Source organism: Erythranthe guttata, chromosome 5 (genome assembly GCF_056151865.1).
Source record: "Erythranthe guttata isolate IM_541 chromosome 5, IM_541, whole genome shotgun sequence".
Taxonomy (NCBI): Eukaryota; Viridiplantae; Streptophyta; class Magnoliopsida; order Lamiales; family Phrymaceae; genus Erythranthe; species Erythranthe guttata.
In genome coordinates, this window is record NC_142537.1 from 11,719,098 (window position 1) to 11,791,186 (window position 72,089).

Here is a 72,089-nt window from a genome sequence, read left to right on the forward strand (position 1 = left end):
CATAATGTTATATAGAGCAAAACCTGTGACAAAAAAATACAAGTTAAAGAAAACGAAGAATAAAATGAAACAAGCGAATTACATTACATGAAAAAATACAAAAAACAATAAACAATGAAAGACATTTTTTGATAAATTACTTTGGTGAACTATAGTCACAAGTAGTTATGTGCATTATTGTTACTGCATATGACTAGATATGACTATATGTAGTCAACTATAGTCATATGTAGTTATGTTCATTCTTGTTACTACATATAACTATATATAACTACATGTATACAATCACATGTGACTATATATGTATATGAATAAAATTCATCTACACCATTAAAAAAAGTTCACAGCAGTTTAAGATAATGAATTATGCAATCTCTGCCAGATGTTGCTGCAACATTCATTATACTTTATTAAAAAAAAATCAAACATACTTATTGGGCTTTGTGCAGTTTCCAATATACCACCTTGGTACTAATACAACCCATAGAAACTTGGTGAATTAAATCACGTAATGAACAAAACCTCCCTACAGTAGCATTACGCTGTGACGATTAATAAAATTTTTGCCAGCTACTATGAAGTCATGTCATAACATAGAAGACAATATTCAGATCCCAAATCCGCAGGGGAAATTTAAAACGAATCTAAAACGAAGACGGGAAAAATGGAGCACGGGAAATATATAACGAATCTGAAACGAAGACGGGAAAACGGAGCAGGGGAAATATATAACGAATCTAAAATGAAGACGGGGAAAACGGAGCAGGGGAAATATAAAACAAATCTAAAACGAACACGGGGAAACCGGATCGGAGCAGGGGAAAAATAAAACGAAACAGCAGAAAACGGAGCACCTTGAAGATGTAGATCTCGTACTTCTCCACGCTCTTCTTCGTCCCCTTCTTCTCTCCACCGAATGTCGCCTTGCCGGCGTCGTTGGAGAGCGTCTTGCCGGCCTTCGGCTTCTTCTCCGCCGCCAAAGACTTTTTTGTGCAGTTGTTTTTTTTTTGGTGAGAGAGAGTTAGAGAAAGGGAGAGATGAACATAGATAGAGTGAGTGAGATACGTAACGACAGTTTGTGTGTGTGGGTGTGGGTGAAGAGAGAGAAAGGGTTAGGGCATGTATTGAATTGAAACTACAAGGGCAAAATAGGTACTTTCAGTTGTTTATGGGGTCTCACTAATTAAGATAAGAATTTGGGTTTTTGACTAGGATAGAAAAATTTATTGGACCTCCTCATATATATCTTCAAAACTAGGGGGTTATCACTCAACCCTTTTCTAAAACACATCTCATGATATAATTTAAATCATTTCCATCCATTAAACTCTAATTCATACACTAATGACTACACTAACCACTATCTTCACAACTTTTTGCTTTTTTTTTTTGAAAATAATTTTTTTTGTTCTGAATTTATTTTTTCTGACAGTTTTCTGGTGTTGACTTTTTCATTTATTTTCCTAAAAAGAAAATTTCTGAACTTTTTCCATGCGGGCCACTGGCATTTACCGCCAGTCTCTAGTGGTAATTTTTTTCAAAATAAATTCCCCTAAATTACTTACTATCTGTGACAGTAAAATTGAAGGTCGGACGGTAACATTTACTAATATAACTGTCGCAAACAGTAATGTCGTGGACAGTAACATTGCACGCCAAGACGATAAAATTAATTAATACATTAATATTAATGTGTTAACAACAATATTACTCTTTGAGACATTAATATTGCAGTTTTGACAGCAATATATTAACACAGTAATATTATTGTCTTTGATACCAATATCGCAGGCCAAGATAGTGATATTTATGATAATAGTTTTTCGAGGAAAAAAAAAAGTCATTGCCAGAGATCGGTGGCTAACCTGCCGGAAAAAAAAAAAAAACTTCAGAAAAAAAAAGTTTTCAAAATAGAAAGGCATAGACAAGGGTCAACGCGGCGGATCATTGGGCCTACAATATCTTTACCTACTAGGCCACGAGCCCAATTTAGAAGACCACCACTACAAAGGCCCAATCACATTCAAATAAGGTTTGGGCCCGACAAATTAACTTCAGCCTAGTTAATCAGGCATCCATAAAGATTTATTTCATTTGTTAATGTACGTTCTATTATCCAAGCAATTCAACTGCTCATATTCTCTCAACTATTTCTACAGTCCGCACGTCTAACTTGAGCGTCGGAGGGGTTTCCACCGGATAAACCACGACTTAGTTTACGTGTACTCTGTTCGCAGGAGTCTCAAGACCATCTAGCTCGTGAGCCATTGAGCTACATTTCTCTTCGAGGTCATCCTACTAAAACTACTACAGGCAATCTGATTTTAGCATCATTATAATGGTGACGTCTGTGGGAAGGTATACTAGATCACGTAGCGCGCAAGATACCCTTGAGACATCTGGTCGGATTGAGCATGACACTGCTAATAACCTCCTGCCTCACCGAGGCTCTGGCTTACCGCTTCTCGCTCCCCGTATTTGGGATCCAACACAAGTCCCTCCTCGCGAGTCCCCCACCTAGGACTCATCAGGGTCAACTTCAACCTACTTCTCAAATGGTTCAAATAACCGAAGACGCCCTTCAACACATGATCGCAGAAACCTCTGCCCGTATTTCCACTGAAGCAGTGGCATGATACATCGCCACAACGAGAGCCAACGCTCATCTTGAGGCTCCACCCGTGGTACAACCACCTCCACCGTCGCAGGATAACGAGTGCCAAACAATATGTCGTCGGCATCCACCTCGGACCCTAGGTCTCGGATGCAACAATCATCATCGAGAGGCAGGAACTTGGTAACAACACCCACGTTCACCTCCAAGAGGCAACGCCTCTCGCCAGCGAGCTCCTCCACTCAATGGTAAAGCATATGAAATCAATAGTCGGGTATCTCGCTGGAATCACCTTCCCCACTTAGGCAATCTATAGGTGGAAGGGCAATAGCTCCAATAAGGCGTAATCCCTTCACTGTTGCCATACTCAATAAGATACTACCCCAAGGGATCTCGGGTCTGCTGCAGTTCGATGTAACTAGTGACCTACAGGAGCACCTTGAAAAGTTCTACGCCATGGTGGAACTATATGGCCCTATTGATGATGCTTTGTGCAAAATGTTCCACTCAACGCTCTCCAAACGAGTCATGAGTTGGTTCAACTCCTTGCCCACTAGGTCAATTGAATCTCTCTCCCAACTGTCAGATCGCTTCACTAACCAGTTCGCTATCAAAAAATTACGCTAAGACTCTCGCGTACCTCTTCACTATCGCCCTGAGAGAGGGCGAAACCTTCTACAACTATGTTAAGTCTATATTTTTACACTTAATTATATCTTTTAATTGGAGCTTTTGGTGAATTTTATTGATGATTGGTGCTTAATGTTTTGATTTATTGTGTTTCACGTACAAATTGAAGAATTGAATAATTTGAGAATCAAAACTGCAATTTAGAAGAAAAGACAGACAAAAATTGGAGAAGTCAACACCACTAGACATGTCAAGATCTCAGACGGCCGTCCGAGAAATACACTAGGAATCCAGACGGCCGTCCGAAGCAAGAAAGAGAAAAATAAACCACGCTATTTCAGAAGTCCGTCCGAAATGGAGAACAAATCTCCAGACGGTCGTCCTAGTAGGCGGAGCTGCGCAGTAGGGAATTTTCAATTGTACAAGAAAACTGCCTTTTACCAATTTTTCTCACCTTATAAAAGGCCATCTCAAGCACAAAGCTAGGAGTCCTCTCTTTTTACGCAATTTCGAGAGCAAAGGAGCAATAACGAAGACGAATAATTTGAAGACTTCAAGCATAGTTTTTATCTTTCATAAACTCTTTTTATTTAGATTTTAATTTAATCATGAGTAGCTAAGCTCTTTATTTCTAGGATTTAATTTTGAACCCTATGTGGGATTTATGAACCCTTCTATGATTTTATGCAAGTTTTAATTCCAAATTATTTCTTTTACTTGCTTTATTAAGTGCATGAAACTTACCACTTTATCTGATTTTCTGTTATTGTAGAACATGGGTAGAAGAGCCTTTGTTGTATTAACATAGGAATATTGTTAATCTCTTAGGTAGTCATTGTAACGCCCCGCATTTCCATAAGCATATTATATGAAATTATATTGAGTAAATCGATTATCTCCATTTCATGAATTAACAAGTGAATGTTTATTGCATCCTAACTGTTTATGTGATTTATAATATTTGATTAAATGTGCGGTCGACTCGATTTGATTAAGTGATTAAGTAATTTTATTTATGTGATTAAATGAATTATGTGCTTTAAATGAATAATTATCTACGCTAATAATGATATTGAATTTTGATTATATTGATTTGTCTCTCGTGTACATGCTTAATTATAATTTAAATGATCTCATGAGAATCATGCTATGATAATTAATCTATCTAATATTTGTTTTACGATTTATGGTTTAGTGAATGTAGATGCATATATGAATGTTGTGTGTATATATATATGCTACGTGAGTTATGATGTGGTAATTAATCTATGCAATTTATCTCTAATTGTTTTATGATTTAATGAGTATAGATATATCTATGAGAGTTGTATATATATGTATCATGTGTGTGCCTTATGTGTGTGGTGTATGCATGTGCCGTGTATTATTGAGGGATTAATGAAATCCTTGACTTGCAAATATTTGATTAATTGCGATTTGGACCCCCATGGTTTTAGATATTTCATTAGAGCCCTATGAAATTTCCTCTCCTTTTCTCCATCATTTCCGGCAAATTCCATCCCTTGAGTAAAATATCCTCCTACTTTCCAAGCATAAGTCATGTAATGTAATTAATAATTCCTCCCCTTTTCTTCCTACCTTCCTACGGCAATTGATACAACCCCAATTTCTTCCCAAAAGTCTTCTCCTTGGGGAAGAAGAAATCAGCAGCTCTCTCTCTCTCTCTCTCTCTCCCATCTATTTATATCTTCAAACACGGCTAAAAACGGGGGGATCGATTCTCTTCTCCAGTACAAATACACAACTACAAATAAATCAATGATTTCTCAACTAAGAACTTCAGAGAAGCAGGGGATAGCCTCCAAGTTCAGCCCCAAAAGTCTTCAAGCCAATAATCCTTCGGTTTGCTCTTTCCCTTTGTCTTCGATTTTATTCAAAGGGGTAAGGACTTTGGTCTTTACTGCATTGATGATAAATAATAAGGTATGTTTATGTGTTTAATTGATTCATATGTTTAGGAATCGGATTTAGGGATTTAGGTCAAGAAATATAGATTTCAATGAACCCTAGTTCGATTTCCAGATTCGTAGCCTCAGATTCCAGTGCATGTTTCATCGATGATTTATTTTCTGAAAATTATGAAATTAATTGTGCGTATAGATATTTCTGTTAGCTTCGTTTTGATACATGGTATGTGTAATTTGGAATTATATTGATCAAGTTATGAATCGTTTTCTGAAACTGCACGATTACTGAGTCATCTATGATTTATGTGTTAAATTATATTTTATCTTATTCCGATTCATGCGATTCTAACTGGATATGATTATAGACTTATAAATCTGATTCTCAGAGAAGTTTCATGGCGTTTCGTTGAAAGAATGATTTAATTGGTATTTTTAAAGTTGAATGCTCTGTTCTGAAATTCTGCTGGTGTTACTGTACTAAATGAATTATTTCTCTCCCATGGATAAGTATTTTACTGAACCGTTTTAACTTGGTATAAATCACATATATTTGAAGGTTTTGTGGAAATTTCATAATGCTTGTATGTACGGTTTAAGAGATATGAAATTTCAAAGTTGAAGTACCGAAGCTGCCAGATTTCCTTGTAGTTTTTTGGAATAGAGTATGTGGATTTGAATTTCATATATTATGTGCGTATGTGCTATTATGATTATCGTGTGCTTATATGTTAATATAAATGTATAACCTAGAAAACGCATGAATGATGCATTTAGGATAATCACGTTGGTATGTTATAATTATGAAAGTGGTTATATGAAATAATATGATAATCCCCTTCTCTTGTATGTGATACCTCTTGTATGTGGTACGTGTACGTTGCATAATATATGTGAATTACAAGAATGTTTATTTATGTGTTTTGAATTAATTATGTGAGTCATTTGAATAAGAAGTTCTAAGGAAGAAAATGGTTTGAATATGTTTGTTAGCTATGTGGTTAGGTGTTTATGTGTTTATTATGCTAAGCGCAAGTTCGATCTAACATGGTTATATTATTGGAGTTGAATAATTTGTCATTTATGGTATTGCATGGTCAAGTATAGGGACGTCAGAATCTTAATATGGTGATCGGTCGAGTAGACACGGGAATACGAGGGGCCAGTATTCCAACTACGGCACTATAGACTAGAGTGGGTAGCTCCCCTCAAAACAGGCTCAGAATATCGACGTCCACTACCGATAACCATGTTATGAATCTGATAGGGATACCGTCACATTATAGTATTTGTGTTGACATAAAGTACGAGAATGTTTATTAATGTGTTCTGAATTGTTTATATGATTTGTCATTTATGATAATTGCATGGTCAGTATAGGAAGTCAGAATCTTAAATGGCTATCGGTCGAGTAGACACGGAAATACGGAGGGGCCGGTATTCCAACTACGGTACTATAGATTATAGAGTGGATAGCTTCCATTAATAAACTGGCTCAGAATATCGACGTCTATTACCGATAACCATGTTATGAATCTGATAGGTATCCCGTCATATTGCATCTATGTGTATATTTGTTAATATAGACTATAGGGACTGGATGTCTATATGTACTACAGCTAATTGGTCGTTGCATCTCCACGTTAATACAACATTTTGTTTACGTGAATACACCTTGTGAGTATACGTTAAGCAGGGGAAACTCGTCGCCCATGTCAAGGTTGAGGTTCTCGAAGCGGTTATGGAAACTGGTGGAGCGGAGTTCGAGGAATCACGAGCTTTTATATCGACCAACTAGTTCCAAAGATTATATTAGTCACTTTCTCTTTAAGTGTTTTAACTTTAGAAGTTTATAGTTGTATTTATAATGTACTTTATTTAGGAATCTAGTCTATTAAACCGGGGTGTATGTAAAATAAAGTTATTTTGTGTTCCGCTGTATTACAAGTATTGCTTTAAAACCCCGTCTATGTTGAAGTAGCACTCTTTATGAAAATTATATCTTTCAAGTGTGGGTTATGTTTTGAAGAAAGAAAATGCTTTGACGATTTCCAAACTTATTTTCTAAAGGATCAAATAAGATCCGAAGGTTTTAATAAAGTTCATTTTTCTAAAAACTGTTCTTAATTATATAAACGACATGGAGGGTGTTACAGTCATTATTGAGATTGTGCTTCATGTTGTGTTCTAGATTTAATTGCGTAGGAATACATTAATTCAATCTAGAATATTAGAATCGTAATACACGCGGCAGCGGGCTATGATTAATTTAGCATCTCTGGTTAGTAATCCGATTTAATAACTTGCATAATTGTTGGAATTGGGGAATTAATAATCACAATAGGGAAGAATAAAATTATAGGCTTGTTTACTCTGATAACTCTTCATGTTTAATTGTTTTTTTGCTCTTGCCTGTTGAATTTAGCTTAATTTAGTTTAATCAATCTTCTCTCGACTGTGTAGGATGGCTTGATCACAATTGATAGAATTTAGTGATTAGAATTAGATAATTTAATATTCTTTGTTGGATTGATATTCGTCTTAATTGTCCACTATATTACTTGTTCGGTACGTGCATTTGCGTGTAGGTCAAATCACCAACACGCATTCAATGATTTGAGGCAGCTCATGAAGTTCCTAACATGGGAGGAGGCATGCACTCTGGAATCATTCAACAAAACTTGAAGCAAGGTAGATTCAAGAAATCTATCGCGGGAAGACCTCCCACCACTCTGTAAGAGTTATTAAGTCGCGCTGAGAAACACGTGCTCATCGAAGAGGCTTTAGCCCTCACTCCTTCCAAGAGGAAAAGTATTGATGATCACTTCGACACCCGACGACGAGATGACCGACGGCAATCGTTGACATCTCAGTGATAATCTCCTTCCACGTCCCTGGACTTCTAATGATGTCAATGACACGTGGAGTCTTTCGAGCCCATAATAACTCTGATCGCACCATCCTAAACTGGGGGGGCTATCCCTTCCCAAGGATGATGCATCCCCTCATCTCTCTGCAACAATTGGGTGACCAGCCTCCAGCCTCGTTGGCCCCTCATTGCGAGACAACTCCCACGAAGAGTCAACCTGCTCGGGGCTACAAGCGTGGGAACGACGTGAAAGAAGCACCTACAATTTATACTTAGTATAAATTTTGTTATTTCGAGCGATTCGCTCCCTACGTATTTATTTTCATTCGCCTTAAGCAGGCTTGTAACATTTAAACTTTCAATCAACGAATAAAACACGTTTTCCTTCTTACTCTCAACGTTGTTACTGTTTCACTACACAACTATCAGCTCAAGGTAACATTATTACAACCCTAGAAACACTTAGAGCCATTATGGTGATATATATACCCTGGCCAGCTTGATTACCAAAATCTCTCTACTTGTTTTTAACCGGTCCTTCATTTAAAAGGTGGCCACGGTACTACATACTTACGACCCGTGAGGTCTAACAAGGGGCATGATCCCCATCAAAGAATCTTGACTGATTGATGATCCCCTCATCAAGTACATCACGCGCGAGGCTAAATATAAACAAATACAAGCAACACGTCAAACGATTGACAATGTCAAACAATATAAACCTCAAACAAAATAGTAGTGGGAAAACCCATCTACTCCAAGTATGAAGATACATCAAGTACTCCGCCCACATATAGGGGAGCACATATCCTATCAAATACCTATACTACACTTGTTACTCCTGTTACGAGCCTAAGTCTCTCCCGCGGTATCGTCATCTGCCTCACCAACATTTGTTATCACGGTACCCGCATCGCACGCACCGCCTCACGGTCACGCCCCTCCGGCCCATGCGCCAACGCGCCTTCACGCCCTTCCGGCCCGCGCGTCAACGAGCCTTCGCGCCCTTCCGGCCCGCGCGTCAACGAGCCTTCGCGCGACTTGTGCTCACGCGCCTCCGCCGCCGCCGACCACCTCAAAGTGCGCGCCCTCACCTCGTGAGGCGCGCCGCGCATTCGAACGATATTCTCCAACCCCGAGGCATGTGGCCTCACCTCATGAGGTGCGTCACGCGTTCGCGCACCCGCCCCTGCTAGGCGTCCGCGCTGCGCACCCCGCCGTGCACCCGCCCTCGGTCGCACCCTAAGCTGCCGTTGCCCGACCTCTGTTGAGGAGGCGCGGCGCCGGAATGCCACAGTGCGCCTTTCCGCCGCCACGTGCGGTTCCCAACCCAACCTCCATGCCCAACGGTAACGCTCTAACGCGAGACTACAACAATTTTTACTCTCGACACAATCTGGAACCCGTTTTGACTTGGCTCCCACATCAACTCGAGAGTGGGGTACTTAATGATATGCCTAATTGGGCTAGCCCAATGGGCCTACAATTTCATTACCTATTGGGTCACGAACCCGATTTAGAAGCCCCAATCACCTTCAAATAAGGTTTGGGCCCGAAAAATTAACTTCAGCCCAATCAATGAGGTATACATAAGGATTTAAATCATTTGTTAAGGTACGTTCTATTATCCAAGCAATTCAACTGCTCATATTCTCTCAACTATTTCTACTATTCGCACGTGTGACTTGAGCGTCGAAGGAGTTTCTGTCGGATCAACCCCCTACTTAATTTACGTGTACTATGTTCACAGGAGTCTCAAGACCATGTAGCTTGTGAGCCAGTGACTACGTTGCTCTTCCAGCTCATCCTACTGCAACTGTAGCAACAAATTCTCATCGGCGATTTAAACAAACAAGAAATACTTGCACATAGATAATTTATTAAATGCAAAATAAATATTGCGGGTTACAAACTTTAATTTAATCCTCTGATTCTTCTCTCATGATTAATATATAGTTAGCTTTGAAAATTTGGAGTCGGGTCGTTGACTTGATCTTCTCCGGATTTGATTTTGAATTTGAATAACGTTTTGGGGAGGGTCTTGCGACTTGAGTCTCGGATCGAACGCTAAGCTTTGACGATCTTTGACTTAAAGATCTAGGAGTTCCTAATGGATTTGGCCCTTAAATTTTCCTTCGATCTTAATTTGATGTTAATAGTGTTAATTCGAGGGTTTAGCACCGCGCGTAATCTCGAATTAAACGCTTGAACGTGCCTCGAATTTGATGAAGAACGACTTGAATATTGTAGAGAGAATTTCTCCTACGGTTTTTCTTCTTCTTGAGTTGTGTTGTGTAGGGAGGGTCCCTATTTACAGCGGTAGAATAAGAATCCTATATAAACCTTCTTGATGATATGGCGCGATATGATTGGCCCTTTTTAATGTGATATTTATTGCTTAAAACTTGAAAAATAAGAAATAATCATACTGGCCAATAATTAATTCATATTTATATCCATGACTTGTCTTTGCAAGACAAGATATAATTTAATGGGCAAATGGCAAAAGTGGACATGACAAGGGACTTAAATGCACAATTGTCCACAAAAAAAAAAAAAAAAAAAAAAAAAAAAAAAAAAACAGTCTTTCAAATAAATCCATCCCCATGTCTTTAGTCTAAAATACCCTTCCATAATATAATTCGTATCAATTCCATCCATTATGCTCTAACTTCCATAATATTACTCATTGACTCCGTATTTAAACAAATATATCACATTAACCCACATTTTAATAATTTTTTGAAAAAATATTTTTTTTTCAGAAAATAATTTTTTTCTGAAATTTTTTTTCTGGCCAGATTTCGGCGTTGACTTGTTGTTTTTCCTTTTTTTTTTGAATTTTTTTTTCCGACCGGTCAACCGCCTTTGACCGTCGGTCTCCGGCGTTGACTTTTATTTTCGATTTTTTTTTTTGAATTTTTTTTTCTTAGAAAAACTATTTTAGTTAATATTACTGTCTTGGCTGCTAAATTATTGTCTCCGATAGTAATATTATTGTTAGGGACAGTAATATTATGAATATTATTTTTCCGAACAGTAATATGATTAATATTGCTGTCCCAGACAGTAATATTATTGCATGAGACAGTAATATTACTGTCGGGGACACTAATATTACAGTCGGGGACACTAATATTACAGTCGAAGACAGCAAAAATGCAAGTCAAGATGATAGAATTAATTAATACAATAATATTACTTTCTCAGACAGTTAAATTATTGTTGGAGACTGTAATTTAGCAGCCTAGACAGTAATATTAATTAAAATAACATTGTTTTTTAGAAAAAAACAAATTTTCAAAAAAAAAAAGAAAGTCAATTAACAGTTAAATTACTGTCTCCAACAGTAAAATAACTGCTGGAGACAGTAATTTAGCAACGAAGACGGTAATATTAATTTAAATTTTTTTTAAAAAAGTCAATTTACAGTTAAATTTTTGTCTCCGACAGTTAAATAACTGCTGGAAACAGTAATTTAGCAACCAAGACAGTAAAATTAATTAAAATATTTTTTTAACAAAAAGAAAAAATCAATTGACAGCTAAATTACTGTCTCCAACAGTTAAATAACTGCTGGAGACAGTAATTTAGCAGCCAAGACAGTAATATTAATTAAAATATTTTTTTAAGAAAACACAAAAAAAAAAAAAAAAAGGTTAACGTCGGATTTTGGGTCAGCTAGTTAATAAAAATTTAGACTTTTGTTGTATTAATTTGGATTTTGAGTGGGCTAATTAATAATTTATAAAAAGTGAGGCTTTTTTTGCATTAATTTTAATTTGTGTGGGCAAATTAATAAAAAATGAGTGGGTTAAATAGATATTGTAAATTGAGGGTGGGCTGAGACCAACTTTGTCTAAGGGTGGACTCACCCCTGACCAGTACCTACTAGCGGAATAACTTATCCAATGCAATTATTCATAGCATGTTAAAGTTTTTGTTTTATCATGATTCTATCTACCAATGTCTTCAACTAATTTCCTTTTAGATTTATGATGAGGTGAGTTGTTACGGAAAGAATTAGTCAAGAATGTGACCTGATTAGTAAAATTATTAGAAAAAGAAAATTTGGGAACAAAGCAATTTAATACTATGAATTAAGTCCTATCATCTGCTCTACCACAGTTTACTAGAAAAGATTGCTAGACTTGTTCAATAATTCTTTTGTTAATAGCAAATGCACAAGTCTTCATAATTCAGATGTCTCCCTTATTTTACTTTCTTTTGTTCTTACCACTTGTTGTACTAGTACTAGGAAACGAAGATGATTGTATGCCGATCAGATGCAGAAACGACGGCCCGATAATTCGGTTTCCTTTCAGACATACAAATCGGCAGCCTCAACATTGTGGCTATCCGGGCTTCGATTTATTCTGCGACCATAAAAACGATACCATGATCGTGCTCCCGTTCTCGGTTAATGTTATAGTAAACAAAATCAACTATGTATCTCAAAGAGTTTTTGTTTTTGACCAAGAAAATTGTTTTCCACTAAAGCTAACACATCTAAACTTATCTGCTTCCCCTTTCCGTTTCTTGATAAAGTTCTTCGATAACTATACCCTGTTCAATTGTTCTGATCCGCCAAGAAGAGACTTAGGTATCGTAATTCCTTTCCTTGGCGATTCCACGTACCAATTCTATGCCGTTGATTCGAAAGTTTCGATGGAATCACTTCCTTTGACTTCTTGTACCAAAACATATGAATTCAAATCTGTTCCGTGGAAAATATTTCAAGAAAATGACTTCTATTTGGAGTGGTCTGAACCAGCATGTTCCGTATGTGAAGATAAAGGCAAAAGATGCAGCTCGTATAATTCTACGACATCAGATCGTCGTATTCAGTGTCTTGACCAACTGCCAACTACAAATCATCATGGTACCTTTGTGTCTATTTGGATATTATATTTTCGTATTTTCCATGAAAAAAAAAGGTTAAGTAATTATTTTTCTTACAGGAACAAGAAGGAAGCAACTAATTGAAGGTGAATATTTTTGTCTGTTCCTTTTTTGATATTTTTGTAATGGATTGGTTTAAGAATCTGACTTATACGTTCTGTTTCAAAGGTTTGGTTCCATTCTTGTCGCGATAATACTAGCGGCTTTCGTCTATCTTTACATCAGAGTTAGAACATACCAAGAGAATCGAACGATGATTGGGAAGTTTTTGCGAGATTACAAAGCCCTTAAGCCGAGTAGATTTTCATATTCGGACATAAAAAGGATTACTCATCAATTTAACGATAAATTGGGTGAAGGGGGTTACGGAATTGTTTACAAAGGAAAGTTGAACAATGAAATAGTTGTTGCGGTAAAAGTACTCAACAACTCCAACGGAAACGGAGAGGAGTTTGTGAATGAAGTAAGTACGATTGGGAGAATACACCACGTCAACATTGTCCGTCTTCTAGGATTTTGTGCTGATGGATTTCGAAGAGCTCTTGTTTATGAATTCTTACCAAATGGTTCTTTAGAAAAGTCCATTTTCCAAGCGGGTTCGAATAGAATTACTCTTGATTGGGAGAAGCTAAAGGATATTGCACTAGGCATAGCCAAAGGCATAAAATATCTACACGAAGGATGTGATCAACAAATACTCCATTTCAACATAAAGCCGCAAAATGTATTGTTAGACCACAACTTCAACCCGAAGATATGTGATTTTGGTCTTGCAAAACTGTGCTCAAAGGAACAAAGTGCAGTGACAATGACTGCGGCTAGAGGAACAATGGGATATATTGCACCTGAAGTACTATCCAGGACTTTCGGGAGGGTTTCGTATAAGTCCGATGTTTATAGTTTCGGAATGTTGTTGCTTGAAATGGTGGGAGGGAGGAGAAACGCGGATCGTAATGTAAATAATACTAGTCAGGTATATTTTCCGCAGTGGATTTACAATCATATAAATGCACGGGATAATAATTTGTGGTCACAGATTGAAGAAGATGGAAATAATATAGCAAGGAAACTTAGTATAGTAGGGTTGTGGTGTATACAGTGGTGTCCGACAAATCGTCCGTCAATGAAAGATGTGGTTCAAATGTTGGAAGGAGAATTTAACGATCTCACAATGCCTCCAAATCCATTTCCAGCTACTACAAACTCCATGGATGGAAGACATTATCAAACTCAGATGTCGATCATATTAGAAGAGTAAATATATATATTATATTATATATATATATATATATATATATGTATATATATATATATATATATATATATATATATATATATATATATATATATATATCCGCAGTGGATTTACAATCATATAAATGCACGGGATAATAATTTGTGGTCACAGATTGAAGATTGAAGAAGATGGAAATAATATAGCAAGGAAACTTAGTATAGTAGGGTTGTGGTGTATACAGTGGTGTCCGGCAAATCGTCCGTCAATGAAAGATGTGGTTCAAATGTTGGAAGGAGAATTTAACGATCTCACAATGCCTCCAAATCCATTTCCAGCTACTACAAACTCCATGGATGGAAGACATTATCAAACTCAGATGTCGATCATATTAGAAGAGTAAATATATATATTATATTATATATATATATATATATATATATATATATATATATATATATACCCTACCTTAAATATACCCTACCTTAAAAGCACGAATGTTTTAAGTTTCTTAACATTTTTGTTATACCCGTTTCACCCTTTGTATTAGTAAGTTTCCCTATGTATTATTGTGGTTAATTTGGTAAAATTATTATGTATGTATAATTAATGCATCCAGTATATTATGTGCTCTCCCATGTATTCTTATTCCAATTGATCGGCCTCTCCTAGACAACATTAATTAGGTTGTAACGCATGGCCATTGATATTTCAATTAATGAATCCAAACAATAGACATGCTCCCTCATTTTCCTATTTCAGATTGGATTCTTTGTTTGTATAATGAGAAAGGTCATCCCCTATATTCAACCCTTGATCACTACGAAGGTAATTTTCACATAATTCCATCCAATTTCTTTTCTTTATAGTAGTGTGTGCTTTTCTTCATTATTTACGTCACTACATTTAGTTTCCCATCACAGAAGCTCTCAACTCCGAACCACATTTCATTCTTCTTAACATTGTTCTAATTTAAGTTTTTTTACCGACGAATCATTCCAAATTCAAAGGTTAATTTCCTGTTTTTTTTTTTTGGCCCTGAAAATAATTCATACGTAAATTTCCGAGTTACTGGTTTTTTTTTTAGTTTTTCTCTTCATTGCTCTTAATTCTCAACTTTGTTCAAAGATATCCTTTTTTTGTGTTGGAGTTGTAATACATTCCCAGTTCCCTCCACATTTCCAGCATCCAGTATACCATCACGGGCGCTCTCAAATTCTTGCGGCTAAAGGTAAAATATAAATTTTATGTTCTATTTGCTTTTTTAATTGATGGATGGTCTTCGCTTTGATGTCCCCTGATTTCTTTTAGGTAGTCATTTATCCCACCATGAAAGAATTTCTGAAAGCATTAGATTATATTCCTTTCCTTACATGAAGCTACAATGTATTATTTTTCATCTATCAATTCTAAAATTGGTTCGAAACGGAAGCGGATATCTACGAAAGTATTACACTCTGTGTTTCTATTTTTGTTTTAATAATTTTTTTATTTTATTATTATTACGATTTTTAAACCATATTCGAACACATCAAATTAAAATATGAAATAATTCGTTTTGGACAATCGAACATGGATATATATCGTTTACCTCATTGTAGGCCCTTAATAGTGAGCTTCAATACGTAGATGTTAACTTTTGATTATATAGAGTTTTTGTGCTAAATAGAGGTTCTTTTTAATAACATAAAATAAATATATATATAGGGGTGTTGAATGCAAATATTCCTTAGTCAAAGCTCCTAGATTACCATGAGTGGTTTGATGTGGTTCAAATATAAGTAGAAGAGGATGTATCCTCTGTGACCCAATTAAAAATCGAGGATCATATCATTCTTACATATTTTTTAATTTGTACGTCCTAATTATCTTATTATAATTCCGTTGTTTTATACATGTTGAATAAACCAATCTTCTATTTTTTTTCTTTATTATTTTGATTGTTCATTTTTTCCCTCGTTATTGTTGTTGTTTTCGTAGTTGTTTATGTTATATAGTTTTAAAATCATGAATGTTTAGGATATGGACTACAATTTAATAATATTCAAAAATTGTTATGATTATATTTCTTTTTAGCTTAATTGAATATGTAACTGAAGATATATGTAATAAATTTCCCCAGGCATACTTAGTGGTGGAAAGTGTCTTTGCAAATGGTAATGCATCAACAAGATACCCTTACAAATTCAAATGCTGCAGGTTGAGTTAATTATTATCCAATTTTTTTAGTTGTGTATTAAAAGTTACTTAGAATCATAAAATTTTTGAGATATTTTTGTATCATAACAGATGTATTACGTCAACGAAGGCGTGATCTTATGAAACGTAAATATGCCGGTCTAAGTAATACGGAGAAGCAAGAATATAAAGAAAAAGTAATGAAACGTAGAAAAGAAAAAAAAGTACTTAAACCACCTTTGAAGAGGAAGTATAATACGTAACAAAATTTGTCTCAAGAAGAAAAAAGAAATTACATTGAACATGTTACAGAATCAAGAAGGCAACGGCAACTTGGAAGGCCTCCCTCAGTTTCGAGCTCAAGCTCAATCGGAGTTATTCCTCCAAATTGTATTACGTCACTTACATGGCTTCTTAGAGCTCAAATGGTTCCATATGAATCAAAAGGTTAGTGTATCACCAACTATTTTGTGTGTGTTGTGTGTGTGTGTGTGTCTATATATATATATATATATATATATATATATATATATATATATATATATATATATATATATATATGTCAAGTTACATTTGAAATTTTATATTATGCCAAAACATTAAATATATACATTTTACCCCTATAGGTTCACTTTTGTATGATCCACAATGCTCAGATAAGCATGAATTGAAAAAAATGCCCGATTGTAGTCATTGTGGTGCTACAAGATTTGAATACGAGCCTCCAACATTTTGTTGCGGACATGGAAAAATTAAACTTGCACCTATTGAAGTTCCGGATGAATTGTATGATCTATTTACCTCGCAATCAGAAGAAGCAATTGAATTTCGAAATAATATCCGTGTCTTCAATTGTATATTCTCTTTTACTTCATTCGGCGTGAAATTAGATAAGGAGCTTGCATCAGCAAGACGTGGGGTATACACTTTTCGAGCACAAGGAATGGTTTATCACGACCTTCCAAGAATAAATCCAAATGAAAATGGCCCTAGCAACTTCCAGCTGTATTTTGTTGATACTGAAAACGAGGTTACTAATCGAATGAATGTACTTCAAACCTCAACTTTATCGGGTGGTACTGTGGAGAAACTTATCCATGTTCTGGAAATTAATCCTTACGCAAAAATCTTCAGAAGATTAAAAAACTATCCTGCAATGGATGAGGTGCAACTTCATATCTCATAAAAGATGTTAAATTAAACCAAAGAGTATATAACACTCCCACATCGGATCAAGTTGCAGCTATATGGGTTGAAGGAAACAATGAGAATATGTCGTGTGAACATAACATTGTAGTCCATGCTCATTTAGGTCATAGATACATAATCAAGCACTATTATGGATGTTATGACCCATTGCAGTATCCACTTCTTTTCCCAAAAGGTGAAACAGGATGGCATCAGAATATTTTTAAAATTAGTACGAACATATCAAGGTCCTCAGGGCGTGGCACTTGGCAGTGGAGGATTGTAGATATTGAGGACATTACACGACAACCACAAGGTACAATCAAATCTATACTAACATATATAATATATGTATATAGAGTATATTGCATTTACTACCCTTGTGAAATTCACAACTGCACAATTTCCCCATGTCATAAAAAGTTTAGCAAATACCCCCCTATGCTTACTTTTAGAATGCACATTCGACCCATTTACTTTATTTCCATTGACAAGCTGTGAAAAGACCAAAATACACTGAATAAGTTTGCTATATTATACGTTGGAAATTTTTTCATCATATTTAATAAAATCTTAATTTTTATTTCTATTTTAAACAAATAAAATACACAAAATATTATTAAATATAAATATATAAAAAGATAAAAAAAATCACCTTCCCTGAACAGTCGTCTTGCCCGCAGCACCCCCCCCCCCCACCAAAATCCACAGTCCTTTATCCACCATTTCTGCCCCTCACCCGCTCTTGCTCCGCCACTACTGCCCGCACTTCGTTCACCTTCGACGAAGCGGGATTTTTTCCTCACATCCGATACATGTCCTTCGACCCGACGCTTCCAACTCCGCAACACCACCTTCTGCAAATCCGCCGCCCACGATCACTCCTATTCAACCACCAATAAAAACAAACATTACTCAACCCCTCTCTCTACTCGACCTTCCTAAGTTAATCCCTGCAATTCTTCAGGTCCAGAAATTTTGGAGAGGGAGTAGAGAAGACGAGCAAAGAAATTAGGGGATAGGTTTAGGATTTTAATTAAGTTCTTGAAAATTGCAATTCAACCCCTGTATTTGTTTTAAAAATTCAATTTAGTTCATTACCTTTAAAAATTATATGTTTAAGGGCTGGATGTTTTATTGCAAATAACCATGGGGTAGTTTTTTCCTTTCATAAGCTAAAGGGAAGAAAAAATTGCAAATGCGGCGAGTGAGCCGCACGATCAGCTCCAAGGGGAGTTTTCGCATTTGACTAATAAGCATAGGGGGTATTTGCTATTTTTTTATGACAGGGGGGAATCGTGCAGTTTCGAATTTCACAGGGTAGTAAATGCACTTAACTCTATGTGTGTGTGTGTGTATATATATATATATATATATATATATATATATATATATATATATATATATATTACATTCGGTGCATGATTGTACTAATAAATATTAAATTTTTCTATCAGGAAATACCTCGATAAATTTAGGTGCTTCTATTGCAACCGACAAGCCTATGCTAACAAATATGTCATCTGAACCAAATCAAGGTATGTTCTCATGAAGCAACTCCATTACATATATTCTAATTGATACATAAGTGAAAGAGAGTCCGGGGCTTTCATATGTATTTACTACAATTTTCACCAGATTGGATGAAAATATATAATTAAAATTTCGAAGAGGTTTCTTAATATATATCACAATATGCTGCATATATTATACATTCCAACTAAATAATTTGATATTTGTATAATGGAAAAAAATGACAATATGTTTTTCATATTACTTATTTTTATATGTTAAATTGGAGAAAAGCCAAAGATACAAATTTCAGGATATTATTTTAGATATTAGGGAGTTTAATAAGTGCAATTGTTGGGATATGTTAGAATGAAAACTTTATTATTTAAATTAAATTTTCTACATCGTCCATTTTTCGTTACATTATAGACAAATTTCTTTCTACTACTTCTAAAAGTAATTTGTAGAAATATGTTATGGACCCAAATGAAATATTTTTAAATACTGGAGTACAGACATTCTATAGGAATTCCATTAGAAAATACATTTACACATGCATTTACTTTCAAAACTAAATTTTATGCAATTAGCATAAATAGTGTGTTCATTTCTAGAATATCTTTGTTAATGTATACATGACTATATAATATGTTTATTAAACTTTAGGGAGCAATAATCCTTCTACAACTGTGCAACAGAGATTCAATTCTGTTGAAGATGTTCTTTCACAAGAACAGGAAGGTGTGTACTTAATAAAAGATTAACTATCATCTATCTTCACAATAAACTCTAAAGTAATAAGATTATATTGGTATTGTATATAATGTGGAGGCATCAACGGTGAAAACAATCAAAAAGTTTCTTGTCGAGAATATAGTTGCTATCGACTTCAGATCAGAAATGCGAGGCAGTCTACCCTACTTTTGGCTGGAAGATTGTAGCAACAGTATGCAATTGATATGTATATAAAATTAGAGACAACACGGTTGGATTACTTTCGACGGAACCAAACTAATTTAAGAGCCGAGCTATACCAAGGACTCATTGATAGTGTATCAAGAGGAGAAAAAAGGGGAGGTGAAGTTGGAAAAAGAATTGTTCTTCCTGCATCTTTTATTGGGGGTCCAAGAGATATGCGGCGCAGATATCTAGACGCGTTGGCATTAGTTCAAAGATTCTGAAAACCGGATCTTTTTATTACAATGACTTGTAATCCAGAGTGGAAAGAGATACAAGAAAATTTATATGCTGGTCAACAGGCTCAAGATCGTCCAGATTTAACATCCCGGGTCTTTCGAGCAAAGCTCCAAGATTTGAAAGATCAACTATTCAAAAAAGAAATATTTGGAAAAGTCGCTGCCCATGTTCATGTAATTGAGTTCCAGAAAAGGGGATTGCCGCATGCTCATATGTTGATAATTTTAAAGTCAGAATACAAAATTACAACTCCAGAACAATTCGACAGATTTGTTTGTGCTGAGCTTCCGGATAAAGAAAAAATGCCGGACTCTATGACTTAGTGCTTAAACACATGATGCACGGGCCATGTGGAGAATTGAACTTCAAAAACTCGTGTATGATCGAGGGAAAATGTAAGTATCACTATCCACGATCATATTGTGAAAGCACTGTGCAAGGTAAATATGGATATCCAATCTATAAAAGAAAGAGAAATAGAGTGACAACTGAAGTTCGTAAGGCGAAGCTAGATAACCAATGGGTGGTTCCTTATAATCCATATCTCTTATCGAGATACGATTGCCATATAAATGTCGAGATTTGTTCTGGAGTTACAGCGGTGAAATATCTTTACAAGTACATTTATAAAGGACATGATAGGGTGGCATTTCAAATATCACAAAAGGATCAAGAGATGATCATTGATGAGATTAAACAGTTTCAAGATGCTCGGTGGGTTTCTGCTCAAGAAGCAATGTGGAGAATTTTCGAGTTCAATTTAAATGAGATGTACCCTTCAGTAATTAATTTGGCCCTTCATTTACCAAATCAACAATCTGTAACTTATTGGGGAAATCAAAATTTAGAGAATGTTCAGAGATGGGATCACACATCTAAGACAATGCTAACATAATATTTCTCTATGTACGCAAAAAGTGAAGATGCAAAAAAATATCTTTACCGAGAATTTCCATAGCACTATGTATGGGACAATAAATTCAAATGCTGGAATGAGAGAAAGAAAAGAAACGTGATAGGACGGGTAAATGGTGCAAATCCTATTGAAGGAGAAAGATTTTACCTGAGGTTACTCTTGAATCATGTTAGAGGGCCAACATCATTTGAAGACTTACTAACTGTGAATCATAAAAAATGCTCAAGCTTTAAAGAGGCTGCACAAAGAAGGGGCTTATTGGAGTCGGATCAAAGTCTAACTGAATGTTTAAACGAAGCCATCTTTTTTCAAATGCCACACGAGCTAAGAAGATTATTTGCTATCATCATGGTTTATTGTTCACCGACTGATGTGAAGAACCTATGGGATAGTTACTTTGATCCAATGTCAGAGGATTTTAAAAGAGAGCCAGGAACCACAGATATGCTTCAACTTGTCAAAACTTTGAAAAGTCTGAATTATTTCTTGGAGAGCATGGGGAAAACCATCAAATCATACGATCTTCCCAACATTCCAGTAGAGTTCAACAATATCCAAGATGATTTGCCGCGAGAGATCAAAGATGAAATTTCAATATCAATACCTGAAGAAGATTATGAGGCAGAAAATAAGTTGAATCCCGAGCAACATAAGGTTTTTTCAAGAATATTAGATTTTGTGAAAGAGGAAAAAGTGGCATTTTCTTTATTGATGGACCAGGTGGAACGGGGAAAACATTTCTATACCGTGCATTGTTAGCTCATATTAGATCCAAGAAATGTATAGCAATCGCAACTGCAACATCTGGAGTTGCTGCTGCAATAATGCCAGGCGGAAGAACAGCTCATTCACGTTTCAAAATACCATTAGATGCAAATGCCTCGAGTAGTTGCTTTATATCTAAACAAAGTGAGCTGCTGAGCTATTACGCAAAGCACAATTGATAATATGGGATGAAGCTCCAATGGCTAAAATAGGGCTATCGAGAATGTTGATAAATGCCTTCAAGATATAATGGGAAATGATAAATATTTTGGTGGAAAAGTTGTTGTATTTGGTGGAGATTTTCGACAAGTATTGTCGGTTGTTTCTAGAGGAACGGTCCACCAAACAATTTGTGCGAGCTTGGTTAAATCACCTCTATGGGGTGAAATGGAAAAAAATAGTTTGAAGACTAATATGAGAGCCAAAACCGATTCAAAATTTAGCGAGCTCTTACTTAGAATTGGAAATGGTGAAAAACCAACTGATACTGAAGGCAATGTCAAAATTCCAGAAGAGATGATTATTCATTATAATAATGATGAAGACTCGATAGACGGACTTATTACGGCTATTTTCCCATCTCTCGGCGAAAATTCTCATTCAGCTGGTTACATGACAGGCCGTGCTATACTTGCGACAACAAATAAACATGTAGACAGATTGAATGAGAAATTAATATCTATATTTCTGGGTGAATCGAGAGAGTATCATAGTTATGATGAAGCTATTGACAATACAAACAACTTCTACGATGAGGAATTTCTGAACTCTTTAACACCAAATGGTCTTCCTCCTCATAAGTTGTTGCTAAAAAAAAATTGTCGAATAATTCTTCTACGGAATCTAGACCCATCAAACGGCTTATGCAACGATACAAGGATGGTTTGCAAGAATTTTAAGGATAACGTCATCGATGCTGAGATAGTCTTTGGGCAACATAGCGGAAAACATGTTTTTATACCTAGAATACCACTTTCGCCGGCTGAAAATGAAGGTTATCCATTTAAGTTCAAGAGAAAACAGTTCCCAATTAGACTTTGCTTTGCCATGACAATCAATAAAGCACAAGGACAAACAATTCCAAATGTAGGAGTATATTTGCCACAATCAGTTTTCTCACATGGCCAACTCTATGTTGCGTTATCAAGAGGAACTTCAATGTCTACCACAAAAGTGTTGATAAAACCAAGCACTTCAGGAATGCAAGAAGAAACGGCAACCAAAAATGTCATTTACAAACAAGTTTTGGCAGCAGGTATGGACGATAGTGGGTCGTTTAAATAAGACCTCTATTTGGAACCAAAAAATAAAAGTAATGTCACTTGTGTTTATTTAACAACTAACATTATTAATATTCAATTCATGGCAGGCTACATTAGGAATGACTGATGAAGTTGATATGATGAAGTATGTCCCTAATGCTTCAATCTCAAACCACCCAACTGTATATAAGGTAATATGTAATAATGTTGATCTTAATGTTAAACATCACAATAATAAATTGTCACTAAATCAGATTCATAACATATAATATCTAAGTTTAGATATTACATTTTTTGCTATAGCTTTCATGGTTTTCATGGAGAGGTCTATCCATTTACACACTCCTCGATGTATTCAACTTTTATTTATAAATTTCATATAGAGAAGAAATGTTAGTTACAAATAAATGAAAATATTAATCTCCAACTTTCTCACTGAACAATCAATGGAGGTTATTCTTTGTTATCTTCAAAATGTTCGTTGTCAAGAGATATTTATTGATAGGGGAAATTATTGTTTTCATCCCTAAATTTGCAATGATTTCACATTTGGTCACCCAAATTCACAAATAACATATTTCGTCCCTCATGTTCCAATAATTTAACATTTTTGGTCATTTCCGATAATTTACTGTTACTCTATTACTTAAGGTAGTGAAGGGCACACGATTGATTATGTTATTTTTAACGAGAAACTGACGGAAATGACTAAAAGTATTGAACTCTTGCAACATAAGAGACGAAATTTGTTTTTTTGTTAACATGAGTGACCAAATGTCGAATTGGTGCAAACTTGAGGGCCAAAAACTTTATTTTTCCCTTTATTTATATCAATTCTACAAATTACCCAAGCGATGATTCTTTGGCCCAAAAACTTTTCTGCTTCTGAAGATGGAAATTGTGAAAGACACAACTCACACACACTGTGCGTGCGTAATTTTACCTATAAACGAAATTTATGAAATCGCTGAGCTCTGAAGTTGGAGAGAAACGAAACCTAAATTTTATTTCAATTTTAATCTTGATACAAAACTTTGCACATTGTATTTTGAATTCTCCTGTAACTGTTACTGTGTGTTTAGGATGAACATGGTGATAAGATATGTTTAAAAAATATTCGATAGAACAAGACGAACAAATAATATGAAAGAGAGAGAGACCCACGGGTTCCTTTTGCAAATTATTTTAACATAGGGAGATTTTCTACAGCAGGGTACCAATTGCAATTAACATTTTTCATTTTATTGTGCGAATTTGTAGGAATAAATTGAAATGGGTGCAAAATTATAAATATATTTAAGAAATGAGTTGAAATAGCATGGTCATCTGCTCCATATATGTTCTTTTACGTAAAAACTAACTAAAAATTCAAGCAGTGGACTGGAAGAGAAAAAAAAAATCGATTAATCAATTTCGTAAAAGAAAAGTAGAAGGGCTAAAATAGAAAAATGTGAATAATATAGGGACCACAACTGTAATAATAATTTTAATTTTAAAAATAATCATATCTAATTCTTTCACATATTTATGATAAATTTTTTTAATAGATTTATTTGAGTCAGTGATGAAATAAATAAAATCCAATGTTTTGCAAAAAACCGGACCGGACATCGAAGCGGAAGGGCAACTGGGTCACGGTTCGACCGATTCAACTGGAATTATTTTAATTTTTAAGTATTAATAAACACTTAAGTAGTTATATAATACCTATGTTGAAAATATACACATATTTTCATTAATTTTTTAACATTTCATGATAAAACTAGATATAAATATCATAAAACAAAATATAAATTACATATATTAAAACCTAACATACCACTTTAATTCACAATGTTTTTCTAAAATAAAAAATTAAAACTACAATATAATTAATTAGTTCATCAATCTTGTGCACTCATATAATATTAATATTCTTATTCCATTACTTCAACTCTTGCTCATAATTACCGAATTTGTAAGTTTTAATCCTTGAATCGTCAAATCCTTTTCTATTTTGCATAACAAACAACATTTTTTCTCTGAAAATTGGGTTTTGGAGCAGTTTCCGGTTTCCCGGTTCGACCGAGTTGTTTTCCGGGTTTTCGCCTTTCACCTGGTTTTTTGGATCTTTTGGGTTTCTGCACTAAATCAGACCGGATCTGGCTAGGGTTCCGGCTAAACCAGTTCGATTTTCAAAACGTTGATAAAATAATCTCTACACATAAATATTAAATATTTTATTTTACTTCCCAAAAATTAATTAGCTTTCATTTTCGTCATATTTTTATTGGAATTAAAACCAAAATTAAAAAACCGAAAAAAATAAAAAACAAATATTCCATTTAAACAGTCAAAAAATTTCATTAAAGAAACAATATTTTTTCTTCTTTTCTTTCTTCTACAGAAGACTCTAAACTCTTTTCATATTCTACTACCAAGTCTAACAAACTTGAAGGAGATTATGTTTATAAAAATACTAATTACGATCCTTGATTGTCATTAATTGAAAAATTGAATTTTTACATCGTTACTTTATGATGGACAATGATAAGGGAAAAATTAATACCTCCATTGAGAATCTTTTTAATGATATACTCTTCTATTTATTCAGTTTCAGTTTCAGTTTCACGACCTTAATCAAATTATAATTATGAAACCATAGAGGTATGAGTTTTATTTGCAGCTATTAATTATCACATTCATTCTTTTGGGTAAAGGATCGTCATATACACACATTAATATCAACATAATTATGCCAGAATTTCAACAAACAGGCATCCATCTCATTTCATGCTAATAACACACACAAATTCTAGCTATATAAATATACAAACTTTGTGAGTCCCATATTGCACCAAGTACCTACTAAATATCAGAAAAAATATATTGCACCAAAGGTCCAGGTATATGTTTCTGCCTTCTCCCACCTACTGATATTCTTTTTTGAGTATTCTTATTTTTTTCCTCAATAATAATAAATATTAACCTTTTTATGTTTGAAGAAATGGATTTTGAACCGAAGTTGGGATTTACATTACCTTGTATCATTTTTTCTACTAATTAAGCCATTTTTTCATCCCATCATTTATTCGATGTAATTTCAATCGGCCCAAAACCCTCCAAAAAAGATGATTACCGTTTTGTATTTGCTAGAAAAGTTTATTATACATACTCTTCACTGACACTTTAAACTTTCAAACACTGACAGGATATCCAAGAAAAATGGCATCAAACTCGACAATTACCATAAGAACTTTGCGAGACAACCAACAACCAGGGACATTACACCTTACAGTTTTGCGAGTTGCAGACGAAATAGCATGTGGAACATTTTTTTCTAAAAGGATTAAAAAGATCATAATGGTTGATGAAAAGGTTAGTATATTTAGTAATATTAACATAACATTATTTATACAAATATAATTATAATATTACAATTACAAATATTGTACAGGGAGCACGGATTGGAGTACTAATTTTCAATGACGACATCCAACACTTCAACGACTTATTCATCAGGAACAAGACGTATGCTATCTCTAATCCACATGTTCAGAACAATAACCCGTTGTACTCCAATGCACATCCACAAATTGAGTTGGTCCTAAATAAGTATACCACGGTTAACAAAGCTTCTGAACAAATCAATGTAGACAACATTATTGTCTACGAATTTTTGAAGTTGCAACTCATAGATCCTATTATTCACAACACGGAAGCAATTGGTACCATTATTCTTTCCTTCAATTTGCAAATATAAAATAAATTATGTTATTTTATAAACAAGATTCATTCTCTTTCCAGATATTTGTGGAATTGTTATAAAGGTCAGAGAAAAGACAACAACAAGAACTGCAAGAGGAGCTACCAAATATGTTCGAGAGATAACAATAATGAACTCTGAGTAAGTAACTAAAATAGTAACATAATTTCAATGTCTTCGGTCATTATCTACATTTTGATATTTCAGATCTCGGTCGGTGGTTGTTTCCCTTTGGGAAGACATGGCAACAAATGACGGAAACGATCTTCTGCTTCTCGCAAATGAATATCCAATAATTTCAACTGGACACGTTACAGCAAAAAAGTATCTACGTAATAAGTATTTAATTATAATTGATATTTTAAATGTAATAAAAGTTTATTTCCTAAGATCTCTAACCTTCAAGTACACTTTTTTAGGTGAACTACATCTACAAACTACTATGGCTTCAATAATACAAATCAACTCAGGACATGAAGAAGTTGAACACCTTAGATCATGGTATTTCATTACAATTAATTATATATAGATAATTACATTCATATTTAACCAATTACTATTTATTTTAATTTACGGGCTACATCAAAACAATGATCCTCTTAAAATACATGAATTAGCAATGAGGAGAAGGATAAAAGAAGCAAAGGAAACTGTTGAGTGTAGATTTTACACTCAATACGTTTACTTTACGTGGATCTTTTGTTTAGATTTAATTATATTTGTGCTTTAATTGATTGATTTTGTGTTTTATAGGTGAAAAACGAGAATTAGGTGTCCATGAAGGAAAAAAGATCAAAAAGAAAGGAAAAAGTTGTTGTAGATGCATAAAATTAATTAATTGGTTAATTAAATTAGCCAATTAAATTGTGGCTAAATTAAATTATAATTTATCTTACAAAATAAGTTATGGAGATAATTATCAATTAATTATTGGCCAATAGGATTATTTCTTCTCTTCCAAGTTATAAGAGATAAATATCAATTTAAAGAGAGCCAATCAAATCGCGCCACGTCATCAAGTAGACTTTAAGTAGGACTCTTATTCTACCACTATAAATAGGGACCCTCTCTACACAATTCAAGACACAACTCAAAAAGAAGAAAAACCGTAGGAGAAAATTCTCTCTACAATATTCAAGTCGTTCTTCATCAAATTCAAGGCGTTTTTCATCAAATCGAGGGCGTTCTTCAACAAATCAAGATCGAAGGAAGATTGAAGGGTCAAATCCATCAAGAACTTCAAGATCTTCAAGTCAAAACCCGTCAAAGTTCAGCGTTTCGATCCGAGATTCAAGTCGCAAGACCCTCGGAAGACGTTATTCAAATCCAAATCAAATCCGGAGAAGATCAAGTCAACGACCCGTCTCCGAAATTCAAAGTCAAACACATATTGTTCTTGAGAGAAGAATCAGAGGATTAAATTAGAGTTTGTAACCCGCAATATATTTTATTTTAATTCAATAAATTATCTTTGTGCAAGTTTTTCTTGTTTGTCTAAATCGCAGATAAGAATTTGTTGCTACAAATTTTGGCACGCCCGGTGGGACCTCTCTACCTCTCATCTCTTCTCTCTCGAAGTTCCTCGAAGTGTTGCAGTGACTGCTCTACGTTCGCAATGAATGCTGCTACTTCGGATTCATCGAGTGTGGGTGTATTTACAAGGAATATGGCTAAGAATGTGCAAGCATCCTCCGAGACTAGCTCAACGCCCCAAACCATTGAGAAGGGCTTACCACCTCTTGTCAACACAAGTGCAGACGTAGAAGGTTCAAAACGAGAGACTTCACAGCCCACGCCTCGTTCAACATCAAGCTACTCAGAGGTGGCATCCGTCATGACAACTAACGCTACAACCATGGAGGAGCAAATTGCAAGTTTGACAAAGGCCATTGAGGGACTCGCAAAGCATGTTCAACAACGAGATTCTCAAATTGCCGAGTTGATCAACAAGATGGACAAAGCCGATGCTAGTCAAGCTGTGGAAAATCAGATAGAGGTTCAAGACGAAGTCGAGACATCCACAAAGCAACAACCGGTTGAAAACGAGAAGGCTCCAGCTCAAGAACTTCAAGTTTCTCCAGAAGGGATGATTCATGTAGATCAAGTGATGACGCTGATCAGTGGAACCATCAAACGCAAGTTGGAAGGAAGCTCGAAGTCTCCATCAACCTATGTCAAGCCATACACGCAAAGGATTGATGATCTAAGGATGCCAATGGGCTATATACCTCCAAATTTTCAACAATTTGACGGCAAAGGCAACCCCAAGCAACATGTGGCACACTTCGTCGAGACTTGCAATGATGCCGGGACATACGGAGATCACCTCGTCAAGCAATTCGTCCGATCGCTCAAAGACAACGCGTTTGATTGGTACACTGATTTGGGGGCAAACTCCATCGATAGTTGGAAGCACTTAGAGGAAGAATTTCTCAACCGCTTTTACAGCACTCGAAGAACAGTCAGCATGATTGAGCTCACCAATTCCCGCCAATGGAAGAAGGAACCTGTCATCCACTACATCAACCGTTGGAGAAATTTGAGTCTTAATTGCAAGGATCGACTGCCTGAGACATCAGCTATTGAACTGTGCATCCAAGGAATGCAATGGGGACTCCGATATATCCTTCAAGGAATTCAACCTAAAAGTTTTGAAGAGTTGGCCACTCGAGCACATGATATGGAATTGAGCATAACTGCAAATGAAGTCGAAGAACCTTCATTCCAAAAGCCGTACCAACTCAATGAAGAACATGTCGAAGAAGAACAAGAAGACCATGAGGATGGGGGCAAGTCTTTTGAAGAAGCAACACCCTATGCAATATGACAAGTTTAAATCAAGTGAAACACTCCTTGACACGAGTTTAAAAGGTCTACAAGTCCAAATCAAGTGAAACACTCCTTGACACGAGTTTAAAAGGTCTACATGTCCCAATCAAATGACATACTCCTTGACACGAGTTTAAAAGGTCTACATGTCGAAATCAAATGAAATACTCCTTGACACGAGTTTAAAAGGTCTACATGTCCAAATAAAACGAAGCACTCCTTGACATGAGTTTAAAAGGTCTACATGTCCAAATTAAATGAAACACTCCTTGACACGAGTTTAAAAGGTCTACATGCCCAAATCAAATGAAATACTCCTTGACACGAGTTTAAAAGGTCTACATGTCCAAATCAAACGAAGTACTCCTTGACACGAGTTTAAAAGGTCTACAAGTCCAAATCAAGTGAAATACTCCTTGACACGAGTTTAAAAGGTCTACAAGTCCAAATCAACTGAAGTACTCCTTGATACAAGCATAAAATATCTACATATCCAAATCAAGTCAAGGCTCCTTGATACAAGCATAACATATCTACATATCCAAATCAAGTCAAGGCTCCTTGATACGAGCATAAACTATCTACATATCCAAGTCAAATCAAGGCTCCTTGATACGAGCATAAACTATCTACATATCCAAATCAAGTCAAGGCTCCTTGATACGAGCATAAACTATCTACATATCCAAATCAAGTCAAGGCTCCTCGATACGAGCATAAACTATCTATATATCCAAATCAAGTCAAGGCTCATTGATACGAGCATAAACCATCTATATATCCAAGTCAAGTCAAGGCTCCTTGATACGAGCATAAACTATCTACATATCCAAGTCAAATCAAGGCTCCTTGATACGAGCATAAACTATCTACATATTCAAATCAAGTCAAGGCTCCTTGATACGAGCATAAACTATCTACATATCCAAATCAAGTCAAGGCTCCTCGATACGAGCATAAACTATCTATATGTCCAAATCAAGTCAAGCCTCCTTGATAAGAGCATAAACTATCTACAAATTCAAGTCAAATGCTCCTTCAGTACGAGTTTAAACTGCAAATGTTTCTCCTTGTCCACATGAGTATAAACTGTGCACGACATCCCTCAAAAGGATATATTTTGAACTACGTTATGACTTGATCCCTTTATAGGGTACGTAGGCAACTTAGAATCTCTCTAAGTTCAGTCATGATTTGAAAAGATATATGTTCTTTGCTAGATCAAGCTGCAATCAAAGTTGAGCAATTATCGAGACTCATCCACTCCAAGATGCATTGTCCGTGAACAAGTCTCGAGGGGGCATTTGTAGACGCATAAAATTAATTAATTGGTTAATTAAATTAGCCAATTAAATTGTGGCTAAATTAAATTATAATTTATCTTACAAAATAAGTTATGGAGATAATTATCAATTAATTATTGGCCAATAGGATTATTTCTTCTCTTCCAAGTTATAAGAGATAAATATCAATTTAAAGAGAGCCAATCAAATCGCGCCACGTCATCAAGTAGACTTTAAGTAGGACTCTTATTCTACCACTATAAATAGGGACCCTCTCTACACAATTCAAGACACAACTCAAGAAGAAGAAAAACCGTAGGAGAAAATTCTCTCTACAATATTCAAGTCGTTCTTCATCAAATTCAAGGCGTTTTTCATCAAATCGAGGGCGTTCTTCAACAAATCAAGATCGAAGGAAGATTGAAGGGTCAAATCCATCAAGAACTTCAAGATCTTCAAGTCAAAACCCGTCAAAGTTCAGCGTTTCGATCCGAGATTCAAGTCGCAAGACCCTCGGAAGACGTTATTCAAATCCAAATCAAATCCGGAGAAGATCAAGTCAACGACCCGTCTCCGAAATTCAAAGTCAAACACATATTGTTCTTGAGAGAAGAATCAGAGGATTAAATTAGAGTTTGTAACCCGCAATATATTTTATTTTAATTCAATAAATTATTTTTGTGCAAGTTTTTCTTGTTTGTCTAAATCGCAGATAAGAATTTGTTGCTACAGTTGTAAATAAGGAAACAAATCAAATTGGAAGAAGGAATCTCGCCACAGCTTTGACAGTGTCCACGATTTCGAGCATATCTCTCTCATACGAACTCCGAATTAGGTGATTTTGACGGCATTCGAAAGCTAATTTCAAGGGCTACAATTCTTATTTACACAACATTCCAAAATTCGGACTCCAACATGGCGCAAATTGACGAACAAATCCTGATGGGGGAAAGTGGCGGAAATTGATTCCTATTAGGTTTCCACTACTTCCTTATCAAGAAAAGCCTATAAAAGCAACAAGTCTCTACACCATAAACACGAAATTTTACACCACAAAACACGAAGAACGAAGATCAACGAAGACTCAAGCATAGTTTTTCTTATTTCTTTTATTTTTATTTTGTTTATCATAAGAATTACGAGTAGCTAAGTTTTTAATCTAGGATTTTATTTGAACCCTATGTGGTAATTCGAACCTCTTTTTCTACTTTTATGCAAGTTTAATTCTTCGATTATTTCTTCTATTTTGATCTTATTTAGCGCATGAACGTAGCTAATTTATGTTGCTATTGGTTATTGTTAGAACTGATTGACAGATCGTTTTAATAATTAGAACAGGGATAGAAGAGCCTTCGAGTAGTTTTCACCGGATGAGTGTGTCAATTGCATGTATTATCGTAGACATATAGATAATACCTTAGGTAGCCGTTTACGAGACTTGTTATTTAATGCTTTATTTATACTAGGTTTGCATAGACATATAGTGAATCTTTTATGAATAATAGACTTATAATACAGCGACAGCTGGTTATGAGTAATTTCGTGTCTTGGGTTAATAATCGGGAATCATAACTTGCATGATAGGGAATTAATTGGGTGAAGAATTATCGCATAGGGGGAAGATAAAATCCTAGATCCGTTTTATATTAATACTTTCTCGTGTTTAATTGCTTTCTTAATTAGTTTAATTTATTTAGTTAATTAATTTGACAAACTTGCGTAGGCTGGATAAAAATCGTAATTGTTAAAATTTGGTACTTAGGATTAAATAATTTGCGTATTCCCTGTGGGATCGACATCCGACTCTCACGAGTCTACTTTACTACTTGTTTGCGATACGTGCACTTGCGTGTGGGTATTTAGCACCCAACAAGTTTTTGGCGCCGTTGCCGGGGAATACGGCTAAATTATTTATTTATTCTAATATCAAATTTGAGCAATTTTTCTTACTTCAGCCATTTAATTTTAATTTTAATTTTTTTTTTTAATTTTGATTTTTTTTTTTAATTTTGATTTTTTTTTTTTTGTTACATGTCTGGTTACAATGTTGGGGCACCTCAAACGGGATATGAATGGCTTCCAACTGACGTATACCTCCAAAACACCTATGATATGCCTCCGTTTTGTTCCGCATGTGGTGGAAATCATTATTCCGATCAATGTTGGGGATCACCAAAGGCGACAAATTTCGTCGAAATTACCAACGGAGGTTATTGGAACACTTACACCAACACATACGAGCAAAGCTTTCAAGACCAAGATTTGAACGAGTTTCAACATAGAGAGCCACAAATTGATGATTTTCAAAATTATTATCCAATGCAGCAGCAGACCACTGATGAACAACTTGATTTGGTATCCCTTATTGCCGAATTCATGAAGTCCACTCAAGCATCATTTCAAAGCATGGAGATACAACTGGAAGAGATGACACTCAAATTAAAATCTGAATCTCTTGAAAATATTCCAGACGAAATCGGCAATGGTTATATCAAAAAAAATTCGGGTGAAGCCTGCGGTGAGAAAAATATTCTATGTCCAGAAAATAGTGTCGATATGAGAGAAATATAAATTACGAAGACACTTGAGCATGATGAATCTGAGAAGGCAATCGAGCTAAACCACGAAGAAGCCTCAGAACAAGAGAAGAAGGAGATGGATGTAATGATTGAAGATGTTCTAGTAGTGGACCCTGTCGTTGATCTAAATGTAGATTTTAAGGCATCAATAGAGGTTGATGAGAAAACGAATGTGTTTGAAGTGGAGGTTATACGCGGATGTGAGGTTTTTGTGTACCGATTTGAGGGAGCGGGTGATGAAGATCCCATCTTAGCTTCGTACCGATTGATTACAACCAAGAAAGACTACAAGCTAAGGTGGACCCTGATATATTGCAATGCTATCCATGCCGTGGTTGCAATTGAAGTGATAGAGCTCATGGATGGATGCGCAATCTACAAGGCTTTGGATTGGACATAACAGTTTTAAGAAGCAAAGTCTGGCTAAAGACTTAAAACTTAGCGCTTCTCGGGAGGCAACCCAAGCATTTATCGATTTTCGTATTTTTATTTATTTTTATTTTTCTTAGGATTTTAGCATGCGCAAACTAACAATTTAATCTTGTTTTGATTTTTAGGTCGAAAATCAAAAACTAAGGGATCGGACGTTAAATGTGGATTAAACGAACATCAAAGAGTGCATCCCGGAGAAGGACCTTCCGACTAATCAGGTGTATTCTATCCTTGAACTTTGTTCTAATTGCATTGAGGACAATGTAAATTTTAAGTTTGGGGGTGTAAAATTACTTGTTTTTATGTGCTTTAATTTTTTTTTAGTTTGCATGCCTTAGGATTTTTTTTCGTTTATTTATTGTTTTCTTAAAAAAAAAAAATTGCTTGAGTCGAATGCATCGATGAGTTATAATTATGAGAGATGATCAATGTTTGATGATGAGATTGCTTGTTTTGTGTGATGATTAGATGTTTGTTTAGCTTTCGATTCAACGGAACTTAGAAACGAATTATTGCTAGGAATCACACTTTGTGCATTGTTTTGGTTGAATGTTTTGTATTTTAAATTTGGAGTTAATTTGTGTTAGATCATGCTATGTTCGGTTTTCGACCTCACCTTAGAAAATTTATGATACGAAGTATTGAGTAGTGAGTGATTTGGGATATGATTTGGGCCTTCTTTGATCCGTTTGAGCCTTTCAAGCCGACCTTTTTATCGAAATTTTCCTTAAAACCTTGATTTGAGCCTCGGAGAAAAGGTGTTCTTTCTTTTATCCAATGTGTATAAGGTAGAATAGATGGAGATTCTTGAAAAATTACCCCTTGGAGTTCGGTTGAAATTTTTTATAAGGTCCTTCTTCTTCTTCCACGAAAAAAAAAAAAAAGAAAGAATAAAAATCAAAAAAGAGAGAGAAAGAAAAAAAAAAGAATAAGAAAAATATATATATGCGTCTATATATATAAAAAAAAAAAAAAAAAAAAAAAAAAAGAGAAAGAAGAAGAAGAGACTAGATGGAGAAGTAAGGACTAGTTGTTGAATTGTTTTGAAAGCTCGATCTATTGTCTTAAGATCAAAAGTGGAGACTTTTGAACTCTTAAGAATCGAGTTTATTAAAGTCCTTAAAGGTGAATTCATTGTTTCAAACGCCTATCTTTCAAATTTTGGCGTAATCACCTCAATTCAAGAAGAATAGCCACATATACCCATATTTCCTACCTCGAACCAAAGAGCCTAACAATTGAAAGCCAAAAAGCCCCAATGATCCCAATAGCTTAATGTTCGATATTAGTAGAGTAGAATAATTTGGTGAGTATTTAGAGTCAAACATATGCATGTAAGCATAAATTTTTTCTATCTTTAATTTACAAATATTGGATGCTTGAAGCAATTGCATGATTTGTGGTTTTTGGTTATGGTAAGTGACTAAGTGCTTTTGAATTTTGAGCTTGCGAATGCCTACGGATTTTCATTATAATTACAAGTTCTGAAAACATGAAGATGGTCATTGATCTATGTGATGAGATGCGGTAGTTGAGTCATTTGCTTACGATTAGATTTTGCTTGAGGACAAGCAAAAGTTCAAGTTTGGGGGTGTGTTGAGTGTAGATTTTACACTCAATACGTTTACTTTACGTGGATCTTTTGTTTAGATTTAATTATATTTGTGCTTTAATTGATTGATTTTGTGTTTTATAGGTGAAAAACGAGAATTAGGTGTCCATGAAGGAAAAAAGATCAAAAAGAAAGGAAAAAATTGTAAATAAGGAAACAAATCAAATTGGAAGAAGGAATCTCGCCACAGCTTTGACAGTGTCCACGATTTCGAGCATATCTCTCTCATACGAACTCCGAATTAGGTGATTTTGACGGAATTCGAAAGCTAATTTCAAGGGCTACAATTCTTATTTACACAACATTCCAAAATTAGGACTCCAACATGGCACAAATTGACGAACAAATCCTGATGGGGGAAAGTGGCGGAAATTGATTCCTATTAGGTTTCCACTACTTCCTTATCAAGAAAAGCCTATAAAAGCAACAAGTCTCTACACCATAAACACGAAATTTTACACCACAAAACACGAAGAACGAAGATCAACGAAGACTCAAGCATAGTTTTTCTTATTTCTTTTATTTTTATTTTGTTTATCATAAGAATTACGAGTAGCTAAGTTTTTAATCTAGGATTTTATTTGAACCCTATGTGGTAATTCGAACCTCTTTTTCTACTTTTATGCAAGTTTAATTCTTCGATTATTTCTTCTATTTTGATCTTATTTAGCGCATGAACGTAGCTAATTTATGTTGCTATTGGTTATTGTTAGAATTGATTGACAGATCGTTTTAATAATTAGAACAGGGATAGAAGAGCCTTCGAGTAGTTTTCACCGGATGAGTGTGTCAATTGCATGTATTATCGTAGACATATGGATAATACCTTAGGTAGCCGTTTACGAGACTTGTTATTTAATGCTTTATTTATACTAGGTTTGCATAGACATATAGTGAATCTTTTATGAATAATAGACTTATAATACAGCGACAGCTGGTTATGAGTAATTTCGTGTCTTGGGTTAATAATCGAGAATCATAACTTGCATGTAGGGAATTAATTGGGTGAAGAATTATCGCATAGGGGGAAGATAAAATCCTAGATCCGTTTTATATTAATACTTTCTCGTGTTTAATTGCTTTCTTAATTAGTTTAATTTATTTAGTTAATTAATTTGACAAACTTGCGTAGGCTGGATAAAAATCGTAATTGTTAAAATTTGGTACTTAGGATTAAATAATTTGCGTATTCCCTGTGGGATCGACATCCGACTCTCACGAGTCTACTTTACTACTTGTTTGCGATACGTGCACTTGCGTGTGGGTATTTAGCACCCAACAGAAACCACTCTCCATGACCTAATACACAACAGGGCTTCCCTCTGTGAGGCATTTTCTAATATTTTTTTTCATATTATTTATCGTACTAAATTGAAATTTTCTTACATTAAATTTTATATGATGAATATCACTTACTGAAATAAATTTTATAGGATAATTATTACTTCTTCGAAGCCATTGTCGATAAGGTTGAAAATAAATCATACATTTGGTACAACTCGTGCATAATATGTAATTCATCAATATCCAAGAATATAGGAGATATAATGGCTTGTAGAAAATGCAACAATGATCATGTTGAAACAACACCAATAGTATAAAAGTAATAACTTCATCTAACTTTTACTTCGATTATCTAAAAATAATCAATAAAATACAATACATATATAGGTTGCTCTGAAATGTCGTGCAAGGAAATGTTAGAGCTTTCATTACTCTCTTTGAGGAAGCAGCAATGTTGTATGTTGGATGTCCCGTAAATGAATACTTGATATCAACGGAGCAGGTAAAATATAACTTAAAATTTTATAGTTTTAATTCTCCATCAAATCAAGATCAATCCTAACATATTGTTGTGTATAAATTGCAGGACGAAACTAAATCGAAGTATTATAAGAGATTGAGCTTACAAACAACAATAAAATTTAGGTTTCTCATTCCTCTTAACAAGAAGGCAACAATTATTAATGCCCAACTCAATGTTGTAGCAGAAGTCATCGAGAAGCTAAATCCCATAAAAGAAATGGATATAAACAATGAAACTAAGGTGGCAAAAATCAAAAAAGTACGGAAAAAGATTTCCAAGTCCATTGAAGATAATGATGAGAATCTAATGACTACACTAGACAAAAAGACTACAACAATGAAGTTAGGAAAAAAGAAAACAATTCCTAATGATGAAGAAATAAGCATTTCAAGCGAAGACGACGAGACCATACACAAATTGTTCAAGAGAGCAAGGAAGACCTCAAAAGAGGCGAAGGCAGGAAGTTTAACTCGTGCGGTCAAACCCAAAAAAGAAAGGACATGCTGCTGAATAAAAAATAACAGTAATAAATTTTCATTTTGTTCAGACCAAAGGAGATATTGCCCTTTTGATCTAATAATGAGAAATAAATTATGAAGTTATGGTGGTTTACCCAAATAATATAAATAAACTATTTTACCAATATATGACGGTTATATAATCTACAATTTAATATAATATTTTTTTTCCAATTTTTATACTTAACTTGCATTAATATATAAAAAATTATCTACAAATGATTCAATACAATTTTATTTTTCGATCACATAACTAACATTATAAACTATTTAAACACGTGCAACGCACGTGCCCTTTTCTAGTAAATAGAAAAAGTAGGGTTGTGGGTGCTTTTAAAAAAATAGCTTAAAGTAGATTATTTTAAGAAAAGCAAAAGCAAAAGTTGATTTTGCAAACACCTGAAAACAAATTATAAGCAAAAAAAAGCTCATAATCACTTTCAAAAAGCGTTTGCAAACACCACCTAAAACAAAGGAAAAATCACACACACAAATTAAGTGCCAAATCGTAAAAAACAACAACAAATACTATTTTCAAAGACCGACAAATTTATTTAACAAGGAAATTATACCAATTTTCTTTTTGGCACCGCAAATCAACAACATATAAATGTCATCGGAAAGAACTCAAAAATGAAACGTGTTATGACAGAGCAATCAGAAGGGGTTTTTGTGCATAAATCCCTAACCAAACATCTTTATTATTCTAGGTTTAGGGGCTATATCTCTTTCACCAATAAGCCCATGCCCTTAATATTTATTATAAATAAACATTCATGTATATGACAATATTACCCCCAGCCCTTTATACCCAATTCTTAACTGTAACCCCAATTTAATCAATTTTGTCCACAAAAATTCAATTTTGACCACAAAAATCCAATTTTGACTTATTTTTTCAAAAAAAAAAAAAAATTGCCGCCGAATTTCGGCATTGACTTTTCGATTTGTTTGTTTTTTTTTTTTCTGGATTTTTTCGCCGGTCTCTGGCATTGACCTTTTTTTTTTCTTTTTTACGTCTGCCGCTAAACGTTGACCGTAATTGTGCTGTCACTGGCAGTAAATTAACGTAATTATACTGTCAATGACAGTTAATTAACGTAATTGTACTGTCGTTCACAATACATTTATGTAATTGTTCTGCCGTTGACAGTAAATTAACGTAATATTATTATTTTTTATTTTTTGCTATTTATTTTTATTTTGTTTGATTTGTTGATAAGTCAACGTAATTACTGTAAACACAATAATATTACTGTCAACAACAACAATATTATTATTTTTTTGGGTTTTTTGTTTTGTTTGAGTTATTCACGGAGTAACGTAATAATATTCATGTCTATTATTGTAATATTACTGTAAACACAATAATATTATTGTGGTTGACGGTAATATTATTGTTGTTATAGTAATATTGCTGTCAACCACATCAATATTATTATTATTTTGTTTGGATCTTTTTGTTTGTTTGAGTTATTCACGGAGTAACGTAATAATATTACTGTCGATTATTGTAATATTACTGTTGTTATAGTAATATTATTGTCACTCAAAGTAATATTAATTCTTCTGTTTTTTTATTATGTTTACATTTGTTGAACGGTCAACATAGTAATATTACTCTATTACACAATAATAATGAGTTTTGTTGTGTTAAAATTACTGTGCTAGAGATTAATATAGTAATATTACTGTGTTAAACTGTAGTATAGTTAATTTTGCTGTGTTTAATAGTAATATAGTTAATATTACTGTCAATCAGAGCAATATTGCTGTTTAAACAAAGGAAAAAATGTTACGGAAAAAAAAAAAAAAAAAAAAAAGTCAACGCCGGAGACCGACGTTGACCGCCGGTCAACGCAAGAAACCGACGAAAAAGAGAGAAAAATAATAATAATTTGAAAAGTCAACGCCGGAATCTGGCGGCAAAAAAAGAATTTTTTGAAAAAAAAAATTTTGAAAAAAAAGTTTTGGATCAAAATTGAATAATTTGTGAAATTTGGGGTTAAATTGAGGTTAAATTAAATTAAAGATGAAATTGAAGCATATTAAAGTATGAGGGGCTATTTTAGTCTTTTACAAAAATGTGGACCATGTATGAACTTATTTGTAAAGGAGTTTTTTATTTGAATCTCTTTATGAATAAATACCCATTGATAGACTTATTTGTAAAGGCCCGATCAGAATGCCAATCTTGATCTTATCTTGGTTGCCATAGTGTAATCATACAATCGAATCATCTCTATTTATGGGAGAAAATAAAGTATTGTAAGCTCAAGTCAAGATAATATTGTAATACCATGCAATTACATTGTCAAATATCCGTTTAACTCAGTCAGAGACTCGAAGATGCAAAATTCCCAAAAGAAAATAAATCCAATGTTATTATTGAATTTTCCATTTTAATAGTTAGATTAGGGAGAATGCCGAAAAGATTTAAGAGTTCATAGTCTTTTGAGTTTCTTGAAACATTTGGAGTAGCATAAACAACAAAATTCTCGGCATACAATTTCAAACTCGTTGCAGTTTTATACAGGTTTTTGTTAATGCAATGAATTATGACTGATTTTAACTCCAGATTGCTACATGGTTCAGCACATTTAAGAATTATGAAATGCAAACTCTAATTTAAATATCACCTTGTGTTTCCATATGAGCATGGTGGAGCTTCCGAGATTGTATCTATACACACGGTTTCATGGCTTGAGTAAATATATTTGGACGCTGGGGAGAAGAATTACGTTAACAATGGAATAATTGCGTACATATGATTACTATCGATGGTTTGAAAAAAGAAATCAAGAGAAAACATGAGCAACTCAATATAGGATCGGAGTACATCATGAAAATAAATAATCACCCTTTGTAGATTTCATTTCATCTAAATACCAATTTCTCTCTTCCAGCCAAAAAATATATTATCTATTGATTTAATTGCATCTCTCATCTATTAGAATTTCCTTTTTCTTTTCTCCTCCTCCATTTCCTGACTGAAAAAGAAAAAGTAACTGTAAAATGAAACCAAAATGATAGTATCAAATTTAGATGAAATCGCAACTGCATTTCACATTTGAAATAAGAATCAACATTCAACATACAAAATGGAGAAACATATAACAGAAGATACAGCATATGCATAGGCATCTTCAGCCGTTGAGGTGAATCCAAAGAATTCAAAGATAACGGACGATCTTTCAAATGTTCCTCTTACTAATGTGTCATTCCCCAAAATGGTTCTTGATGAGTTTTATCAACATCAATGTCCAACGTTTTGTAGTCCAGGTTTATCGCATCATTAACATGTAAATTGGTATCAAACTTACAACATCTGGTCGTCATTGCATTTAACTCCAACTGTTTCATAAAGTACCAGCGACATTTTTCTCGACATCTATGAAATATAAACAACAGAGATTAAGAAGTTGTAAGAATATCATTATATTTGAAGCAATGTGTAACTGAAAACAAAAGAGAGACGCTGCAAACCATAAATCATAGATTAGCAGCAGATACGATGGCCGCCTATTACATATCATATGAAATTAATTCCAATTAAATTAATCGATAATTCCAGTTAAATTAATATAATAAGGATATGACGTATTTAAATACGGGTGACCATAATTACCGGAAAGATGAAAGAAGTGTGCATGTGCATCTTGAATATTCCCATTGTTTGAATATTAATGCAGATACCATATATAATCTACTCAGAGGGAAAAAAAAAAAAGAAAAAAAAAAGAAAAACTAAATTGGCTACACTAATGTGTACTAACATAACTAATCCGGATGCCATGTTCATTACTCCTAACTTAAGTAAGAATAAAGAACACGAATAAAACAATTAAATTAAATTTTGAACCTACCAAAATTTTCAAAAGCTTTACAACACAATTAATAGAAATTTCGAGCTCTTTTAGATAAAAAAAAGAACATTTCAATAAGGAAGAAAAAAAGAACTCAATTACCAAACTTTTAAATGCCTTATAAATTGCTAGCTATAACTTTAGTCACTGCAGAATCCTAACTTGACTATGAATCCCATAGAACTTCAAATGGAACAACTTTAAGATTCCAAATGTAATGTAATAAAGTATAAAACAACAACACAAAACCCATAATATTATTTAACATAACAGAAAAAATATAATACAAAACAAAATCACAAGAGACATGTACAAGCTCGATAGCATAACCATGCCTCTTCAATGGCGGCTTCGTTGCCGGAATTGATTTGGTTACCTTGTTTAATGTTTTGTAAATATATATATATATATATATATATATGTCAATATATCTTAGATTGATAATCGTAGGTATAGTTTTACTTTCATATAGAAGTTGTTATTTTACAAATAGCACTTCTTGTTTTTAGTTACAAACACGCTTTTATGTGATTGGGTATAAATACTCAATTCATCTATCTTGTAACGGTAACATTTTATATTTCTGTTGGATGAATAACAATTTCCCTCTTCTCTCCAACTCCTTCGTTCCTCTGCTATTATCTTCTTCTAATCTGATAATCAACAGATTAACATGGTATCAGTTTAGGTTTTTTTGATTTTTTTCGCTTCCGCATGTTCATTAATTGATCAGATCGCGATCAATTTCTTCAATTGTTCATCCATTCGATCATTTCTGAGTTTTGATTTCTCGCAACCATGGCGGCAAATCGGCGAGTTGATGATGTTTCCAGTCCGTTCTACCTGCATCCGTCTGATGGTCCAGGGTTAGTTCTCGTTTCGCAGCTACTCTCTGAAGATAACTTTGCCTCTTGGAGTCGCGCGATGCAGATTTCACTCACGGTGAAGAACAAGTTAGGGTTCATCAATGGTACAATTGTTGAACCGAGTAGGGAAGAAGCGGTTCTTCACAATGCCTGGGTTCGAAATAACAGTATTGTTATCTCGTGGATTTTGAATGCTGTGTCCAAAGATATTCAGGCCAGCATCATGTATTCTGATTCCGCTCACGAGATGTGGAAGGATCTAAATACCAGATTTTCACAAACTAATGGTCCGCGCATTTTCCAATTACGTCGGGAATTGACTAATCTTACTCAAGATACGCAGTCTGTCAATGTGTATTTTACAAAATTGAAGGCTATTTGGGATGAATTGTCCAATTTTCGGCCATCTTGTACTTGTGGAGCCTGCACATGTGGTGGTGTTCAGAAGCTTAATGAACATTACAACCTAGAACATGTGATGGCTTTTCTCATGGGGTTGAATGAGTCTTTGACTTCCACACGTGGTCAAATTCTTCTCATGGATCCACTGCCTCCTATCAACAAGGTTTTTGCTCTTGTTTCTCAAGAAGAGAGGCAGAGGTCTATTCATTCTTCACATAATGAGGTGCAGAATTCACTAGCTTTTTCAATTCGTGGTGATCAGAATACACAGAGATCTGTGCATAATCATGCCAACTTTAACTCTGCACCTAAGAGGAAGGAAAGGGGCTTCTGTACTCACTGCAGCATTTATGGGCATACAATTGATAAGTGTTACAAATTACATGGATATCCGCCCGGTTATAAAGCTAAACCAAGATATTCCTCATTGCCTCAAAGCAGATTTTCTGTTAATCAAGTCTCTGCCATGGAGTCTCCTCTTGATTATACATCTTCAGGGAGTACTTCTCAATCTCCTCTTGTTTCTTCTGATCCCGTTTTGGCTAACTTGTCTGCAGCTCAATGTCAGCAATTGATGGCATACTTTTCAAATCAAATGGCTGCCAAGAAACAGGTTCCTGCTCAGCAGTCTCAAGGTGATGAGGTTGAAGCTGCACACATTTCTTGTGTGTCAGGTATATGCTTAGCAGCTTCTCTTCATGCATCATTTAAACCTCATTATTGGATAATTGATTCTGGGGCTTCTCGCCATATTTGTAATGATAAAACTCTATTTTCTTCTCTTCATAAAGTCAATTTTGCTAGAGTTATATTACCAGACTGTTCCTTGGTTGTTGTTGAATATATGGGAGATGTATGTTTGTCAGATGATCTGATCTTGAAAAATGTTTTTTATGTTCCTTCTTTTAAATTTAATTTAATCTCTGTCAGTGCTTTGCTTGACAATTTACCTCACATAGTTATTTTTGATTCTAATTCCTTTCTTATTCAGGACAAGTTCTTGAAGAAGATTGGCAAGGGTAGCAAAATTGATGGTTTATATGTGCTTCAGCCTCACATTGGCTCTATTGATGTTTTTTGTAATAAAGTTTCTGCCAATGTTTGGCACAATAGACTTGGGCATATCCCTCAGTTGAAGCTAGATCATTTGTCTACTAAGTTTTCTTTAGACATAGATAAGCCTAAGAACAATTCTTGTTGTTATATTTGTCCTATGGCAAAACAAAAACGTTTAAAATTTCCTATTAGTTCTACTGTTTCTTCACATATGTTTGATCTTATTCATTGTGATATTTGGGGGCCTTACAGAGTTGAGTCTCACAATGGTTACAAGTATTTTGTTACTCTTGTTGATGATTATTCTAGGTTTACTTGGGTTCATTTTCTTAAATCCAAATCTGATGTTTTAACTGTCATTCCTTCTTTTTTCCATATGATTAAGACTCAATTTAATTGTTCAATTTACTCAGCTTTTTGCTAAACTTGGTGTTCTTCATCAGTTTTCTTGTGTTTATACACCTCAACAGAATGCTGTAGTTGAGAGAAAGCATCAACACATTCTTAATGTTGCCAGATCTTTACTGTTTCAATCTCATATGCCTATCACTTTTTGGAATGAGTGTATTTCTACTGCAGTCTTCTTGATCAATAGAACTCCTGCAGCTAAGCTTGGTAATGTCTCTCCTTTTGAGCTGCTGTATCCTGGTAAGATGTTTGATTATCATTCTCTCAGGGTTTTTGGATGTTTAGTGTTTGCTTCATCCTTACCAGCTCAGAGGTCAAAATTTCAGCCTAGAGCTATACCTTGTGTTTTATTGGGGTATCCTGTTGGCATTAAGGGATACAAGCTGTATGATTTGCAATCTCATCAAGTCATTATTTCTAGGGATGTTGTTTTTCATGAACACATTTTTCCTTTTGGGGATCAAAATATGAATTTTGAAAAGTATTTAGCTCCTGATTATTCTGTTCCACCTTCTGTTGTGCCTATTTCTACTGAATCTGCTGATTCTGCTCTTGATGTTGATTATCTTCCTAGTTCTGTTACTCCACAGGTTAATGGTTCAGCTCCTCCTCAGACCAGAAAGTCTTCCAGAGCCACTAAGCCCCCTGCCTATTTGGCTGATTTTCAGTGCAATTCTTCTATTGGTTTTACTTCACTTTATCCTATTTCTAGTCATGTAGCTTATAATAAGCTTTCTACAGATCATTTTGCTTATATCATGAATGTTTCAGCTGACACTGAACCATCCACTTATAAACAAGCTGTGAAGAATCCTTTGTGGATCCAAGCCATGGATGCTGAGCTTCAAGCATTGGAAGCTAATCATACTTGGACTATAGAGCCATTACCTGCTCATAAACACACTGTAAGTTGTAAATGGGTGTATAAGATTAAAAGGAAGCAAGATGGCTCTGTAGATAGATATAAGGCAAGACTAGTTGCTAGAGGTTTTACTCAACAAGAAGGGGTAGATTTTATTGATACTTTTTCACCTGTTGCTAAGTTAGTCACTGTTAAAATTCTTTTGGCTTTAGCTGCCATTCATAATTGGGAGCTTCACCAATTGGATGTAAATAATGCTTTTTTGAATGGGGATCTTAAGGAAGAAGTTTTTATGGATATTCCTCCAGGTTATAAGCATTCTTCTGTTGCTTTGTCTAATACTAGAATGGTTTGCAAGTTGCACAAGTCTTTGTATGGTTTAAAACAGGCTTCAAGGCAGTGGAATCAAAAGTTCACTGAGGCAGTAACTTCTATTGGGTTTTCTCAGTCTCCATCTGATCATTCTTTGTTTACTAGAGGTTCTTCTTCTCAGTTTATTGCCTTAATTGTGTATGTGGATGATATGATTGTTGCAGGGCCTTCTTCCACTGAGATACAGATAGTTAAAAATGAGCTGCACTCATTTTTCAAACTTAAGGATTTGGGAAAGCTAAAGTTTTTTCTTGGTATTGAGATAGCTAGGAATTCTACTGGCATTGCTCTCTCTCAAAGGCAGTATGTTCTTAAGCTATTGGAGGATGCTGGTTATTTGGGCTGTAAGCCTGCTTTGCTGCCCATGGATCCCAAAGCACAGCTCAATAATGAAGATGGTGAGCTGCTTGAGGATGGATCTGAGTATAGAAGACTGGTTGGTAGGCTTATTTATCTCACCATTACAAGGCCAGATATTACTTATGCTGTGCATAAGCTCAGTCAATATGTTTCAAAACCTAGGGTGCCTCATCTTCATGCCATTCATCACATCTTGAGATATCTCAAGTCTTCTCCTGGTAAGGGCATTTTTTATTCTGCAAAGTCCTCTCTCACTGTTAAAGCTTTTGCAGATGCAGATTGGGGCTCATGTCCAGACACTAGGAAGTCCACCACAGGATTTTGTGTCTTCATTGGTGATTCTCTCATATCTTGGAAAGCAAAGAAGCAAGCTACTGTGTCCAAGAGTTCTGCAGAAGCTGAGTACAGGGCTTTATCCATGACTTCCAGTGAGCTCATCTGGATTCTTCAACTTCTTCAGGATTTCCACATACCTATTAAGTCATCTCTTCTGTTCTGTGATAATCTTGCTGCTGTGCACATTGCTTCCAATCCAACATTTCATGAAAGGACTAAGCACATCGAAATTGACTGCCATTTTGTGAGACAAAGAGTTGTGTCTGGCATTTTAAAACTCATGCCAGTTTCAAGCAAAGATCAATTGGCCGATTTGTTCACCAAGGCTTTACCTTCTTCAAGTTTCAACTATCTTCTGGTCAAGATGGGAGTTAAAGATGTTTACTCTCCATCTTGAGGGGGGGGGGGGGGGGGGGGGGGTGTATATATATATATATATATGTCAATATATCTTAGATTGATAATCGTAGGTATAGTTTTACTTTCATATAGAAGTTGTTATTTTACAAATAGCACTTCTTGTTTTTAGTTACAAACACGCTTTTATGTGATTGGGTATAAATACTCAATTCATCTATCTTGTAACGGTAACATTTTATATTTCTGTTGGATGAATAACAATTTCCCTCTTCTCTCCAACTCCTTCGTTCCTCTGCTATCATCTTCTTCTAATCTGATAATCAACAGATTAACATGTTTATGCAGTTACCACACGTGCATCATCGAATACTCACGGGAAAAATTGTCCGCAGTTTCATCTGCTATTTTTTGGATGGCTTTCATCGAATTAAATTCTATAAGAAACCAAAGAGAAAGAGGATATTGGAAACGGAGCATGGAGGGTTCCCGGCAATTTTATTTTTATTTTTTTTTTACTAATGTTTCCGTCGATTTTAGCGGACCGTGTTTCTTCAATTACTAAAACCTTTCACTTTCTGGTGTTGAGAATGTTTCTCGGTTACTTGTGAATACAATGAATTTTAGAAAACTATTCTCCATCCCTGACTTATGTTAATTAATGTGTGATTTTTTGTTTTTAATACAATTCAAAATTTAATTACTATATTTGATGTTTAGTACTAAGTAATAGTTATATTGCATATTTTCCCCTAGAATCCCTTACTTGAAGAGGGTATTTTTGTCACTATAAAAAAGGGAAGAAACCACTACCACATTCCTCCTTTTATAGATAGTATAGATATAGATATAGATATACGATTTTCTTTACCAGCATATATAAAAGATGTTTTCTATTTGAGTTATACATTTTATAGACCATTCACTTTTTATTTACATTTTATTTCTAGTATTAGTATAGATATTTAGTACATAAACCATAAATGAATTTAATTCATGCGTGTGTCAATACAGTAATAGATATACATATTCGTTGGTAATTTTCCAATATCGGAATTAATTAATAACCAAATTCAACTAAATCGATGTCACTTTATGTATGTGGTTATTTTATGTGTGAATCAATATTGAATCTATATTAATAAATGTGTTAATTTATGAGTAACAAATTTAAGTGTTACATGGACATTAATCGCTCATTGCAACAAATTGTATATTGTATTTATCACTATATAGCACGGAACACGGGACTGCGGACACGGGGAAACAGAGAAACGGACACGGGGAAACTCTATTTTCAAAAAGTTGGATAAGGGAATGTGGGAGAAACAAAATTGGGAGAAACACGTAAATAATAAAATTATAGGGGTGCATTCATAATTTCCAAAAAATATTATAATGTTTAATATCATTCCACAAATTACATTCGGGGCATATAAATTTAATTTAGTACGGAATTAACATCTACAAAAATATTAAAACACCACTATAAGTGAAAAGGAGACATAATATTTAAGAGTTTTTTTAAGCGTATGCAATTCGGAGTTTTTATTTAAAACGAAATTTGGATTTATTTTGTGCGGAAACATGCTTCCAATTTTTCATTATTATCAGAAACGTCCCCGACACTTTAAAATATTTATGGAAATGCCCCCGAAACGTTTCCGACAAGTGTCATGGAGTTTCGTTTTACGAAAAGTTTCCGAAACGTGGAAACGCGTGTCGGTTGAAGTTTCCGTGCATCATAGATTGATCGTATAGCTATAGACTGACTTATATTTATAGATTAACCATTGGTAGTTTTTCATTTATTTATATCTTAGGATTCGGTATTTACTCTAATTAATGTTAGGTGGTTTTTGCAAAATCTTTCAGAAATAGATTATGAGTTTTTTTTCCTTCTCTTAATTTGTTTTTATGTGTTTGTAAAACAAGCTTTTGTTTCAGTCTATACTATATTGATTATTACTATAATATTTCAGTCCTATTTCGAATAAAATACGATATTTTTGGAAGTTAAAACAATTCTGAATGAATGTCATATTTATTGTGAATTAATGTTTATATTACAACCCATGGATGTAGTTCTTGCGATTCAAAATTAGATAGACGCAAATAAAAAAAAAAGTATTGTGGTCTAAGAAGTCATCATCAATGGTTAAACACCGTAGTGAGTATATCTAATATATCAAGTAGACGCAGCTAATTCTACAAGGTTTAATATGATAAATTCTATGGAAAGCAAGATGGATGTCATTTACAAAGACAATATGTAAATAATATTAATACTAATACATTATTTTATGATATTTGTCATTTATAAGATCATATAATAATTATCACATAATTATTCAATTGGTAGGTCTTTTACTGTAACTTGTAACCAGTGGAAATATTAGGATTATAATTAGTGTTCGTATTAGTATTACGATTAATATTAATATTAACATTAAAATAAGCATTAGTATTAATATTAGTATTAGGATTAGCACTAGGATTATGATTAAGATTACTCTTAGTATTAGCATGAGTATTAGTATTACTATTAGTATTGGTATTGGTATCAGTATTGGTATTGGTATTGGTATTGGTATCGGTATTGGTATTGGTACTGGTACTGGCATTGGCATATCAATAGTACTGGTATTGGTACTGACTGGTATTGGTACTAGTATTGGCACTGGCACTGGCTTTGGCATTGGCATTGCCATGGGTATTGGCATTGACATTGGCATTGGCATTGGCATTGTCATTAATATTAGTACTAGTATTAGTATTAGTATTAGTATTAGTATTAGTATTAGTATTAGTATTAGTATTAGTATTAGTATTAGTATTAGTATCAGTATTAGTATTAGTGTGAGTATTAGTATTAGAGTTAGAATTATTATCAATAGTAGTATATCAATATAATTATTAGTATCAATATGGATATCAATTTTAGTATCAGTATTAGGATTCAGATTAGGATTAGGATTAGAATTAAGAATATGATTATAATTATTAGTAGTATTAGTTTTAGAATTAGGATTGCTATTAGGATTAGGATTATAATTAGTTATATTAACATTAGTATCAATTAATGATTAGTATTAGTATTAGTATTAGCATTAGTATTAATATTAGAATTAAAATTAGTATCTGTATTGGAATTGGTATTGGTATTGGTAGTAGTATTTGTATTAGTATTACTATTATAGTATTAGCATTTGAATATTAGTATGAGTATCACTATTATAGCATTAACATTGGTCTATTAGTATTAGTTTTAGTATTAAGATTAATATTAGCATTTGCATATTAGTATTAGCATCAATATTAACATTATTAGCACCGAAATTACCATTATTATATTAATATTAGCATTAACATTTAACATCCGTTTTTCATTCATATAGGTATTCATAGAGGTATTTGTTTATATCCTCGAGCTGTTTTTGTTCTTTGATATTTTTACATTAACAATCTTAGAATTGATCCCGTGCATCGCACAGTTGAAATATTAGTATTAATAATATAATATTTTTTTTTAAATTAAAGTAAACACAGAAGTACATAGTGAAATAAAAGCCCATTTTTTAGAGGAATAATCCTATATTTGGCTACTCTGTATTTTGAGTGAAGATATTGGCATATTGAATTGTTGGAAGATCAATTCATACATATTCACGTCGATCCTCAAAAAAAATTAGGAGAAAAGGAAATCATTACTTTATAATAAAATAACATTAAATAAAATGTTTGGCGAATAATTCAAAAGTATTATTGATCCCATTAATCTTAGCAAATGTCAATTTATTGCACGACATACTAATTTATAATTCTTACTTACCACTCTCATTGATCAGTTCAAGAATCATTACACAACAAGGCCATGGAACCAGTTGACTCTATCTCCCAATTTTGATTGTTGAAGTATTCAATATCAGGTGATTGGGAAGGTTGAGGAGGAATTTGCAAATCAATTTCGCCTTGGAGCATTTTTAAAACTTCACTCATTGACGGACGATCACTTGGCCTCATTTGTATGCACCACAACCCAACTATTGTCATCTTTCTCCTCATTTTTCTTACATTGTCGTCCTCATCGTCATCATCATAGTCATTTTTGTCGGCATTTCCAATTTCGATGTCGTTGCCTTCATTCAAGTGATCATAAATCCAATATGGGAAATACTGGCTCGATTTGTTGTCATTAGTAGGCCCCGTACCTCTGTTTAGGCCCAACATTTCCATCAACAACATTCCAAAGCTATAAACATCGGCTCTGCAAGACACACTGCCAATGCTTCTATTCATCAGTTCAGGAGCCACATACCCTATTGTTCCCCTAACTGCAGTGAGAGTCACCGTGGTATTCTCTGTTGAATAAGACTTTGCGAGTCCAAAATCAGAGATTTTGGGTGTGAAATTATCATCTAGAAGTATGTTGTGAGGCTTTATGTCGAAATGTAGGATTTGGATGTTACATCCTTTGTGCAAGTATTCAATTCCACGAGCAACTCCAACGGCAATCTCAAACTTCCTCGCCAAGCTAAGCGAATTACTCGTCTCTTTACTAAATAAGTACTTCTCGAGGGAGCCGTTAGGCATGAAGTCATAGACAAGGGCGCGTTTGGATCTTTCAGCACAATATCCGACAAGTTTAACCACATTGACATGATGGATCATTCCAATGGTTGCAACTTCATTTATGAAATCTTGCCCATTTGCTCTAGGCTTGTTGAGTACTTTGACGGCAACATCATGACCGCTGCGGAGTTTTCCTTTGTAAACCGAACCATAACCCCCTTGGCCTAGTTTTTCACGGAAGCCTCTTGTCATTTTTCTTACGTCTGAGTAGGAATATCGAATTGTTGTGAGATTTCGGTTACTTTGCAGGAATCTTTCTATTGGGCCAAACATGGACAAATGCCTTGTTCGAAATTTAATGATCAAAATAACACATAAGGGTGGAAATCCAATCAAGATCCTTAGCGCTAGGTAGACCGGAAGTACATATATAAGATAACCTTAAAGATAACATGGAAGTTCGATCAGTTCAATTAAAATAATAATGTATAAAAGTTGACAAAATGAAACAAATTGAAATAAGATTTTCTGAAGTGACTCCGTCACATAATATTTCATAATTTTTTTTGGTATTATTGTGTGAAATAAAAATAAATATACATTAAGTTATTGAATAAATAACCTCACACAGAGTTAACTTGTGTTGTTGTGCATATTATCTTTTAGATATTCAATATTTAGAAAATACATTAAAACATGACCAAGTAAATACTATGAACGTAACAGTTAAAATTTAGATTCTGAGCAAAAGTTTAATCAGTTTTAGGAAATATACAAAATAAGTAGAAAATGGTTTTCTGAAGAAGATTTTTAGTGTTGGAACCATATTTTGGTTAATAAATTGGAGAAATCTGTGATTTTTTTATTAAGATTGTCATCGATCTTATTCCATGTCATTGATAAGAAAATTATTTAATTCATATTTCTTATAGATTTTACTGTATAAGACTTTATTTATTTTCTTATTATTTATTACATAATAGAAAAGATTGTAAAATGATTTATCTTTATTTAAATTAGGTTATAGAGATCATACAAGATTGTAGTTCCTAAAAACTGATTTCTTAAGGTTCAAGCTAGGCTTATGGAGCACAAATTTGTCTATATATATATATAGATATATACAAATTTCCTATAATCCCAACGAAGAACCTTAGAGCTTTTATCAAAAAGTACATCTTAAGTTGAAGATTTTGAAAGGTGCAACAGAGAAGCTTCATCAACAGCGTTACTTCATGACTGCATTGCCCACACATACAAAATTAAGTCCATCTGCACCACCACCCATACCACGACATCTGTCAAGTACTCCTTATCCTATAGCACGTTATGAAAATTGCGACAATTTTTTTGTATGACATATAATATTTTCTTGCAGCCTTGATGATAGAGAAGGAACATGTGGACTATTCTAAGGTCTTGAAAGATATTCGTTAGAAGGATAATGCTTCGTGAAGTTGATGCATTCGAGGCTACTAACATTTGGGATGTGGTGGATTTGCCATCAAGAAACAAAGCTCTTAAGCGCAAATGGGTATACAATATAAAATATAATTCAGACGTACGGTAATGTTGAGGGGTTGAATGCTCGGTTGGTTATTCTTGGGAACCGTCAAACTGAAGGAATTGGTTATACATAAACTTTTGCTCCTGTGGCTAAATTGGTTACCGTACGAGTGTTTCTTGCAATTGCTGCGGCAAAGAATTGAAAAGTGTTGGGATAGTAGACTAAAAGTCTTATTTAGCAACATAATTTTATTAATAATCTAATAAAGTAGAATATTATCATTTTATGAGAATTTGCATTACATCATTCAACGCATTTAATTAATTGCAGGAGTACATTAGTAATAGTATTCTAAGGGCTCGCTAGATTACCGCTATAAGGTTCTACTGACTAAATAGAAGAGGTTAGCAACACGTTTGGTTGACAAGATTCATACATCTTCAAACCCGCCAGTAAAATCAAAATCCGCTATTAAATGCTATTATTTCATTAAATTAGTAGCACCCTCTCCCTGAGATTAATTTAATTGGGGTTGACGAACAAGTAAAAGTCTATTTTAACCTTTGAATTACTAATTTTATAAAAAAAAAATTATAGAGAAATCAGATATAGCCGAACTTCTTACGAGCTAAATCATTTATTAGTCAGTAGTGAATTAATCCGATCTCATGTAACCCAAAGAAATCCGATATAGGTAACCTAACGAGACTAAATAGTGTGTCGATTTGTATGTAGTACACATAAGATTATTTTGATAGTTCGTTTAAAATATAAAGTTAATACTTCAAAATGGAATTATAACACAATATTAAGTGATATGTCTTTATTACCGTAACCAGAGAATGACTTGGGTGGTTGTTTTTTTTTTTGTTGTACTAGCACATCCGTAATCAGTTGAACCGGATGATGTGAAATAATCGTTTTATCACTTTTTCAAATGAAACTGTATTATTTCTAATCGACAGTAAATTATTTAATCAACTAATACCTAATTAACCAATGTACACATTAACTGATGACCTATATTTTGATGCACAATGGATGATATTTCTATATTGAGTCATGTGATCCCCGGTGTGTTCGGTATTGACATTAGGAATTAATGGGTGGAAATTAATTATCGAAACAAATCCACATCTCTGAAATATGGGATTGCTAAATAATCCTTGAGTAGCTTATGAGTTTTGCTTATACCAAGTCCTGTCTAGGTGGATTTTGTATCCGTCATAATCAAATAAGTTAAGCGAGTAAGACTCACGAAAAGAAATCTTAACATATTAACCACTGAATGAATTATTTGGTGGTTATAGAATATTTTAATGCGGGAGAATCTAAGTACTGATTAACCGGAGTTTTTTTTGGCCAAAATTATTTATTAATAATTACCAAATACTTGGTAGAGAAGGAACTGTTTTCTTAGTTCTTTCCATATACAACTCTTTCTACGTTCGTATATAAACAAGATTTGTTTGGACAAAGAAAGTAGATTGCTACCTTAGCAACATGATTTAGAGAGAATATACTTTTCCCTTCTTTTTTTGTCTCTCACTTAAAATTTTGGCTTAAGAATTCTTCTAGATTAAGTCCACCCTTATCGAATAATTATTAATCTGGGATACTATAGAAGATTGAAGATTTTGAGAGCAAGGATCATTTCTCAGACTTTATGCAATAACCTTGGTGTTTTGAGTGCTACGACTTCATCCACTATCGGATCGTCATGAAATTCTTACTGTAGGTTCCCAATACCTAAAGCTTCAATCCAGAATTAATGAACCGTTGATCCAAATCCTAAACATAACGTTATGAATTTCATAAGACCGCTAAAATTTGTTGACATCAGTAACTTTGGAGAAGCTCTGTCCATAATTTTGGAGGACGCCGTTTGTATTTCATGCCATGTTGAACTGAAGATTGTATTTTGGTATCGTATTCCAATCCCAATGTAAAATCTAATTTTTTTTTTTGTTAGTCCGCAATTAAAATAGAATTATTCTGAACGCATTCTAGTATAATTGTAAATTGTAAAAATAAATCTCATTTGAATTTATCAATGACGTACTCCCGAGGATTCAGTTTCGCAGTAGAAAATTCATCAAATGGATGTACTACATGAATTTCTACATGGAGATCTTATGGATGATGTATATATGATATTACCACACGGTTTCAAGGTGGGAACTTCTCAAAAAGTTTGTAAACTCAAGAAATCTCTTTATGGTTTAAAGCAGGAACTCTGACACTGGTTTGCAAATTGTCAACCTTTTTGAATAATTATGGTACTCAACAATCTTGTTCAGATTATTATTTGTTCACTTTTCAAAGAGGATTTGTTCAACTTTGTACTGATGTCTATGTCTATGATCTCATCATAAGTCATTGAGAGTTATCTTATTATTTTTTTTCACATGAAATACCTTGGTGTATTGATATTTACTGAGAGTGGAAGTGGCTCATGGACCCGATTGATTTGTAATATGTCAGTGTAGATAGGCGGTTGACATTAATTCTGAGGTTGGTTTACTAGGATCACGTCGAGCCGATGTATCATTAGAACATAATCACCTTGGCATTGTCTAAATGTAGAGGATTTGATGATCCCCACTGCATCGTCGGTTGGTTGGTCGACTTATTTATTTATTTTGTATCTTACCATAATTATCCTATAGTGTTCATGTCGAATTTATGTAACATCCTTGGGAAGAGCACAAGAAGGTGCTTTACGCGTGGTTCGGTACTTCAAGAGTAACGCTGGTTAATGTATTCATTTGTGTAACAAGTGTGATGCAGATTCGGTTGAATTCTCCTTATTAGATGGTCTCTCACAGGGTGGTTCGTGTTTCGTGGGGCTCGCCTATTTCTTGGAAAATGAAAAGGCAACACACAATTTCTCAATCTTCAGCTGAGGCTGGAGATCGATCCATGGCTATGGGTACTTGTGAGATGAAATGGTTGAAATTTATTTTATCGTGTCTTGAAGTATCTCATACTCAACTTATGTCTCTTGATTCTGACATTCAAGCAGCTATACATATCTCAAAATCCAGTATATAGTGAACGGATAAAACACATTGAAGTATATGGTCATTTTGTTTCTGATGATATCATCACCGGGAATATCCATCTCGTTTGTCTCGTCAAATGCACAACTAATTAACATTTTCACAAATGTATTGGCAAAAGGACAATATGATTTCACCAAACTTAACTTTGTACTTTGTTAGTTGTCATTTCATTAGAAAACTATGGTTGCCCCAATTTGTTATTTTTCTTCTACTCTTTATTTTTCTTTATTCATATTTCTTTCTTTCTCGATCATTGAGAATTGATGTAATCCAGTGTTGCAGCTAGGACGAAGTCCACTCTTAGATAAGGGTAAATTTAAACCCGTTTTCTATTGAATTATTTTTCACAATATGTACCCAATTATTTTATTTAGCTAGCCAACTTATATTATATAGTCCACTCAATAAAAAGCTAAATTAATAATCTAATACGTTGCACAATAGTCTTTCCATGTGTCTTTTTTCTATTTCATATTCTCAGCGTTAGTATTGTTGCCTCTCTTTGCCTTGCCAAAAATTGCTCAACAACCATCGAACCCATCCCAAGAGTTTGACTTATATTTTCTTATTTGATGTCTATATATTTACTTGTTTTTCACTGTTCCTAGGTGTGTTCATATATGAGTGTTAATGTATGTTTTTTGGTGAATGTTGTGATTTTGTGTTTTTGTGGAGTTGTATTAAGTTATATCAGATGAAAGTTCAATTGCTAAATTTGCTCTCAAAATGAAACATAACTTTCTAAGAGTTTATTTTGTCCTACAACTGGTGAACTTCACCAGATTAGTCTCATCGTTGGCATGTATATTACAACCTGTTGGCGCCAAATTTCTGTTGGTGAAGATTGAAGAAATCCGCCATACGTAAAAATTAAAGATTGACAAAGATTTGTTTCCATGTTTATTTTGGAATTAATTAGAGTCCTATTCTTGTAATATTGTTATTAGGACTTACATTTATTTCCATGTATTATATTCTAGTTAGGTATCTTTTGTACTTATCTAAATAGAAGTAGAAATCGACTAGGATTCTATTACCTAGTTGAATCAATTTCTTAGGGCACAAATTAGGTTTAGGGTGCTGAATTTCGTGCCTATATAAGGCCCTCAACCTCATATGAGTCACATGGAGCTGTAATAAGAAAAATCCTAGCACAAAGCTTTGAAGGGTGCAGCGCCTGCTGCAGCCCTGTCGGCACAGCAGGTATGGTAACAGGACGGGTTTCTTCTACCAGGCCATAAAGAAGATCGGCCTTTCGGGAGAAGTGCTTAAAAGATCTCGGGAGAGGTCAATCCGCCGTTTGAAGGGAGTTCAACATTGGAGGAAGTCCAAGAGTACAGATGGAGGAATTGCTTTGATTATCAACAAGTTCGAGTCGTGTCCAACAACGGCGTATAACATAAAGAGAGAGTCTTTAATGTTTTTATTAAGTTCAACATTGTACACTTAAATCTGAACTAGTTTGCAAGTCCTCGTGGATGTAGGGTACATTTGTATCCGAACCACATTAAATTCTTGTGTTCTTTTATATGCTTTTAGTAGGTTAATTACTGTGACAACACAATAATTCAATTACCGCACCTAATTCACGTAATATGTCTCAACAGAACGAGTAGATTTTCATAGCATTTAAAATCAAGAATTGGCATCAGAGCGGGTCACTAGATATACTTAGTGTCTGATTTTGGATTTTGATTCATTTGTTTCGCTTATTGGATGACGTATGTTCACAGGTAAGGTTGAGACGGAAGTCTGTCACGACATTCACCCAATTCCGCTGTGTTGTAACACGCCCCTTAATGGGACAATCTGACAGAAGACAAAGATGGGTGAAGATAAGTGACATCTATGTTGCAGGGGGAGTAAATCTCATCTGCAGGGGGAGTTGTTGTTAAACATGAATTCTAACGAATCTATGCAAAAGGGGGAGATTGTTGGCGCCAGATTTTTGTTGGTGAAGATTTAAGAAATCTGCCATACGTGGATATTAAAGATTGGCAAAGATTTGTTTTCCATGTTTATTTTGGAATTAATTAGAGTCATATTCATGTAATATTGTTATTAGGACTTAGATTTATTTCCATGTATTATATCCTAGTTAGGTATCTTTTGTACTTATCTAGAATAGAAGTAGAAATCGACTAGAATTCTATTACCTAGTTAAATCGAGTTCTTAGGGCACAAGTAAGGTTTATGGTGTTGAATTCCGTGCCTATATAAGGCCCTCAACCTCATATGAGTCACATGGAGCTTTAATAAGAAAAATCCTAGCATAAAGGCTTTGAAGGGTGCAGCCCGTGCTGCAGCCCTGTCGGCACATCAGCTATGGAACATGAAGGGTTTCTTCTACCAGGCCATAAAGAAGATCGCCGTTTCAGGAGAAGTGCTTAAAAGATCTCGGGAAAGGTCGATCCGCCGTTTGAAGGGAGTTCAATATTGCAGGAAGTCCAAGAGTGCAGATGGAGGAATCGCTTTGATTATCAACAAGTTTGAGTTGTGTGCAAGAACGGCGTATAACATAAAAAGGGATTCTTTAGTGTTTAATTATGTTCAATATTGTACGTTAAATCTGAACTAGTTTGCAAGTCCTCGTCGATGTAGGGTACATTTGTATCCGAACCACATTAAATTATTGTGTTCTTTTATCTGCTTTTAGTAGGTTAATTACTGTGACAACACAATAATTCTATTACCGCACCTAATATCGTAACACGTAATCTATCTCAACAGATGGAGTAGATTTCCATAGGCATTTAAAATCAACACAACCCACTACTTACACACTCCCATGTGTATATATATATATTAATGTATAGATCTACGATATTAGAATACCTGGTAAACATAACCAGGTGTAGGGTCTTTCTAAGTGAGCTCCCAAGATGAGACTTAACTATCTAAGTGCGCTTCCAAATGCACTACTAACTTAACAAAAGAACATTCTCAATACAAACTAACTTAGCAAGTAAATTCTCTTAGGTTGTTTCCCTTTATTCATTTTACATATTAAATGTTTTATTATTATTAAATATAAAAAATATGAATGTACGTATATTGGGATAATTACACTTTTCGTCCCTATACATTACCACTTAAACGATTTTCGTCCCTAAACAAGATGAAGTTACAATTTTCGTCCCTAAACATGTCACTTTTATGCCGTTTTTGTCCCTCCGTCCATTTGTCCAGTTAGTTTGGACGGAAAATCGCACGTGCGCCGCACGTGACACACAAAAGAACCTCTACACCTCAAAATAAGCCTGTTCCATTAATAAAAGGCAGAGCAATTTATGATGAAACCCAATCTTGATTTTGTCTCGACCTGCAGATTTAATTTTTTTGTTTTTAATTTTTGGATTGTTGTTTTCTGTTTCGTATGCCATAGAGTATTTGATATACAGTTTCGATTCCAGCTTTTCAGCTTTTCGTTCCGTCTGATCGGAGAGCGGAGAGAGAAGAAAGAGAGAGATGAAGAAGGAGGATCAATCGAGGTTTTTATTCGGGATTTCTCTAACTGATCGCCCCATTTGGCAACAATTTCTCATCTGTTCTTCCGGCTTCTTCTTCGGCTATCTCGTCAATGGTGTTTGCGAGGTTAATTAATTACTCTCCATACTTCTTCATCTTCGTCTCTCCCTCTCTGTGTGTCTGTGTGTGTGTGTGATTGCGTTTGTTGGATTTCTATTTCGTCTCTTTGAATTTGGGGTTTCAATTGATTTTGGATTTTGATTATTGACCTGTTCTACTGTTTTTGCTTCTTCTCTGATTGACATGAAAAATCGCTGGAAAAAATACCCAAGTCAGAAGAGTACATTAAGCGAATCCCCGAATCTTTTAGAGGTGAAATTGTCTACCGTACCCTACTGGCAAACTGCGTCTCTACAGGCAATGTGAAGAAATCCGAAGATCTCTTCAACAAAATGAAGAGCTTATTCCCTGTTACATGCTTTTCTTGCAATCAGTTGTTACTTCTGTACAAGAGAACCGACATCAAGAAAATTTATGACGTTTTGTCGTTGATGGAGAAAGAAAATATCAAGCCATCATACTTCACTTACCACGTTTTGATAAGTGCCAAAGGGTTGTCCAATGATATTAGTGGGATGGAAAAAAATCGTCGAGAAAATGAAGACTGAAGGGGTGGAACCTAATACTATAAGTTTATTAAATACTAATGCGTGATTGAACGTTTTGAGGTGTAGAGGTGCTTTTGTGTGTCACGTGCGGCGCACGTGCGATTTTCCGTCCAAACTAACTGGACAAATGGACGGAGGGACAAAAACGGCATAAAAGTGACATGTTTAGGGACAAAAATTGTAACTTCATCTTGTTTAGGGACGAAAATCGTTTAAGTGGTAATATATAGGGACGAAAAGTGTAATTATCCCTACGTATATTAAAGGATATGTAGGTCAACTGAATTTGGGAATATTCTCCATTAATTTGAGTTTATAGTCAGTATTTCTAAACCGTATTGGTTGTGCAAGTTTTGCATGCCCAAAATTTTCTACTCAAACATGTCTTCTTTGTTGCCACAAAGCTTGACTCCCGCCATATGCAACACCGAGTTGAGCTAGTGGAACCTCTCCAAAGCTCAAATTATGATGGAAGGCGGTTTGATATATAACAAGTCATCTGCCTCTTGCGAACTCATCCTTTATTGTCTTGATAAGGCCACCTACTTCGCCTTATCTTCATCAATGATGAACTTACTATAATATAATATTGGGGTCTTTGGCCCAATAACCCTTCATCGATACTTTAATCCACTTTCAACGAATAAAAGTCTAGCTATTTTGGACCATTATATCGTAGTCGTACATCTGGTTTGAGATTGTCCATCCATAAGTGCGACCTTTCATTTTCCCGTCCAAAAATGTCTATATAAACACTATTTCTTCTCAATTTCTCATTTTCTGCTATTTCTCTTTCTAATGCTCATACTTTCCGTTGATTGTTCCAGTATCGCTCTGCAATTTTTTCACCACCGATCTACTACTGCCTTTCCTCTGTCTCTCTTCCATCGTTTTTTCATTGCTCCACCATCATTCATCCATTGCCCCACTGCATTTTTTTCTCGACCACCTCTATAGGTAACCCATTCATCTTTTATTTTTCTTTTTTTACCAGTTCAATCCAAAATTCTCGTTTAATATTTTGACGTTCTATGATTATATTCTCTTCTCCACACAATCATAGATTCATCAATCAAAATTCAAGGTATTGAAGGTTCTTGAATTATCTAGAATTCATTAATATGAAAGGTTTTATTCATGTACATGGTTGGGGGAAGAATATTATTAATTATATATTCATGTATTATGCTAGATACATGCTAGGAAAGTTCCGTAAATAGTGTATGTAATTTTTTATTTGTAGTGTGTCAAAAAGAAGAACAAAAAGTTTAGAACGAAAAACTAAAGAGTTCTTGAGTGAGTCTTGTTATCGTGTTTATTGAGTGAGTAATATACTAAAGTGTGTTTTTATCTCTTCTTCTGCTCCTTCTCTCTAAATTGATGTATTATGTTGCATGATTATACACTCCATATTGTTAAATCAATCAAACAAAGTGGCATCAGAGTCACGTTTTAGAGAAAGAACAATGGCAACCATGAGTGGAGCTTTTCCATTTCAAAATCTTGCTAGAGAGAACTATGATCGACGTAGCATACAAATACAAAAGTTTCCTTGGTGGACAAGATGCTTGGGAAGCAGTTGAAGAAAAAAGATGTTGAACCGGGGAATTTGGCTTCGTTAAGGCAAGTCCAAAACAAGACAATCAAAGAATTCAATGTGAAAGATAAAAGAGCCCTACCCACCATCCAACTCGGTGTAGTTTTCAAGCTACTACAGGGAACCAAGAATGGGATATTCTTACTGATGCTTTCAAAGGAATTGATAAGGTGAACCCACTCCAATCATTTTGTGGAGAGTTTGAGCCTTCGAAATGAGAGACTCAGAAGAAGTTTCAGATTATGTCTCAAGGTTAGTCTTGATCGCTAACCTGCTTGAGAGAAATGGTGAAAAATGGAAGAGAAAAAAAGTTGTCGAAAAAATACTTGATCCCTTGAGCCGAGGTTCGATTACATCGTCATGGAAATTAAAGAGTCCAATGACGTTAAGAGTCTTCAATTGAATGAGATATTGGGAAAATTATAAGTCTATGGGGAGAAGATCAAAAGACGAAACAAAGGGCCCGAAGTAGAACAAGCCTTTTAACGAAGACAAACCATTTCGACTAACAAAAAGAAGATGGTGCTCGATTTGAAGGCAGAGGTAGAGGCCGTGGTGGAGTCTGCGTTTTGTGATGAGAATTGTATTCATAGACCCCTTACCGTGGCTTACTCACCCCAGCAAAATGGTTTCGTGTATAGGAAGAATCAATCCATTAACATGGTTCGATGCATGTTGAAGTCCAAACAAATTCCAAAAGAGTTTGGGATGAATTCCTTGATTGTGGTGTATATCTATTAAATCGGGGTTTGACGAGGAGTGTTTTTGACCAAACAGTACAAGATGCTTGGAATAAATTCACGCCTAGCCTAGCATAGCACATTTGAGAGTTTTTTGGAGTATTGCCCATATCCATGTTCCGTACCAACAACGGAGGAAGCGTGATGACAAATGACAAAAGACAAAAGACAAAACATGGATATGAAAAAAGACAAAACATCAAAGGATACAAGTTATATGATCCTGATGAGGAAAAAAAAAAGAATCAGTCAAGAAGTTGTGTCCGATGAGAAGAGTTCGTGGTATTGGAATACTCAAGAAAAAGAGCATTACACATTCTATCCATCTGAGGCAACAATGAAGGAATTTGAAGATGAGCCCCTAGATGACGTAACTCTACCGTCATCACTTGCATCTTCATTCGAAGGTGAAAGTTCGAGTAGTGAATGAACTCGAAAGACAAGGTCACTACACGATATTTATGAACGACTCAATCAGTTTCCAAACTTATTTTTTTTAATAGTTGCATACAGATCTATCAATTTTGAGGAGACATAAAAAAGTTAGAAGTGGAGAAAGACCATGAACGAAGAGATTGAGGCCATCAAGAACAATGATACCTGGGAACTCACTTCCTTATCGTCAGGGAATAAACCAATCGGAGTTAAATGGGTTTATAAGGTGAAAAATAATTCCAAACTCCAGGTGAAACGATGCAAGGCTAGGCTTGTTGTCAAAGGATGCAAGCAAAAGGCTAGAATTGCCTATGAGAAATATTTGCCCAACTTGCCCGATCGGAGACCATTAAATTGGTAATCTCATTAGAAACTCAAAAGAATTGGAACATATATCAAGTGGATATGAAATCAAAATTTATAAATGGATTGCTTTAAGAAAAGTTCTACATTAACCAAGCAGAAGCTAAGGTTACTTGGTTCGTCGTCAAGAGAATAAAGTGTTGAAATTAAAGAAAGCACTTTATCGTTTGAAATAAGCACCAAGGGCGTGGAATAGCCACATTAATCAATACTTTTTTTTTAGACAGAGATTCAAAAAATCTTAACATGAGCATGCGATGTATACGAAGGTCGATAAAGGTGCTATGTTAATTGTGTGGTATGTTGATGATTTGATATTTACAGGAGAACAATATGAAGTTATTTGATGAGTTTAAAAAGGAGATGTCCAATGAGTTCGAGATGACAACCATTGGGTTGATGTTTTACTTTCTTGGTATTAAAGTGAAGCAACGAGATGATGGCATCTTCATCGCCTAAGAAGGCTATGCGAAGACGTGGTTTAGAAGTTCAAAATGGAGAATTGCAAGGAAATTAGTACTCCAATTTACATTGGAGACAAATTGTCGAAGCCCCTTGAAGGAGAATCCGTCGATCCAGCCTCATTGAAAATCTTGGCTAGAAATTTGAGGTATCTTACGTGCACAAGTCCAGATATTCTATAGCAGTTGGTCCTGTTAGCCGTACATGGACGACCCAAAAGAGTCACTTCAAAGTAGCAAAGAGGTTATTCCGCTACATTAAAGGAATTACCAATTTGGGTTTGTTCTACCCAGCAACGAACATATGAAGCTAGCCGGAAATAACGACGTCGATTGGGCTGGAGATCCCGATGATCGAAATAGTACAAGTAATTTTATATTCTACTTTGGAGTAGCAGCGTTCAGTTGAGTATGTGGTAATGACATCGAGTGAATTTCATGCAATATGGCTAAATATCTTATAAAAGGAGCTTATCTTTGATTAAGAAGGTTCGATACAAGTTTTTGTCGATAAAAAGTCCACAATCGCACTAGCAAAAAAATTAGTGTTTCGTGATAGAATCAAAGACATTGATACTCGGTATCATTTCATCCAAGAGTGCACTTCAAAGATGGAAGTTAAAGTGAAGTTCGTGAAGTCCAAAGATCCAATTGTTCACATCTTCACGAAACCCCTGAAGAGATAATTATTCGGGAAGTTGAGGAGTCAACTTGCAATGCAAGAATCAATCTTAGGGGGCGGGGCGTGTTGGAAATTAAGCTAGATTCATTAATCAAGGTTCAATGTATTGAAGATTAATGAATGTGGAAGTATACATGAATGTATCGCTTGGTTTGATTCACGTACTTGGTTAGGGGAGAATATTATTAATTACATGTTCATGTTATGCTAGATACATGCTAGGAAAGTTCTATAATAGTCTATGTAGTTTTTCAGGGATAATTACACTTTTCGTCCCTATTGTTTACCACTTATTCGATTTTCGTCCTTAAACAAGATGAAGTTACATTATACGTCCCTAAACATGCCAATTTTCTGTTGTTTTAGTCCCTCCGTCGATTCGGCTGGTTAGTTTGGACGGAAAACGACACGTGGGTTGCACGTGATACACAAAAGTCACCCCCCTCCTCTTTAATAAAGAGCCGAATATTGAATGTGAACCGAAGCTTCTCCAATTTTCTCTCGAAATCCCTACGCTCCTTTTCAAAATCCAATCATGCATAAAACTATGTTGGTGGTTCCAACCAACCACCAAACAACCAAACAGAACCAACAGAAGCTTCATTCTCTTGTTGTGCAATGCAATCCAAGTCTCTAATTTTTTATTTTTTATTTCTTTCACTGGACCTTTTCTCCTTTTCAGATTTGTCTTTTTTGTTCATTATAGCTAGCAAATTTAGTTTCCAGTTTGTTGACGTTTCTCAGAAACTCGGGCTAACGTTCTTTGAACTAGCACATATTTCAGGATCATACCCTTTGAATACACCACAGTATGTAACTTTCTGCTAAACCAAAAGAAATGCAAACTGTGTGAAGTAATATCAGAAAAACAAACGACCAAAAAATAAATATATTAAAACTTACCTCGTAGTTTGTACACCCACGATATCTTCTCCCTGGGTTGCTAGGATTCCATGAGGTCACCAATGGCAACTCAATTCCACATTCACAATAACATACTTCACTTGTAACTGAAGATGTTGGTCCGTAGTTATAGTCACTTTTTCGACTCATCCTTTAGACTGCATTCGCCCATAAAAACAATAAAAATCCTTACTTTTTGGTTCAAGATTGCAAGCTTAGGAGAGAAATACACCTAGTTTGAATTCGCTTCCTCACGTGCTCAAATTAGCTAATTTTGATGAAGAACCTTCGTAATTTGAATCGCACACTTTCTTGTTGTGCATTCAAGATTTGTATACGAGATTTATGAGGTAAATTGGTGAGTGATTTAGTGATTTCAAAAAGGGGATCAGAGCTTTGAAGAGAAATTGGGAATTTTATGATATTGTTGTAAATATCCGGTTGTTTATTGAAGAAGAAGGTGACTTTTATGTATCACGTGCGACGCACGTGTTATTTTCCGTCCAAACTAACCAGCTAAATGGACGGAAGGACTAAAACAATAGAGAACTGGAATGTTTAGGGACGTATAATGTAACTTCATCTTGTTTAGGGACGAAAATCGAATAAGTAGTAAACTATAGGGACGAAAAGTGTAATTATCCCTAGTTTTTCATTTGTATTATATGAAAAAACAAGAACAAAAATGTCTAGAGAGGAAAATAAAGTTCTTGAGCGAGTCTTGTTATTGTGTTGATTGAGTGAGTAATATACTAAAGTATGTTTTTATCGAAAGCGTAAGCCCCCACCTGAACGGCTCACGGTCCACTCCTATTTTTCTATAATTGTCCTTGAAGATTGTTGAATGGTCATCTCAACCAAAAGCTTAAGCTATTAGTGAAATGTATCATTTAATATTAATATCTCCGATACGCCCCCTCAAGTGTATGCGGATTAGATTTGAAGCATTGCACTTAAAATTTTTAAAATGAGAGGCAGTAGAATTTGAACTCAGGACCTTTCATTTGGCCTGTGGAATTTAATATCATATTTAATGATCACCTCAACCAAAAGGTTAAACTAAGAGTGAAATTTGTATCATTTGGTTATAGTATCTCCAATAAAGATGTTCTTATAGGTGTATCGCGTTGGAACATATCCAACACAAGCTGCATATATGATGACTTAATTAAATGGAAATCACAAGAAAGTTGCATAATTCTTACCAAAAATGAAATACAAGGTCCGAAGCAGCACCGTACCTGCGTTTTGAAGAATAATATAAGAGTTTAATATTCTAAGGAATTTGTAATATAATTTTTAAATTACTCCATGAAAGAGAAAGCAAAAGCTGTTCGATTATTTACATTTAAGCTGAAAATAACTTTTAGGCTTACCAATCCATTTTTTTTGAACACATGCAGTTATATCCTCTTTAAACACACAACCTAGACAGTGATCGCGATAGAGCACTACGAACCATGAAAGTTCAAACCCATAAATTAGGCAGCTGTGAACTTGTGATAGATCAGACAAAACCAATCCTTCATTATTATATGTTATATTTAATGAAGTCATCACCATGAGATCTATTCTGCACAAATCCATCATAGATGATCCATTCATCGGGCCGAACTTTATGTATTTGTGCCTACTATTCGACTCGTTGAAACTGTGTTTACCATCTACACAATATTGAGAAGTATCCAGAAGAAGTGAATGCTGACTTTTGTTGACTGGATAAGGGCAGCTGATGAATGTAATAGGCCATGTTATACGGAGACCGCTATATCTACCGTATCTATTGATGCTGTAAGTATAACCAAAATCACCAAAATCGGAACCAGATAGAGAGTGATTGGGGAAAGAGCAACTGTCGTTTAATTGTATGGAAGCATCGGTAAGACGGATTGTATAGTTGTGGTAATTGATTACTTGGATGAGGTATTTTTGAGAATTGAGGTATAGTGAAGTTGTATTGTTTTCACATGATAGTTCGTATTTGGGATGACCGCAGTGTTTCGGATCGGTATTGAGTCTGAAAGGATAGCTAATATTGGGAATTTTGCCACACGAAGAAGGAACACATGGTTTAGGATTATCGCCTTCGTTAGACGACGTAGTCATTTGTACGAAATATTGGATGATAATCCAGTAATACCAACATTTGAGTAGGAGTATATACATATGAGATTTTGGGGGATGATATGTTTGATAGTTGATGGTTTCAGAATGGATATGCTGGGATAGAAGATAATGAGATGATTTATTGGTAGCTAATTAATGATCTGATTAGTCTTCATTAATTCTGATAATTAAGGAAACAGTCAAATTATAATTAGACATTTTTTGTGATTTTTCTAGTAACATATCTCTTTCTATATTTCCATTTTTCTATTATTGAAATTTTCTCAAAAGCAAACTCTTTCTTTTAAGTTACGCATATCAACTTCGCCAATTCATATCACTTTTGTTTTTTATTTTTTTTAACTTGGCTGACTTTATCTTTTGAAATTAATATTAGTTAGCCATGATAATGATGTTTATTTATTCAATATTCATATCTACTAGTACTCGTGCCCGAGCGTTGCACGGGGTCGCATTCGACAAAGGAAATAAAGTAATTCTTTATATAAATGGTAGTACAAATGGTACTAAAAGTCTAAGAAATATTATTGAAATATATATCTTTGAAGTTCAGATTACTCTATTGTATTACCTTATTTTATTGAAGCATATATTTTCATCATAATATATATATATATATATATATATATATTAAACACACACTGAGTGTCATATAAAATATATGTTAAACAATAAATATACAAATTCAACAAAGGAGACGGCTAATGTCAAATACCAATTGTTTCTCACTTCAATACTCCCTAAATAATAAATAGATAATGACATTTATACTCTTAATGAGAATTAATATCACACAAACATAAATAATCTCATTGTTCTTTATTTAATACCACACACACAAACCCCTCCCACCTCTATGTTTCTTCTTCACTAAACCCTCCCTCCCACGACTTGTTCTTCTTCCTCTTCTTCTTCTTGCTGCTTCTATATAATGCTACTTGTTCTTGTTTTTGTAGCTCTCTTTCTTTTTCTCCCTTATTCTTCTTCCTCTTTTTCCTTTTTTTTTTTTTTTTTTTTTCTGCCTTATTCTCATTCTCCTCCTCCTTCTTCCTTCTTCTCTTTCTCAGTCTCTTTCTTCTTCATTCTTGTTTTCCTCATTCTCATTCTCCTCCTCCTCCTCCTCCTCCCTACTCCCCCTCTTTCTTCTCATACTTCTTCTCCTCCTCCTCCTCTCTCCTCTCTCTCTTTCTTCTCATACTTCTTCTCCTCCTCCTCCTCCTCCTCCCTCCTCCCCCTCTTACTTCTCATTCTTCTTCTTCTTCTTCTTCTTCTTCTTCTTCTTCTTCTTCTTCTTCTTCTTCTTCTTCTTCTTCTTCTTCTTCTTCTTCTTCTTCTTCTTCTCCTCCTCCCACTCCTTCTCCGTCTTCTTCCTCACCCTCCTCCTCTTCATTCTCCTCCCTCCTCCCTCCTCCTCCTCCTAGCTCATTCTTCTTCTTCTTTTTGCTCTTCCTCCTCCTCGTCCTTCTCATGTTTCTTTTTCTTCTTCTTCCTCATTCATCATCCTCCTCCTCCTCTTCCTGCTCCTTCTTCTTCCTCATCATCCTCTTTTTCCTCCTTCTTTCTCATCATCATCCTCCTCCTCCTCATCCTCGTCTCTTTTTCTTCTTTTTCATGCTTCTTCCCGCTTCTTCCTTCTTCTCCTCCTCTTCTTCTTTTTCATGCTTCTTCCCGCTTCTTTATTCTTCTCCTCCTCCTCTTCTTCCTCCTCCTCCTCCTCCTCCTCCTCCTCTTATTTCCCCTCTTTTTTTTCCTCATATTCTTCCTCATATTCTTCCTTTTCAGAATTGTAATACAAACAATTACAAATCGACTTAAAATAAATCCAATAAACATGCATATTCATGAAATTGGAGATCACACAATGGAAATTTTAGTTATGTTGAAAAATAATGAGGCATTAGGTGTTTCATAGGTAGATGATAGATTTGCAAAGTTACAACCCATCTTCCTAATATGTTTTGCAAACTCTGAATCCTAGTTGTTTGGAAAATGTAAATATATATTTCAAATATTTATTTTCAATCAAACACATTCCCAATTCCCTTCAACGTTAATTTTGTAATCCCTGTATTAATGTGAAAATTAATATGACGAAAGAAGAGTAAAAACAATACTAACTATTAAACAACTTGAAGAAAAAGGGCATGCTGAATTATTAAAAATACATGATAATAAAGAAATTCTAATAAAGACAAAATTGATAAATGTATATGGCATGTTCAAAACCCATACACAGGACTACGAAAATGTAAACAACCAACTAATTGCGAGGCATATAATCTCTCGATAAAATAGCACAAATATCCCATAGTGCATAATCAAAAAATAATCTAATAGATATAACCCCAATATAGAGTGAAAATTTAATCTAACCAAACGTTATGTCATCAACAATAACCACTCAATAAAATGGCAGAAACATAATAGTGATAAAAAATTGGAAACACAAGTAAACTCACGATGGAAGAAAGGTTACACCTTCAATTCCATCGGCAAAAAAAGACATGATCAGTAGATTAGTTTTTTTACGTGAGCATTTTTCCGATTTGGCTATACAAACAGTTATTTACTTCGTGAGGGGTATATATATATATATATATATATATATATATATATATATATATATATATATATATATATATATATATATATATATATGATAGAAGTGGGAGGCTATATGTGAATAACTGCAAATCATTTGTTTTCTATCGTGGGTGATTTTTATTTTTAATATTTTTATTATCACTATTTGTTTATATACAATAATCCACAAGCGAAAAATTTTATTCAAAAAAAAATTCTAGTATGAACGTGCATTCATGAAATGTGATGAGTGGGCGGTTTAAATAATGTGATTTAAGAGACAATCGGTAAAGAAAAACTAAACACTAAAATTTAAGAGATTTATTAATTGACGAAATTGCCCATAGGTTTAGGTCTTGGTTTTAGCTCAAAATATGTTTATTTTATATATAAGATACGTATCTATCTATTATATACTCTATGGACTCGTTCCATTACCTATATAGGACTTTTACTGACTTATTAGATATTTAACTAGTAACACGTTCAGTTCATTGGGTTGGACTTTGTATTAAATATGTTCAATTCTGTTAATGTATGTAATTTGTTTATAAAATCTTTTATTTAATTGTACATGTAGTTTAAATAATAAAATGGACTTTTAATTCTTTATGAATCTTTCCAACTAGTGTTTTATTGACCTTATTATTTAGTTAGTAGAACATTATTGATGTAACAGAGCGAGCCCCATATCTGTACTAGACTAATAATAATAATAATAATAATAATAATAATAATAATAATAATAATAATAATAATAATAATAATAATAATAATAATAATAATAATAATAATAATATTATTATTATTATTATTATTATTATTATTATTATTATTATTATTATTATTATTATTATTATTATTATTATTATTATTATTATTATTATTATTATTATTATTATTATTATTATTATTGTTGTTGTTATTTTTTTATTAATAATATCTAAAAAAAGTTCACAAATGAAATGTATGTAACTAAAGGACAATTGAAACGTGTAACTGTTGCAATACAAGATAGATGAGCCAAAGACATATATATAAATAAGAATTAAAAAACATGACTAGAAAATATCGGGTATATTAGATATTATACCTGGTTATTTACATTTTTTTGAGAGAACGACACTCGGTGAGGGTGGGGGGTTAAGCTTGACCCCTACCTGTTTATAAAATAAAATTTAAGAAGTAGATAATGAGTTTCGCTCAAATTGCTACTGCCCAATATATGGCTAATAATAGCAATTGACAAACAAAAGACAATAGCTAACTAACAAAACGTTAAGAATACGGGCAAAACAGGTGGCCCAAATAATAAAAAAGACAGGGGTGGGAATGATCATAGAAGATCGGGGAAGATCAAGGTAGACCGTTCGCCTAACCACAACAGCCGAGGCCACTTACACTTTCGCCAAAAATGGGCGAAACATGTATAACGTCTGCGAAATGTGTGACACCATTCGGCAAACAGTCTAGTCTTGATAGACCCACACAATCCATAATCACCCCAACCCTTCCTAACATGTAAAGTTCACAAAAATGCCTAAATTGCCAATAATATAAAAACGTGGAATGCATGACACCTATGTCTGAGACGGTCATCGAAAGGATGGATATCCTTTGTGTTTACACTGTGTGCATTTAAATCGCATTTAAATAACCCTTACCTGGTTATTTACATTGTGTGCATTTAAATCGTAAATCTACACATAATTATACACTTACTTATGTGCGTTTGCTTAGTGAATAATTATTTAATTAAAACTAAAGTTAAAATCTAGTCGATGTATAATCAATTATAGCATTTAACTTACGGTAAACACTAAAAATGAAAAATGCCAAAATAGGAACGAAAAAACTAGTAGGAGAAGATAAATTAAAGGGTAAATTATAAACACCCCCTGAGGTATGGTCAAATTACAAAAATACCCCTCTTGTTTGAATAATTACAACCACCCCCCTCAACTCATCAAATTTAGTGGAATCTTCGAGATTATATGGAATATTATCACTTTTGTACCCGTTTTATCCCATTCAAA

At 34.4% G+C, this 72,089-nt stretch overlaps 3 protein-coding genes, 2 long non-coding RNA genes and 3 pseudogenes across 5 annotated transcripts; 5 read left to right on the top strand and 3 right to left on the bottom strand.

The window, feature by feature from the left end:
* Positions 1 to 4,755: 4,755 nt before the first annotated feature.
* On the top strand, positions 4,756 to 7,130 carry LOC105950098 (uncharacterized). The gene is made up of 2 exons (XR_016031427.1): positions 4,756 to 5,188; positions 6,550 to 7,130. It is a non-coding gene; the product is annotated as an uncharacterized LOC105950098 (long non-coding RNA).
* A 5,104-nt stretch (positions 7,131 to 12,234) lies between these two features.
* On the top strand, positions 12,235 to 14,198 carry LOC105954865 (rust resistance kinase Lr10). Its single transcript, XM_088818255.1, has 2 exons — positions 12,235 to 12,920; positions 13,081 to 14,198. Exons 1-2 carry the CDS (start codon positions 12,242 to 12,244, stop codon positions 14,196 to 14,198), a joined length of 1,797 nt encoding a protein of 598 aa, XP_088674381.1. The 5' UTR covers positions 12,235 to 12,241.
* A 2,830-nt stretch (positions 14,199 to 17,028) lies between these two features.
* Positions 17,029 to 20,572, top strand: LOC148770624 (uncharacterized; annotated as a pseudogene).
* An 11-nt stretch (positions 20,573 to 20,583) lies between these two features.
* On the top strand, positions 20,584 to 23,310 carry LOC148770625 (ATP-dependent DNA helicase PIF1-like; annotated as a pseudogene).
* A 19,351-nt stretch (positions 23,311 to 42,661) lies between these two features.
* Positions 42,662 to 44,511, top strand: LOC148770626 (uncharacterized). The gene is made up of 2 exons (XM_088817950.1): positions 42,662 to 43,805; positions 44,123 to 44,511. Exons 1-2 carry the CDS (start codon positions 42,662 to 42,664, stop codon positions 44,152 to 44,154), a joined length of 1,176 nt encoding a protein of 391 aa, XP_088674076.1. The 3' UTR covers positions 44,155 to 44,511.
* A 6,220-nt stretch (positions 44,512 to 50,731) lies between these two features.
* On the bottom strand, positions 50,732 to 51,888 carry LOC105976245 (rust resistance kinase Lr10 pseudogene; annotated as a pseudogene).
* Positions 51,889 to 65,115: 13,227 nt separating this feature from the next.
* On the bottom strand, positions 65,116 to 65,944 carry LOC148770627 (uncharacterized). Its single transcript, XR_016031428.1, has 2 exons — positions 65,344 to 65,944; positions 65,116 to 65,261 (listed from the first exon to the last, which is right to left on the bottom strand). It is a non-coding gene; the product is annotated as an uncharacterized LOC148770627 (long non-coding RNA).
* Positions 65,945 to 66,544: 600 nt separating this feature from the next.
* On the bottom strand, positions 66,545 to 67,449 carry LOC148770628 (uncharacterized). Its single transcript, XM_088817951.1, has 2 exons — positions 66,803 to 67,449; positions 66,545 to 66,584 (listed from the first exon to the last, which is right to left on the bottom strand). The coding sequence occupies exons 1-2, from the start codon at positions 67,447 to 67,449 to the stop codon at positions 66,545 to 66,547; spliced, it is 687 nt and encodes a 228-aa protein (XP_088674077.1).
* Positions 67,450 to 72,089: the final 4,640 nt, after the last annotated feature.

Bases quoted from the DNA above. Each gene is read 5' to 3' on its own strand.
- LOC105954865 (XM_088818255.1), top strand. From the start codon at position 12,242: ATGTCTCCCTTATTTTACTTTCTTTTGTTCTTACCACTTGTTGTACTA. The intron at 12,921-13,080 runs GTACCTTTGTGT...GATTGGTTTAAG, and splicing joins GCCAACTACAAATCATCATG to AATCTGACTTATACGTTCTG.
- LOC148770628 (XM_088817951.1), bottom strand. From the start codon at position 67,449: ATGACTACGTCGTCTAACGAAGGCGATAATCCTAAACCATGTGTTCCT. The intron at 66,585-66,802 runs GTTCGTAGTGCT...TTCAAAACGCAG, and splicing joins TATGGGTTTGAACTTTCATG to GTACGGTGCTGCTTCGGACC.
- LOC148770626 (XM_088817950.1), top strand. From the start codon at position 42,662: ATGGCGGCAAATCGGCGAGTTGATGATGTTTCCAGTCCGTTCTACCTG. The intron at 43,806-44,122 runs GTATATGCTTAG...TTTCTTATTCAG, and splicing joins ACACATTTCTTGTGTGTCAG to GACAAGTTCTTGAAGAAGAT.